The sequence below is a fragment of the Quercus suber genome, unplaced genomic scaffold (genome assembly GCF_002906115.3).
Source record: "Quercus suber isolate HL8 unplaced genomic scaffold, Cork oak 2.0 scaffold_947, whole genome shotgun sequence".
NCBI classification, from domain to species: domain Eukaryota; kingdom Viridiplantae; phylum Streptophyta; class Magnoliopsida; order Fagales; family Fagaceae; genus Quercus; species Quercus suber.
This window is the reverse complement of record NW_027070367.1, coordinates 4361-63082: the sequence shown is the minus strand read 5'-3', so window position 1 is coordinate 63082 and position 58722 is coordinate 4361. Positions and strand designations below refer to the sequence as shown.

Below are 58722 nucleotides of genomic sequence, written 5' to 3'. Positions count from 1 at the left end.
GAATCAATCTATTAGTCTTTTTTTTATAGATAAAGAATCTATAGTCAATTTATCGCTAAAATTTAGTAAATTTTCCGGAGTATATATATGTTATGATTTGTGATACAGCATGGAAACTGTGAAGACTTTTGATAATTCATATATATATATATATATATAGAGAAGTGGATTGGTCAAGATGCCCCTTGATAATACAATCCTTTATTTTCAAAAACCGATATTATGAGGTAGGCAGATAATATAAAAGCCATTGTTCCGCAGCTAGTTTTTAAAGGGCACGAATCCTTTGAATTTAAGATTGTATGAATTGGGTCTCGTGGAAAATTCGTATCTCCACTGCATTATATAATATCCCTATCCTAATCATATACAACTGCACCCCATAAAGAGTTCAATCATCTTAATTAGTTTCATACTAGTGTTGCATTTTGTGAATGCTAATTTGATAGTGCTATAGGGATTGAGTGCATCACCAATTTTATTCATATAATTTGTTATAAAAGATTAAAGGTTTCAGCAAATTATATTTAAGTCAAATGAAACAAAATGTACAATCTTACAAATGCAATTACAAATTGGATTTTACTTTCGGGTGGCAATTAGTAAAATTTTCTTCTTAAGTAGGGGTTCATAGGAGGCTTTTCAAAATCTATAGACAAGTTTTTTTTTTTAAACAAATATATAGTTAATAACAAATTAATCTGAGAAATCAATCCAAGTACAAATATTTTAAACATGTAATTTGATTACTATAAAAAAAAAAATTGAAAAAAATAAATCAATCTAGATGTATAGTAATAATATGCACAAAAAGCTCTATATGAGTATATGTACCTTAATTAGTTCTAAAAAGTTATATAGTATATTTTGACCTTCTATATTAACAATTATTAAAATTTTGAGTTTATATTAAATCTACGAAAGCATGAAAGAGGTGGCCATTGAGTTACCAAAAGGAGTAATAAAAATGGGGTGAGTAGTAAATGACATAAGGTAACTTTTGTTTGAGTTTTCTAATTACAGAATGTGGGTCCGAAAGGAAATTTTTATAATGGGATGGTGAAAGGTGATGGCTCATTATTAGGATTGGTTTTGGGAGAGAGAATTTATGGAGGGTGGAGACTAGAGAGAGAGACAGAAGGGTTTGTCCTTTCGATAAGGGCCAAGGCTAAAACTAAGGATCTTTTAATATTTGAGATTTTTTTTGGCGGAGCTATTAATGAGCCAATTCCCCTCCACTCCCTCAATCTCGTGAGATGTATAATTGCAGATGTATGTATAAATATTGGGTTCAAAAACTATGAGATTCATGGGGTGAAAAGACCCATGAAATGCATGTATAACTAATCATTTAAAAAATTATATAGGTTATTGATCAATATACTCTTCAATATTTAATCCTTTAATTTACAAACTTGATAGCAAGTTTGCAACCCAACTTCTATTAGTTGTGATATATGTTATAAAATTCTTCTAATACTCAGTCATTCTTATTTAAATAATTATAAATTTTCGTTTAAGAGCAAACTAGGTCAAATATAAGCTACTTAGGCAAGCAAGATCCCAAAAAAACCCAAAAAAAAAAAAAAAAAAACACTTATAGGACAACCTACTACAAAAACCCAACCAGCAAAATAGGATTTACAACTCACATAAGGAACCATTGAGCTTACGTATTGTTAGGGTTGTTTTTGTCACCTTGTCATGTATTGTGTCTAAATTGACTTAGCTTTTTGACTTGGGTTCAGAATGGAGTGTCGAGCTTGCTACTCCCACTTGCACTTGTTGGTATCAATGGCTATAAGGGTGTCTTCAAAGCTTTTAAAGGCACAATAAGCGTTAGAAGGTAAACTAAAAGTCCACTAATAGTCTCTACTTGCCTTGACAATTCTTAGATTGGGAAAATTTGGAATGACGCGAGAGAGAGAGTTTTACTTATGCTACCAAACACATACAAACACAAAAGAGGATTTATTGTATATGACACAATATATCGTCTTAAGCAAGGAAGTAAATGTTGTATGTTGGTGAGTAGAGCAACTTTAGTTAATACTCCTATTGGTCGTGCCTTTATAGAGGCTTAAAGGAACATCTAAAATCCTCCTTTAATCAGTGACGATTGTCTTTAGTTGTTGGGTTTTGAGAATTTGAGGTTATGACAAAATCAGGAGCAGTGGCTTTTCATGGGAGGTTGAGATAATTTGGTTGATGTTGATCTGGGTAAATTAGTCAGCTAAATCTCCTTTAGTTTGCTTCTGTGGGAGGATTGACACCTCTTGAAGCTACTAATTTTGAGGAATTATATTAATCGACATTAGTAGTAACAAACAAACATATCATGTTGAGATGCAATTTAGATGAGATTTACTATAGATATATCAAATCATGAGTCAAGCCTTGTAATGTGGCTTGCATGTGTTACTTATGGGCTTATCAGGTAGCTCTATAGTATAGGCAAATAAGGCGGTCGTCTAAGACTCCTAGATAAAAAAAAAGATTCTCAAATTTTAACCAATAGGGATATTTCTTTCATTGTAGTAGTATTAATTAAGCCCAAATATTAGCCAATAAATAAAATAATATTTTTTATCAAATGAAAAAAAAAAGAAAAAAAAAAGAAATATTATGTTCACAACATTTTTTACAATATTTTTACAACAATTCTAAATGACAAGTTGTTACTAGTTATTATTAGTGGGCAAAAAATTAATTTTAGTGGTGAGTTCAAATTAGTACCAATAACAACTTAATACCTAGGATTTGTTGTGAAAATGTTGTGAATGTAGCACTTCTAAAAAAAAAGAAAAAACAATACACAAAAAATATCACTATATTTTTTTACAACAGTTGAGTTTGCAATTTTTACTAGTTCTCATCTAAGTTCACTACTAACATTTTTTAACTTATTACTATCAATATGCTACATTAACAGATGTAAAAAGTTTTGTTATTTTTTATTTTTTATTTTTTGTGTTTATAGACTTTCTCAAAAAACAATTTTATGTGATTCATGTTAATTAATAATTTTGCATCTAAAACAAGATAATAGAGTTTAAGACTTTTAGGTAATTTTTTATTTTTAAAAAAATTATTTAAATATATAAAAAGTCTTAATTTAGTTTTCACGCCCTAAATGCATCAAACTGCCATTGGGCTTATAGGTGTTGTAAGTGCTCAAAGTCCATTAACACGCCAAGTTGGAGAGAGAGGAAGAAAGAGAGAAAGTGGTGAGGACTGAGGATTGCGTGAATCCTCTTCGGCTAGCCAAATTGCGTTTCGAATGGGGGTTGGATTAGGTCTGGGCTAATCCAACTTAGTTCATCAACCCTAATAAAATATAAGTCCTGCCTTCTAGCGGAATAGGTGTGTCCAAAGAATTTTTAGGCCCGGCCCAACGTTAAAGAACACATTTGTCATAGGAGAGTGTCCAAAGAATTTTTAGGCGTAGCCCAACGTGATTCCCAAGCCCTACCCAAAGAGGCCTATATTTGAACTAATTTTCCATGCAATTTTAGATGTTATTGAATTTGAAAGCTTAATGAGTTGATTTCCCAACTGGTCAAATAACATTTAATTTGAAGCTTTTAGGAAAAATGACAACCATTTATGTTCCATTAGTCAAAGAATATATATCTTTTATTTATGTTTCTAGTTTTCATGAGTCTTTCTAACTTAGTCTTGAAAATGTAATCTTTTGAATTATAATTTTGTTCTCCTATGCTTACTTAGAGTGTTATTCTAAGCAATTGTCTACACTATTTGGCTTAAACGAATAAAAAAAAGAGCGTGTTTTACAAAACTTTAATGAAGAAAAAATGGCATTTTCATCATTCACCTATCAAACTCCTTTCACCCAGTTTTCTCTTATTTTGAAGAGAGAATTTTTTAGTAGGTCTGAGGAGAAAACACTCAGACCTCACCATCATTTTCCTCTCTCCCCTTTCCAACCAAATATTTTTCAAAAAGTTTTCTCTCCCCGTTCTCTCATTTTTTTTTTCTTTCCATCCTCCCTAAAATCCACTCTACCAAACACATCCTTATCCTTGAGTGGATTTCTTGTGGGTGTTGATTTTTGCTCTAATCTTCATTGGTGGATTCCATTAAAGTGACGATTACTGCTCTTATATTTGTTGGTGGATTTAGTTAGAGTAGCCAGCTTATCTATCCTTTTGAGAGTGTGCGTGTATTTTTTGTTTGTCTTAAGAGCATTCTCATCAAGAATGCTAAATGCTATAAATGCTATTTTTTAACATTAAATTTTAAAAAAGCACACTCCATCAAAGATGCTAGATGCTATTAATTTTGACATCTAGTTATAGCGGGCTACTATCTCTAGCAACCCACTGTAGTAAGATGTTAAAAAAAATTATTTGTTTAATAAAACACGTGTGTCCCTTTTCCACCTTTCCTCTCACACGCTCCACCTTTTCTACCTTTTCGCACCTATTTGCTTCTTGTTTTCCCCCTTATTTTTTTTTCCTGGTTCTCTCTTCTCCCATGCCTACGCCTTTGCCTCCCATTCTCTCTTTTTTTTTTTTTTTTTTTTTTCTTCGTTCTCCCTCAACCCAAGCCATTGCTTCCCTTTCCTTAACCCATGCCGCCAAACCCATCTGCACTTCACTACTCCCTTTGATCGAACCCCCCATCACAAACACAGCCTTTTCTCTTCTTCCTCTAATTGAATCCACAATCACAAACCCAAGCATTCTCTCCCTAATTGAACCCACAATCACAAACCCAACTACTTATCTTCTTTCTTTGGCCGAATCCACTCTTCTCTCCCTAACCGAACCCAAAAACCCAATCTTGAAACCCATATTCTCATCTCAAAACCAAAGATTCAAGGGAGGGGATTAGGCTTCCCTTTGGGTCAAACTGAAGCTCCATGGGTATAAACAATGGGTTATTATGTTTTACTTCTTGCTTGATCTTAAATTGTAAATTTGGCTTGTTTCCCTCGACTAGTACATAGAAATGGTGTGCTGGCTTTGTTAAAATTAAGCATTATCTTGCTTAAATTACCAATTGCTGCTTTTATATAGTTTATTATTTGGTAGAGATTTTCCATTTTTTATGGGCATCCATAAGAAACTGTTTTGCTCATTGTTTGTGTACTCAAAACTCTGTTTGTAAAACACTATATATATAATGTATATTTGGCACTACAAGAACCATAACAATTGTGGTCCTTCACTCAATGCATTCTCTGTGAAGGTGTATTGCTTGGCTAGATAGGTGTGACCTATGACAAGTGCTAGTGCTACAACCTTTGTCGATATTTGCAATTGTTAGAAAGGATACAACTCCTCACAAGGTTATGACCTTATCAGTCACAAGATTGTGACCTTGCCCGAAGGGATGGGTTTGTGTTTATAAATGAGACACAAGGACTGAATGATTGATTATCAAGCCATTCTAATTCTCCATTTCTAGGACAACATTCCTATATTTGATTTCCATCCACACAAGACTCCTTCCACTGTCCTCACAATGGAACCAACACTTTTGTGTTCCCATGCCTGTGTTTTTGCAACTGGATATATGCAAAATTCCACGATATAGTTAGTTTTATGGTGTTTCACTACTACGATTGTTCCCATGCTTGTTGACTACTTCATATTACAATAGATGTAATTATTGATTTAAATGAATAAAGAATAAAGAAAGAATAAAAAAAGAATGTTTAAATAAAGTGGTAAAATAATAAAACATTCAACATTTGATCTTTGAGTGTTTTGTAAAATGAGTTGTTAAAAATGAATAAAGTAATTTTTTAAGATACTAAATGCTAGCTATATTTTATAGCATTCTTGATGAGAATGCTCTAAGCATATATCTATATCAACTTTTTTAACTTTCTCAATTTACTTGAATATAATTTTATATTCTTCTACAAATTTTATGGCAAATTATGAGAAGGTACAAAATTACCACATTTCATTAAAAGATTCCCAAACTTAAATTTAAAGTTGCAATACAAATTTATTTTAGAGGCCTTATACATGTCTCTATTTAAGAATCACGATCATCTATGACAGTTATGATTATTTATTTCTAACCTTCATTAGAAATAATAAAAAAAGTTATGATTATTTATGAAATGTTTACAATTTTTTTAAACAAACAAATTACATATAATGTAACAAAATTTGGGTCTTTTATCTTCCAAACATGCTGTATCTCGAAGTAAAAATAAAAGAGTTTCAATACAAAAGCAAATTAGTGTGACTCTTTCAATTCATCAAAAAAAAAAAAAAAAAAAAAGTGTTGACGTATTGTCATGTGTTGAGACTATTAGCTAGGTAAAAATAAAAGAGTTTCAATACAAAAGCAAATTAGTGTGACTCTTTCAATTCATCAAAAAAAAAAAAAAAAAAAAAGTGTTGACGTATTGTCATGTGTTGAGACTATTAGCTAGGAAGAAACAAATTAAGGCAGGTTATTAAGAAAATGGTATAGCTGATGTGGCTGCTTTTATTCTTACAATAGCAGTTAGTAACTTGGTCTGATAATTCAAACAAATACATTCAAGATTCAAATCTCCATTCTTTCATAAAAAACTATTGAATTTTATAATAAATAATTAAAGGTAATAGCTTGTCAAACAAAGTCTCATAAAATGGTATATTTTGGTGCATCATCTGTGCAATGAGATTATGGTAACCCTAAACCAGCCTTCATGCTATAAGACAATAGGGTGCTACAAGATCATTTGGCACAAGCTAATATCCTCCAAAAAAATATTATAAATATTTGTAGCAGGTTTACAATTATTAATAGATGGTCTGTCAGAGGTGAAAAAAAAAATGTTACGGCAAATTAAAACACAAAGAGACTTGTCACGCGGGAGAGATTAATTTTAGGACAAAATTTAGTTATAAAATTGGTTATAGTTTTAGACTATTTACTCAATATCTTTTTATTAGTGGTGAATTTTGATAAATTTATTACTGAATTACATATTCTTTTTATATTCTTCATACTTGCAAAATTTTTAAAAAATTAAAAATTAATAGCTATATTATCAATAAATTGTTTAAATTGCAAGCTTTTTAACTTAAAATTATGTGTATCCGATTGACACAAAATTTGATATGTGTAAAGAACATACAATTTAACGGTTACATTTTTAAAATATGTAATAATTTTTATTTTATTGAATAAAATTGTAATATTAAATTACAACAAATTTTATACTAAGACTTTGTCCAATATTGTAGCTAAAAAAATGGTATACAATCATGTTAAGTGTGAACAAATTAAAAAAAAAAAAAAAATTAGAGTAGTATTAATTAAAAATAAAAAAGCCAAAACTCTAACGTGGCACCTTCTAAAACACAAAAACATAGAAAACACTAACGTGGAACGATGCAGTTGATCGTTGATAGTTAAATTCATTTAAACGTCTCGTTGCCGGAAAGAGAAAAAAAGGGTGGCCGCTGCACCGCTTGATCAAGATCCCATCCACTTTCATCAAAATTTGTGGGACCCACAAATAAGAACAAGATGTCGAATTTGGATGGGTGCGATCGATTTCAGCGGGCGCTAATGGAGTGCCACCGCAAGATTCCGGCCGGACCGGCTCGTGAAGCGGCTTGCAAGCACCTGAACCGGGCTCTGGCTCAGTGCCTGGTCTCTTTGGCTTGCCCCGACGAGTCGGAGGCGGTTCGGAGCCTCTGCTCCAGCGGTGGGACCGGTCTCAAGCGGACCCAATGCCAACAGGCCCAGCTCTCTCTCTCACTCTGCCTCTCCTCTCTTCAACAACAATAACAATGTAACGTTGTACTTCTTAGAAATGCTGATTTTTGTCTTAGGATTTCACTTTCTTTGTATGTTTTCGATTTTGTTAATATAAATAATTAAAAATAGGTTTTTTTTTTTTTTTAAGATAAATATATTTTCAGATTTAACGGTCCTAGAATCCACACAATAGCTGATATATTACAAACACATTGCTTGCCACAAAGTTTCCTTCAATCCTTGGGTCAAAAGCAGCTTATAATTTATGCTAATACACCATTGTTGAATGTTAACAAAGAGAGAGAACAATAATCATAGAGAGAGAGAGAGAGAGAGGATTATTCTCTTCATTTCACGTTCAAATTTTATGTTTTGGGTCCAAGTTTTAAATGACGTGATAGTCTTTACACTTTTAGATTTGTGAAATATAATCTGAATCATGAAATGGGCATAACTTGAAATGGGAGACTATTGTTTTTCATAGAGAAGAAAGAGGAAAAAAGTCATATGAAGATAATTTAACTTAATAAGAAGTGATTTAAGATTTCCCCAATTAAATTGAAAACAAATCATACTACACACATCATGGTCATTAAATACATAACAGATTATACAACCAATTAGCATATTATTTGTGCGTTTTAGTTAGCTCAATTGGTAAAGTTTCTGATAGTTGAATAAGAGATTTGGGGTTCAATCACTGCCTACGTCAAAAATTGATTGGTGTCTTGGTCTGATGATACAGAGCTATTATCAGGAGCGAATGTCATAGATTGAAACTCTGTCATGTTGAGAAAAGTAGTCATGTTAGGGCCAATAGGGATAATCTCAAATGGATCCATTGTAGGTTGGCTTTCACAATAATGCTGCTTGATGTGTTCCATGTTCACCAGTGCTGCTCATGCCTGGGATTTGGAAAATGTCTCAAAGTCTAAAAGGAGTATGATAGACCACAGAATATCCAAAATAGATTTGGATAATCCTGTATCAGTTTCTTGTGAACGGCATAAACCCGTGTTATTGAATTTGTAAGTTGCAACGATTTGAGCCATAAAAGAAACAAAGAAAAAGCCCAATGTCAGTGTGTCTATCATGAGGAGAAATTAAATTTGTTCAAACCAAAGCTGAAATTCTGGGATAAAGCTTACTTATTCAAAAAACTAATGGTCTTAAGACAAGGTGCAACTAAACTAAAGCTGAAATGATTTCATTTTTATAATTCTATTGTTACAACAAGGAGAAGGGAGAATTTGAGTCCTGGTTTTTTCTTAAAAAAGAGACTAGAGTCTAGACAATGTCACTGAGCTACAAGGCTTTCTTAACTAAAGTCGAAAAGATAAGACTTCAGAAATTATGATTGCCTTCCATTTTCTTTACAATCAAATGAAATGAAGCATTAGTTTAGAAAATCAAGTTTATTTATAAAATAATTGACACATACGACCATTTCAAATGAAAATGCAATTATGGCGACCAATTTTAATGATGTTCAGATGGTGCTACAGAATGACTTAGACTGTTCTAGGCCTGAAGATTTTACTTGCTTTTTTTGTGGCAGAAACAAAATTGCAACGAAATTACAATCCTAAGTGAGTACCTAGTTTTGCAATTTGCTCACTCTGTGGTTGCAATTTCAAACATTTGTTTTTAAACCTCAGAAATCTGAAAAGGATAAAGCACTTGTAAGTTTCACCTTCTATTGAATTAAACCTCAGACCAAGCCTTTTACATATCCAGTGGTCAGGTTTAGCTCCTGGTTCCTCTGTACATGAAGTAGGAAAAATCCAACCCATATGCTCATCAGTTTCCGTTGTTCTTTTCCACTTGGATTTAACTGATTGAGCAACAAACAGACAGTATTGATTTGGTCATAAGATTTTGATTCCACCTCTTTGGAACATACTAAAAGATTTGCTAACCATGAAACTGATGCTTTGCAAGTCCTTTATCTTCAAGCATGCAAGGCACCTGAAGGTTCAAAGGCAAGCATGATACATACAGATGATACCTTCCAACTTCTGCTGGAAATAGACAGCTTAAATATCGTGAAACAACAATATGGAATGTTGAAGCAGTTCAGATGAAAGCACCAGAATCTGATGTCTCATCCATTGCAGATTGAGCCACATATGAAATGAAGTAAAGAAGAATCCATAATTTAAGGAATTTATCATTACTTCCAGCAGTAAATACAGTCAAAATTATAGAAACATCTAACTATGGTTAGTAGCATAACTAATTAATGTATTTGAGAAGGCTGAAAAGTTATATTATAGGGAAAAAATAAAAAAAATAAAACAAAAAATTACAAGCATGCACCCAACAGTTAATTCCAAAGGAAAAGGAACGATGGATAAGAATCACAGGCTTAAAATAGTAATTGGCAATGGAGCTCCACAAAATATATAATAAGAATCACTGGCTTGTCATGCTGGTAGGCTTCAGAGCTTTTAAGTTATCAGCAGTAGGAAAAGGATCAACTATTGAAACTTGCTTTAGCTTCTCAGCTTTTCAATACAAAAAAAAAAAATTCACCCATCTTGATTGAATAATGGCTGCTAACCAATGCCTTTAGAAATCCTCTCAGACAAGTTAGAAGCAAGGGCATGGTTGTTGCTTTTGTAACATGCAGTCATAAATGCTGCAAAAGTCACAAAATCCACATTACTGTCCTTATTTAATAATCTATGAAAGAACAAAGCTGCTATACCCACTTTCCTCTCACTACAAAGCTTCCTGACCAAGGTATTAACTGATCGGATCCAGAGCTTTTTGTCTAGCCTTTCTAATATAATTATAGCAGTATCAGAATTATATATTTTGCAATACTCATAAGCCAATGTTAGCCGAGTAGCTTCACAAGGGGGAAGGCCCTTGTCTAGCGTGATATCGTATAACCAGCCACCGTGTACTACTTGTAGCCTAGCATGCCTGTATTTTAACTCTTAAAGAAAATGGATATCCTCATTCCATATTCCATTTATGTTTCCTTTTTTGATTTTAACTAACAAAACTTTGATATGCATTTCCCTCTTAAACAATTCCTTTCACATCTTTTCACTTTTTTTTTTTTTTGGTTGGCAGCATAAAAGAAAATCATTATTGTGTGCCTAACATTTGACAAAGACTGTTTCTTCTTATACGGGAGGTAGAAGTAAGTTACACCAGAGGACATAAGTACATAATAAGAAAACAAAAAGGGTTAAATGCAGAAGTAGAAGTAAATTACAAGGCTTGAAAGTAAAGCCCGTAGGAAAGTTGACTACTTTTCTGTACCAATTACAAGGCTTAGTTTGTTCATTTTCCAAACTATTGCTTTTTCCTGTCAAAGCCTAGATCCTACTGAGAAAAAAGAAGTAGGACTGGGAGGGATCGGAATATCCACGGTCCCTTCCAACATCAGTAGAACCTTCTTTATTGAAGGACGGAGTGATGACTTATCTTGAATGCACCAAAGTGCCACTTTACTATTCTCTCAAAATGTCTCTTGTCAACCTCTCCAGCATTGACTAGTTTACCTAGCTCACCAATCTCAAAGCAATGCCATGGCCATTCTTCAAGGATAGCTTCTTCCTTAGGAAGATTAGGTCCACATTCTTTCTACAACATATAATCTCCAACAACGCGACTCTAAAGCTATAGACACCTACTTTGATTGTCACTGGCGTCTTCCGATGCCACTTTGGTGCAACATATCCCCTTGTGCCTCTGATGTTTGTAAAGGTTTTTGTCTGATCTGGCTTCAACAACTTTGCAATCCAAAGTCAGGGATTTTTGCACACCTATATTCATCCATGAGTATGTTTTGAGGTTTTATGTCACAATAAACGATTTGTGGGATACACTTTTCAGGGAGATAAAGGATTCCTCTTGCTACATTGCAATATTTTTCCACTCTTTCATTCCAACAAGGTTGTTTTTCTAGTGTGAATAGTATATCTGCAAGTGACCATTGCTCATGTACTCATATACCAAAAGCCTATTCGGTCCATCATCGCAATACCCAAGTAAACGGACTAGTTTCTTGTGATGTGTTCTTCCAATAACTTTCATCTCAGTCTGAAACTCCATCACGTTCAGCCAACAACTTGTCTAGTCTTTTGACAGCTACAACCTTCTGGCCATTCCCTATTGTTCCTTTATAAACTGTCCCCAATCACTCCTTGACCAAGCTCTTCCTTGAAGTCATCTGTAACTTTCTCAAGTTCTACATAAGTAAATGATTGTGGAGCAATATCCACAATTAATACAATGTTTCCATGATTAGATATGCTTTTACATGCCCAAACACGGTTTCTGCAAATTGCAACTCCAGAAATTGCCAACACAATGAATGCAAAAGCAACTAGTGAAACACTGATAATTAGGATGTCCACACGAAGCTCTTTCTTGCTGGTGGGTTCTTTCTTGCTAGTGGTTTGAGATATACCTACCTTAATGACGGCTAAATATTTTTCACTTTGAATTCTTCTCCCAAATCTCAAAGGAAGCCTTTGTTTTTTGCACTCTCCATTTTTGAACAGCACAGCTTCACAGTTACAGTCTGCTAAACATGCTGTTTTGCAATCCTCTTCAGTTGGCAATAACAAAGTGGAAAAGTTAACATTTTCCCATGTGGTATTAGGAACTGCTACTATGTAATATCCCATGCTTTCGTCTCTACAACTTTCTGTATTGAAATTTCTTTCACAACCTGAGGTCCTTTTGTTTTGGTTAACATATGCAAATCCAGGAAGACAACTGCAATCAAAATCTTGATCTTTTGTTACACAAAATCCATTAAGACCACATGTACCTATAGGGTCACACTTATCAATATTAGATGACCATAGGACTGACCAATTACCATTCTGAATTAAATTGTATGAGTATAGTCTCAATATCCCATCAGCATCATTACTCATTAGGTAGGCTCTATCTTTCCTTGGATATCCTCCTTGAGTCAGATTATTGAGGTATGTGCCAGTGGAATTGAGTAGGTAGAGATGGCCATCATCATCAAGGCGTAGTGTCACATTACCTCCATTTCCATGTGTAGAAGAACTCCAGTAAGTGTATTCAGGCAGGAGTGTGGTTCCCACTGCATACAGCACAAGGTTTCCATCTCCTTGCATCACCAACCTAAATATTCCTGTTGATTGATCAGATTCTGAAACACTAGAATATAATGTAAAGTCTGAGAGATGCTGAGTGGCTAAGAAGGTATCAGTTGGGTGTTCAAAACTTTGCCATATTGTATTGTTATAGGAATTGAAGACAACAAAGTTGCCTGAATCAAGCATGGATGCTGATGTTACACCTTCAGGAAAAGTGGTAACGTTTGTCTCAGTGCCTTGTGCAGATTGCAGAACTATATTTCCATCAATTGTGAAACTCAATTTGACATCAGCAGGAACTGGGGGATTGTCTCTGTTGGCTGTCCAGAATATTGTCTTTTGAGGAATGCCAGCAAGAAAAGCTCCTACAGCATAGCCATTTCCTTGCTTGTAGAAACCAAAGGCATATAGACCAGAATTTGATGGCCATGAAGAGTTGGTGGTAGGTGTTAACAAAGAACCTGGCTTCACAATAGATTGCCCTTGTTGAGCTTCTGCTATGAAAATTGATGAGAAAAATGGAAGAAAGAAGATAGTTTCCATAGTGGAGAATAGGTCTCCTTGTGTTTTCCTTGAAACGAAAAATGAGCAATGACATTCAGGAATTAAGAATAAAATCCACTACAATATATAGTTAATAAAAAAAGCAATGGATGGATATATTATTTATCTCATATTATTAGACTTTTTCTTCCCTGGAATTCTCTTATTTAGACTTGGAATAAATGAAGACCAAATGTCTGCCTAACTTCTTTGAATCTCTGACTTACTGCTAAACGTGGCTGAGTTATGTATGGTGTTGTAATGGGTTCATTTTTTTTAAGTGTTGTTATTGAAATTTCTTTCTTGTGGAGTAAAATAGGGAGTGGTTTATGGTGGGGTTCAAAAATTTTCAAGTGTCTGGTAATTGAAAGGAAACATTTTTTTTATTCTTGTTGGTCATTAAAAGTAAGTAATATTGAGTCAATTGTGGAATGCATCAATGGAGTAAGGAGAAGTGTTTATGGCGTTGTTGAGGGTTTAGCTCTTTTTTTTCCTAACCGTTTGGGCTATTGAAAGGAATCATGTATGTATATATATTTTTTCTTTTTGCTCCTTATAAAATGATAATCATTGAGTTAATGGAGATTTGGTGCTCTAGAATAGATATGAGTAATGCCTATGAATAGGGTGAGTTGGCCTTTTTTGCAAGCTGTTTTGGAATGCATGGGTTTTAGTGGCAGGCCGAATAACATGTTCATGGAACTGTGTCTTATAAAATTTTGATCAATGGTAGTCTAATTCAGATAATACAACCTTGTAGGGGTCTTAGTTCTTAGCTGTGTGCGCCAATGTGCTGTCTTGTAAGTTAATGCAAGGTGAGGAGACGAAGTTTTGTAAACAACAACCTTCTAATTCTTGGGTGTGGAAGGATATCCTGCAAGCAGGACCCCTTCCCATTGGTCAAGGTAAATGGAGAGTGGGCACAGCAATACAGATTCCTCTTCTAATACCTGTCTGGTTTCAGGTTAGGAATAGTTGCAGTCATCCACTTGCAACATGAAGCTACTGCCTACTGTGGTCTATGTTACTCATACGGATACTGGTGCGTGGAATGAAGACTCAAGAAAGATTCATAACGAAAATACTGCTAAGGAAATTTTATCCATGCACATCTCAGAATTTGATTTGAGGGTTGAAATTATTCAGTGCACCCAGTGTATTACTGTTACGCCTTCTAATACACCTGTGTATTACATAATGGTGCCAACCCCCGATTTCTCATTTTGATAACCGTATCAACTAAGCCTCCCAATCTCAGTAAAAATCCTCACCATACACTGCATCATTTTGTGGACTCTTTATATTTCCATTACAAATCAATGCCACTGCACACACCATATAAAGCCGCATAAAATGGATAAACTTGGCAAACCCAATTGCCCGGCAGAAGAAACTCAAAGCCATCATCCAACCCGCCTCACTAGCAGGCGAAGCAACAACTGCAATGTTGTCTTCATGAGTCAAAGAATAAGTATTTAGCTGAAGACCAAGGCTTGGAGGTGACATTCTTAGGTGGGGTTTTTGGTAGTAATTTGGCTCTTAGTTCTTCCTAAACTAATGCACGTACCCTATAACTACCAAAATTGCTTCTATATGTAGTATGGCACAAAATTATGCTTTGACACTTCTTTTACACCATACTAAATATCTTTTACCAAAACACAGGACTACAGGAACTATTACAGTCGTGGAAAAAGTTAGATATATAAAAAAAAAAAAAACTAAAGCTTTATTTACACAGTTTTGCATACTACTTTTAGTTTTAAAATAAAAGGGGATGCGTAATCTTTACTAGGAATTCAATGATTTTGGCTGCATTCTTCCAAAGGTATTATAGCTTAACAATAGTATCTTCCTCTCTGTTGTTGAAGGATATATACCTGTTTGATGCTGTCGAGCTAGGCACCAGAACGTTTCTCCAAACTCAACTCCTCATGCTGCAGGAGGAACGTTCGCTCTGTTAACATTAAAAAATAAACAGCATTCCTGAGGGGTGATACGAAGTTAACAACATTAGTTATTGTGTAGGGTATACAGTTGTGATCGAGTAGAAATCCCACATCAAGAAAAAGTAAAGGATTGAGTATTTAATACTGTATAATATAACTAGGCTTAAACTTTTGGGTAAAATGGTGTCCTTATATCTTATATTAAGATCTTGATTGGAATCTCTCCATGGTATTATCTCTCCAAAAAGGATTAGAAATAGATATTTGGAAAGGGCTAATGATTATCATACATTTGCTATTGCACACTTACACACTGCCACATGGACTGAAAAATCATATTTTCAAAACACGATTTCAAAAAGAGTGTGTATAGAATATGCAATAGAGAGTGTGTAACAAGATTTTTCCTTCGGAAAATGCCATGGATTAGTCCCATCCTATCCCGTCTCTTAGTTCCCCTCCCAAAGAGCAAACCTGAGCTTGTTTAATTTGATCTTAACAATAGGAATGGTGTTGGGGACTGTTAGACATTTATAGGGTGATTCAAATCACGTATCTTAATCCTTTCCATGGTCTCATATTTTGTAAAAGAGTACAGAGATTTGGAAACTTGTTTATATGCGCTAATATGGACACAGATTATTAAAAAACATGCGGAAAACTCACCTTTATAAGTAGATTTTCCTGATTTCATTGGAAGTTTGGAAAATTGATAACTCATATAGAGAAGAGTACTGAAATTTGAATATGGATTAGCATTGGCCATCACCCTAACAACTTTCGTTTTGGCTAGCTATGTACTAATTGGTAAAAATAAAAGCACTAAACATGATCCAGACAGAGAAAAAGCCATTACCTATTATCAGTTAGCCAAATTAAGGTCCTGAGAGGAAACTATTCAATTTTGCCATTTTAAGATATATGAATATTGCCTTGTGTTAGAGGGAGTGCATTATAAGGTAACTCTCACTCTCAAGCCTCTGGGATTTAAACTTGCAGTTACCTGCCCGGGCTAATATGGCTCTCGCAAATGTTTTATAACAACTTTCTTGAGCATTGTTAATATTGCAACACACTCATTAAATCATTAGATTTGGTCTCCTGGAAAATTGTTTTCCATGGGGGAAACAAAGTGGTAACTAGATTGTTGAACATACAAAGTTTGATTGAAGGCACCACACCACACCACCATTCTTGCCTAAAAGTATTAATAGCATCATTTAAAACAAAATTTGATTATTTATAAACCTCCTATGTAGTCCTGATACCGTAGTAGCTTAGAGATGATTAATGATCCAGAAAACATCATAGAAATAAGTGCAAGTTACATTGTAGATAGAAGCAATAAGAAAAATGGACAAAAATGGCCTCAAAGAGCAGCACTGGTGGCATCATCTAGAGCAAGAACTCCAGGAAGAGACCGGCCCTCAAGCAGCTCTAAGCTAGCACCACCTCCTGTTGAGATATGGCTCATCTTGTCTGCAAGCCCCACTCTCTCCACAGCTGCAACAGAGTCACCACCTCCTATAATCGTTGTCACACCCTTTCCACTGAGGTCTGCCAACTTCTTTGCTATTGCCTGCCATGATAAACTGCTATTGTCAATTTTCATTGCCAGTACAAAACATTTGGATTTAAACAAAATAAAAATAAAAATAAAAATAAAAATAAAAATAAAAATAGCAATAGTGGCAAGCTTTTTTACCTCCCTCTCTCTCTCTCTCTCTCAAACTAAATATGACATTTAATTATGCAGTAGCAGTATCTCCTGAGATATTTTTGTCATAAAATATTGTCCTAAGAAGACAAGGTTTGCCGAATGACCCTAAGTACATGAAATAAGGCTTAAAAGTTCTAAAGTCTGTAAAATTATCCTACAATCCCCTTTTTCATGTATATTGTTTAAAAGCAGCTCTCAAACTGTGGTAATGAATGCACTATATAGTATATGGCTCTACATAAACTGGAGAATAGTCAACGTAAGAGATTCCGTATCCAAGTTGAAATAGTCAAGCTTAACTTATTTAAGCTTAACACTTTTTTTTTTTTTTTCTAATTTTTTTTTTAAAAAAATCCCTAAATTGAAAATTTCTCATATATGTACTGTGAAAACAATAACATGAGAATACACACAACAATAATAATAACAAAAGAATCTCAAAAGTCATGTCCAAGTTGCCATGACATACCTCTGTTCCTACAGCAAACTTCTCAAACTCAAACACACCCATAGGTCCATTCCAAATGACAGTTTTAGTAGTATCCAGTGATTCATTAAATGTCTTGATGGAATCAGGTCCGATATCTAAGCCCATCCAGCCATCTGGGATACCTGATGCTGGCACAACCTGCACAGATTACATGTTAAACCAGCTAGCACATAATTCATGTAAATATCAATTGATATACTAAGAATCTCTTTTTCATCCGACTGAAATCTGTTAGTCATAATTAGTGAGCTCAATGCCACAAGAATGAATGTATTTGACTCTAAATATAGACAGATAGCCAGAGAAACTTGAATATAGTACATACAGAGTCTTCAGTAAACCATTCAAATTTGTGGCTTTTTATTTCTGCAAAAGGGGCCCTTCAATCAAGATATAAAAATAAATGATACTGAACAAAAAAACTAAGAAAATGAAATTTGTGTGTGACTAATCTCACTATGAATGAGAAATGGGTATATTAGTTGTTGCATTACAAGTCAATTAGACATCAAGGATTCAAGCATACTATAATAAGGCAACAATAAATCAAAAAGAGAGGCTTTAATTTTAAAGGAGAAGAAACACATACTAAACACCGTGGTTTATGCGTACTGCATATGATCTATAAATCATATAGTTAATCCACTTTCCCTGTCAAATTAAGCGGGATACATTTTTCCCAAAGATTTTAATGAAGATTTTGATTTCATAAGTCAATAATTGAAGGGTAAGAACTAAGGAGTACAAACCTTGCTATTAGCATCTGCTGCAAACTTGTCAGCAATTACCACATCTGTAGGTAGCAACAGAGCAACCCCTTTGGACTTGGCCTTTTCAAGAAGGGATGTTGCAAGATCAAGCTTGTCTTCCTCTACAAGGGATGATCCAACTGAGTGACCTTGGGCCTTGTAGAATGTGAAGATCATTCCCCCACCCAGCAATAGAATATCAACCTTTTCCAATAGAGACTCAATCACCCCAATTTTAGATGACACCTTTGCGCCACCTACAATGGCAGCAAATGGTCTCTTGGGATTTGAGATGGCTCCAACTAAGTAGTCAAGTTCCTATGGTAAGAAGAAAGAAAAACATGATTTCAACCATTAAACAGATATAAGTAGCATAGATGACCATGGTACATGACTGGAAAATTTGCCACTAAATGTGTTTTTGTCCTAGTGGACTACATCACATACACAACCATTTTTTTTTTTTTGAGTATTGACCCCAAGAGGAGAGTGAAGGAGAGATTTTAAAGTATGCTTTTCATTGGTAATTGGAAACAAGGATATCGAGCTGGACAAAACCTATTACATTCTGTAAGATCACAATATTGAGCTTGGATGATGTAAATAGATGAATTTGGATTGTATGCTATAGGGAGGTCTGATTTAGAAGGGATAATATGCATGCAGATACAGCCATTGTTAGAAAAAGTTTACTTTAAAAAAAGCTTATTTAAAGCATCATAAATTGCAGACAGTCATACCTTCTGCATAAGAAAACCAGCAACAGAAGGCTTCAGAAACTTGGTAACACCCTCAGTAGAAGCATGGGCTCTGTGAGCTGTGCCAAAGGCGTCGTTGACATAGAGGTCTGCAAGAGAAGCTAGCTTCTTTGCAAACTCAGGGTCATTCTTCTCTTCCTCCTTGTGGAACCTCACATTTTCAAGGAGCAAAACACCGCCTTCTGGGATTGCTGCCACCAGTTTCTCAACTTCCTCACCAATACAATCATTAGCAATCTCAACCTAACAACAAGATGTCCCTTCAGGTAATGGATAGTAATATATGTTTTTTAATAAGCGGTAATGAATAGTAATATTAAAAAAGCCATAAATAAGTCATATTTGATTGCAGATGAAAGCACACCTTGACTTCAAGGAGCTCAGATAGCCTGGGAACAAGAGGCTTCAAACTGTACTTAGGTGTGACACCCTTTGGGCGTCCCTGGAAACAACCGAAAGAGTATTAGGAAACTTGCCATGAAAAACAGAAGGTATTCATGCATGAATATTGCAAGCAAGTTAGCCACAACCACAAATGTCCAACTAAGAATGTAAATAAGCACATATGCAGTGAAAAGTATTCAATGGAAAAATATATTGTTAGAGCCAAAAAACTATTTTCAGATCCAAATTTTCAAAATGGATTTGTACTGAGAATAGAACGGTTTTGAAGTCTAATAATTATTAACCTCAAGAATATTGGTCCCTAGACTTTAATACTATTAAGTATTAAAATGCAAGGAGAAAGTACCCATACCATAGGTCCATTACTCTTTTCTTATCATCTAGCCCTATGATACATTCTTCTATATTATCAGTTTTACCCTGTTTTTCACACTTTGGCAACTTTCAAAAAAGATATACTTTAACTATCCATCAAATTCAGGAACTACATACTCATATAAGCCTTAAATCAGAAATGATTTTATTTATTTTTTATTTTTTTATTTTAAAAGTACTTAAGATTGGGTGGCTTGCTTGGCCCTAGTTTTACAAAATTCTTCTCCTTCCTCTTCCATCAATTCTATTTCTTTATCTTTCCTTCTCTTGATCTGGACTAGTAGGCGTATTCAATTCTAGTTCTCCAATTAGACAGACTGGAGAACAAATTCAGAATGACAAGGCCATACATATCTAGATTCAGAAAAAAATTGAATTATAATCAGATCATTTGTGCTATAACTGTATTGCTTTTAGTGGCATATTCTTGTACGGCCAACCACTTACTGTCAAAAATTTACATTATGCTTCAGATTATCACCCTCTTTAAGGAATAATTTCAGATTCCATATAGTATTACCATATATCAGCAATAACAGAAAACACAATAACGAAAATTTCAAACAATCATAGACCGAAAATAAACAGTAGCAGTGGGCGCCAATCAATAAAACCCAAGAATTCCATAATAAGACAAAACAACAGTCAGCAATTTTAAGAGGTATCAACTTTGTACTAGACAATGAAACAAGAATAAAAGGGTCAGTCATAAGGATTAGTTACCAGGTGAGTAGAGAGAATGGCTTTGGCACCATGACCCACCAAGTACTTGATAGTGGGGATTGCAGCCCTGATCCTCGTATCATCAGTTATGTTGAGATTATCATCGAAAGGCACATTCAGGTCTACTCTCACAAACACTCTCTTCCCTTTCAGATCACTTTCTTTCAACTCTCCAACACTCCTTTTGGTTGCCATTGTTTGTCAAAATGAATAAAAACACCGCAAGTCTAAAACTTTGAATGAAACACACAAAACCCAAAAGGCTCTATGTGAAAGTGAAGTGAAAATCACAATGCTTCACACACGGGTTTTATATATATTTTGGTGCAGTAGTTGTAGAACAAGAAACGGTGGAAGGGTGGTTGAAGGGTTTAGGTGTTTAATGACGGTTTATTGAAGCATGAGTCATAACTCGTTGGTTTGATTCTCGCATATTCTCTTTTGTTTGGCTGGTGTTCTGTTCTGTCAAACATTACCAACGATGTTCTCGTTCTCGTGGGAATCAATATATTCCTATTCTTTCTAGGTCTTCCTACCGTACCATTTTTTAAAATTATTTTTTAATCGTACGGTACCTGCTTAAATCAAATCAAAACTATTAATTTAGTATTGTTTTGATGTTGACGGTTCATTTAATTTGATTAGATACTAATTTATACTATTATTTAAAAAAAAAATTTCTGTTTAGATTTTTCATTTTTTAATTTAAAAATGTTTTTACGCTCTTATATTTAAGCAGGAATAAAAATATAATTTTAATTTCTATTAAAACATTACTTAAAAAATAAGACCATTCCTTTATTAATTTTTAAATTAATTTATTTATTTATAAATTAGAATTTTAAAATAAAAATTATATATATATTAGCCTTTGAATATGTGCTCACACATGTGGTTAGAGGCTCTTTAATTTTTTGAGTAAATTTTAATAATTTAAATTAATTATAATTTGAGATTACTTTATTTTTGAATCACAAAAAAAAAAAAAAAAAAACCTAAAGTGTGATGAAAATCTAATGAGTATTTATAGTACTTTATAAAAATCTGATGCTACATAACAGAATATTATACAGATTTGCAACAATTTGAAAAAAAAAAAAAAGAGTAATAGATGGACTTTAAATATTCTATGAATAAATAGCAAACACTAATTTTTTTATAGATTAAGATAAACATGAAAGTTAGTTAGTTTTTTATTTTGCACATAGGAAAGACATCCATTAACTATTTAAAATTTAAAATACTCAACTTCTACACAAATACAAACTTCCACCGCCACACAAACGTTCTCCCATTTGAATTGCACAATTCAAGTTGTACTCTTAGTCTTAACTTCTAATCCTTATATTTTATTTTTATTTTTTTTAATAAAATAAAACTTTTAAAATTGTTTAGAAATCTCTCTTACTCGGTTACTCCTTAACTAAATTTTAAAATTTTAGATAAGTAAAAACTTAAAAATCTTAAGGTTTAATTTATCTAAAATTTCTTTCTCAAAAAAAAAAAAATCTAAAATTTAAGAGTTTTGATTGTTCATAAACACATCTGCGGGTATTAGTAAAAAAAAAATTTCCTTACGCCTATACGTTTAAGCCTTAATAAAAATTGGTTAGGATAATCAATTATCACTTAAAAAAAATAAAAAAGTCACCCCGCATTTAAAAAAAAAAAAAAAAAAAAAAAACAAATACATGGTTCTTACTCGGTTACTCCTTAACTAAATTTTTAAATTTTAGATAAGGAAAAACTTAAAAATCTTAAGTTTTAACTTATCTAAAATTTCTTTCTAAAAAAAAAAAACGTATCTAAAATTTAAGACTTTTAACTGTTCATAAACACATCTGCTATGTACTCTATCTTAAGCTATTGAGTAGAAGTAGGAATTTATATCAACGTAGAAGTAGGAATGGAGAGTTTTTTAGCTATTGAGTAGAAGTAGGAAGACATTTCAACGTAGAAGTAGGAAATTATTATTTTTGTCAATTTACTATTTTAACTCAATTTTTAAATTTTAGGTTAAGTAATTTAGGGTATTTTTGACAGTAAAAAAAGTAATAAATAACTTTCTGAATCCTCAATTTACTATTTTAACCCAATTTTTAAGTTTTAGGTTAATTAATTTAGGGATATTTTTGACAGTAAAAAAAATAATAACTAACTTTCTAAATTTTTTTAATATATACAAACTCTTAATATATACTAGCCTCTAGGCACGCGCTCATGCACGTGCTCAGAAGCTCTTCTATTTTTTGGGTAAATATTAATAATTTGCATTTATTATAATTTGGGATTTTTATTTTTTCTAATCACAAAAAAAAAAAAAAAAGAATACTTGGGGTAAGTTTTGTAAATTGGAGGAGTTTTAAAACTAACAAAAGAGTGATCATATTTTGTAAGGAGTTAGTGAGTAGAAGTAGGAATTTAAATCAACATAAAAGTAGGAGTTTATTAGAAGTATGAAGACATTTCAACGTAAAAGTAGGAATTTATTATTTTTGTCAATTTACTATTTTAACCCCATTTTAAAGTTTTAGATAGGGGTATTTTTGACAATAAAAAAAACAATAACTAACTTTTTTTTGCTAATTTACTATTTTAACCCAATTTTTAAGTTGTTGGTTAATTAATTTAGGGGTATTTTCGACAGGAAAAAAAACAATAACTAACTTTCTGAATCCTCTTAATATATGCAGACTAGCCTCTAGGCACGCGCTTACGCGCGTGCTCAGAAGCTCTTCTATTTTTTGGGTAAATATGAATAATTTGTATTTATTATAATTTGAGATTTTTACTTTTTCTAATCACAAAAAAAAAAAAAGAATACGTGAGGTAAGTTTTGTAAATTGGAGGAGTTTTAAAACTAACAAAAGAGTGATAATATTTTGTAGGGAGTTAGTGAGTAGAAGTAGGAATTTAAATCAATGTAAAAGTAGGAGTTTATTAAAAGTATGAAGACATTTCAACGTAGAAGTAGTAATTTATTATTTTTGTCAATTTACTATTTTAATCCCATTTTTAAGTTTTAGATAGGGGTATTTTTGACAATAAAAAAAAACAATAACTAACTTTTTTTTTGCTAATTTACTATTTTAACTCCAATTTTAAGTTATTGGTTAATTAATTTAGGGGGTATTTTCGATAGGAAAAAAAAATAATAACTAACTTTCTGAATCCTCTTAATATATACAGAAGATATACAGAAAATTAATATATACCAATAAAAAAAACACAATTTTTTTTATAAAATATGACCACTTAAAAAAAATACATGTGATGAGGCTAGTTTTTTTTTTTTTTTTTTTTTTTGGATGAGGCTAGTTACTTGTAAAGTAAGTCATGTATTCAAAAAAAAAAAAAAACATATGGTTTTCAACCCTACTTTTTAACCCTACGCTATATGCCTTCTACTCTCTCTACGCTTTTGTCTCTCTACGCTTCTTCTCTTTTTATATTCTTCTCTTTTTATGTACTTTCTCTTCCAAAACCAATCATAAAAACCCAGAGGCACGAGCAAGACCAACAAAAGAGGAAAAAACAGAGTACTTTTCAATTCCAGCCGCTCACTGCCCGGCGACGGTGTTAGCCAAGAGCGTTGAGTCCGTCAGAAAGGTCACTTCTCTTTCTCTTTTTCCTCGACTAAATTGATTTAGTATCAATGAACAGATTATTAAGGTGTTTATTTATTTATTTTACTATTAGCGCATGAGATACAGTGAATTTTCTTAACTTTTATTCATTGTTACTGATCCACCAATGTTATTAATTGATTTAGGTGTTGTTTGTTAACTTTGTTTTGAAAGTTGATTTGGATTATAAGAGTCTGTTAGGATTTTGAGTTTCATTGAAGATGTTGGATTGAATATTCACTAACCCTTGTTTGGTTCAAATTTACTTATGAATATTCACGCAAATACAAAAAAAAAAAAAAAAAAAATCCAAACACTAGAAGAATGCCCATAATGAGGTTTCTGAATATCAAACTATGCTATGATGTAACAACAACTAAGAACCAAAACATGGTCCAAACAGAGATGAGTACTTTCCTCAAGCACTTGGCATGCCTTCTTTTTTAAACCCATGAGAGTTGTCCTAGCAAAGAGCATGCCAACTCATTAAAACAACCAAGGTAGTCATACATAATCACAAAATTGCAACAATAATTTGTCTTTGAAAAAGGCATATCCTAGGAGCCTAGGACCAACCGCCTAAACCAAGGGAGTTGTTTACTGCTACATGATTCCCCCTTTTTTTTTTCCCTTGTTGAGTTTCTGTGGAGAATAAAATAGGACATTGTGACTCATAATAAGAATGTTTTGCTAGCAATTGCAATGTTGATACAATTAGTTGTATTTATGCCTTTACAAATCTTCTTTTACATCAATGGAAATTTCACTTTGGGATATATTTGGTGACTATTTATTAGTTTGAATCTCCCCTACCCTTCCACTTGGGGCCAAAACTTGTTAAAAATTTGTTTGGGGATATATTTGGTAGTGCCTATTACTTCTTCTGGGTTGAGTTTGTTTCGGTTACTTTCCATTGAGTGCAGTCAAGCATTAGTAATAGCATTATTTTCCTATAACAATTCCTAATTTTTTTACTTGTTGAGTTTCTTTGGAGAATAAAAGAAGACATTGTAACTCATAATAAAAATCTATTGTTCGCAACTACATTGTTGAAAATGTTATTTTGTTATTATTATTAATGTTTTTAAAAAGTTAACAGATGGATGATAAAGATAAAGGAAAAATGAGCACATCATCAAAAACCAAAAAGAAAAGAAAAGAAAAAGAATAAATGATGTGGAGTTATGTTTTAATCTTTATAGTTGGATAATAAAGTGGATGGTATGGCAATATCCCATTAAAATTGACTACCATGTTATATGTTAATATTGATCAACAAAGCTAAATGTCTATTTGGATGACTTAGTAGAATAAGGTGTATGTATTAAGATTAAGATCAAGTAAATTTATTATTGCACTTAATATGTTTTATAAAATGCTTCTTTGAGAAGTTTAGTTGCAAGGCAATTTCATTACTGTAAATGCAACAATAAAAGGTTTGGACTTTTTGTATAACGTAACTTTAAAACAAGAATAAAGATACAACTTGGCTTTTGAATTTTTATCAACCATTGATTTAGAGCTAAAACTTGCATCTCCCTATTATTTTTCATCTAATTTTTGGCAATTTGAAAGACACTAAAATGTGAGTTTTATTCAGCTGATTTATTTCAATAGTAGAACCTTTCAACTGTGAAATTGATTTTTTTTTTTTTTTAAATGTATATTGTTGTTTATGTTGTTTTTATTTCATGCTATATCGAGCTAAGAGTATGGGTGGAGTGAAGAACATTGAAGAGTAGGATGTTGTCCAAGTTAGTCCCCTGAAAAAACTAATTGGATCATATTTAATTTATTAGTAAAATTCTATTGATTCATTATATATCCACTTATATTATTTTTCCTGTTGTTATATTTAAAATAATTTGATTTATTAAATTTGGATTTGCAGTAAAAAGAAAATAGAATCTATAAAAGTTCAAGGCACTGTCAATAAGATAAGCACAGTTGTAAGTTGAATAATACTTAAATTTTTTAGGTTATTGTTATTGTTTAGTTGACATATTCATGGATATCTTACTTGAGTATGAATATCTAACATTACAGTTTAAGAATGAGATTAAAGAAAAGTAAAGGAATCTTGATTAAGACTCTAAATTAGAGTTTAAGAAGGAAGCATGTGAAAATTCTTAAAATTATGGCAATTTGACACATAACATTCATTGCAAATCATGTAAAGTAAGTATATACCAATGAAACTTTTAACATGCATTATTATGTATTAAATTTTATTATGAAACCTTTTTTGTTCATTATGTAAGACTATTTTCAATAGATACTTAGTGTGCCCCTAATTGTGTTCGTATAATGGTTAGCAATTTAAATGAAATACAAAAATCTGTCATTTAGAGTTGGGGTTGGTAGTTTTTTGGATTTAAGTTTTATAAAATTGGATAGAGATTTATGCAAATGGTCAATTGATAATTTTGATGAAAATTTGTATGCACTAGATATTTCTGGTTCGATGTGACCGATATTCATTGGAGATGTATAATATTTCTAGAATTAAATTTAAAGGAAGTTGATGTATCTATTATTGTGAGCATGGAAGAGATAAATCATATATGCCAACAACATGGACCAAATGTGGAAGGGAGTATACTGATTAACCTCTTAGAGGGTAAGTTGAAGGAGATGGAAACACTAGGAAATGGATTTGTGGGTTGTTTTTTGCTATTTTTATTGGGTACTTTATTATGTCCTACAACAAAATCATATGTCAAACAGTCTTTTATTTCAATTCTCTGTAATATTGACAAGATTAGAAACTTGAATTAGGCGAAGTTTGTCTTGGATTTTCTCATTCAAGGTGGGCACAAATATAAAAACAACAATCGTGTTGGCGTTAATGGTTGCATGCTGTCCTTAATGGTAATTTGCAGTAAATAGTTACATTCAAGAATATGATTTTGTTTATTAAATTTCTATAATCCTTTTATACATATTGCACTTGTTTTATTTTGAGCATGTTGACATTAAAATGAATGTTGAACACGTGTCCAAACAACTTTGGGCGTGTATTTGCTTAACTTCTTATTTTCCTTAGTAATAAAATGTGGCCAAAGTCGTTTGGACACATGTTCAACATTCATTTCAAGGTTAACATGCTCAAAATAAAACAATTGCAATATGTATAAAATGGTCATTGAAATTTAATCAAAAGAGTCATAGAAATTTAATAAACAACATCGTATTCTTGAATGTAATTATTTGTTGCAAATTACCATTAAGAGCAGCACGCAACCATTAATGCTAACATGATTCTTGTCTTTATACTCACACCTTGATTGAGAAAATCCAACACAAACTTTGCTCAATTCAAGTTTTTAACCTCTTCAATATTATGGAGTATTGAAATAAAAGACCATTTGACATAAGGTTTTGTTGTTTTACATAATAAAGTAACTAATACAAACAACAAAAAATAACCCACAAATTCATTTCCTGATGTTTCCATCTCCTACAACTTACCCTCTAAAAGGTAAATCGGTAGATCCCTTTCCACATTTAGCCCTTGTTTTGGCTTATATGATTTATCTCTTTTGGACTCGCAATAGTAGTTACATCAACCCCCTTTGATTTTGTTCTTAGAATATATTCTACATCTCCAATGGATATCAGTAACATCTTACCACAAAGATCTAATTCGCACAAATTTAGGTCAAAATTATCAATTAACCATTTGCATAAATATCTATCCAATTTTATAAACATTAAATCTAAAAAATTTCCAAACCCAACTCTTGAATGACAAATTTTTGTCTTTCATTTAAATGGTTAACCATTAAACGACACGGTCAGGGGTACACTAAGTATCTATTGAAACTAGCATTATATGATGAATAAAAGGGGTTTTATAACGAAATTTACTATATAGTAATGCATGTTAAAAGTTTCATAGGTAAAATACTTTATGTGATTTCCAATGAATGTTACTTGTCAAATTGGCATAATTTTTAGAATTCTCATATGCTTCATTCTTGAACTCTAATTGTCTTAGAACTAAACTTCTCAGAGAAGCATTTTATAAAACGTATAAAGTGCAATAACAACGAAGCCCTTCCAATTTACTTGATCTGAATCTTAATGCATCCTTATTCTACTAACTCTTCCAAATATGCATTTAGCTTAATTGTTCAATATTAACATACAACATAATAGTTGACTATTAGTATAGAAAGCTATTTAGAATAAAGTTTTGACTTGCATCCAATACTAAATTAGCAATAGATCTCCTTTTGTTTTAATGGGATATTGCCACCGCATCCACTTTATTATCCAGCTGTAGAGATTAAAAGTCCAAAGAAGCCCGGCAAAGAACATATTCAACTTCTATGGTTTATGGTGTAGTTGTGATTTTTGTTTTATTTTTGTTCTTTAATTATTTCGATTATTTTTGTTTGAGGATTAATTGAGATGGAATTGGGTTGGATTTTATGTTGAGATTTTTTTTTTTTTTTTGGGGATACCTAAAAAGTGTTAAGGACAAAAGATTGAATTGTTCTATTTTTTTTTTTTAATTTTAGTTTATATAATTTTGAATTTATAGAATTGAATTTTAATTATTTAAATTTTTTTTGGGGATACCTAAAAAGTGTTAAGGACAAAAGATTGAATTGTTCTATTTTTTTTTTTTAATTTTAGTTTATATAATTTTGAATTTATAGAATTGAATTTTAATTATTTAAAATTTTTAGGTTATTTATTCAACATAGAATAATAAAATTTACATGTCACAATTTAATTAGATCAAATAACACACGTCACAAGTTTAAGTGCTACTTAACAGAAACATTAGCAAAAAAATTCATGGGGGGATTGCCAATCAAAATGTCCCATAGCATTAGAGATTCGGATCAAAATTTTGAAACATTAGGAGGCAAAATTCAGTGACACCCAAACTTTAAGGATGTGCTTTGCACTTTAGCCTTATAATTTTATATACTCTTTAAGTTTGAGATAATTTAAATTAGTCCCTTGATTTTCAAAACATGCAATTTATACCTTCATCTCTAACAATAATCAATGTCATTTTTGTTGTGGGCTGTCAAATTTTTTTTTAAAAATAAACTGCCTAAAAAGCAATGGCATCTTTTCTAATTTTCTTTTCTAAACAATGTCTTTTGGGGTGTGTTAATGACAATATTCTAATAAATCTTGACAAAAAAAGGAACATTGACATTGTCACTAGTTTATGGTTTAAATTTGAAATATAAAGAGTTTAATTTACAACCAACCTCAAATTATGGGATGCAAAATTTAATTATCTTTTTCTTTAAGATTTAAACTTAGAAACGATTTCAACTATACCATATTTTTCTAAAATTTATAATTAAGGTCCAAGGCAACTATAATTTCAAAATTAAGTACGGTAATTGTACTATAACCAAATTTCTTTTTTAATATGTAAATTATATGCTCCTTGGGTAAGTCTAGAATACATGATCCTACCATACACCTTACTTTTACCCCCCAAAAAAAAAAAAAAAAGTTATTTGTGAACTAAACTTTATCGGCAAACTTCATATTATTAGAGATGTATTAGCCCTATAGACCCAAGTTTAATCGTACTTTGTGCACAAGTCAAGTCTCCCTACTTGTATTACAAGTTTATTAATTGTAATTAAGTGTATAGTTAGTTTCGAGCTTAACCTACTATACATATCAATGTTGGATTTATTGTAACACATAATTTGTACTTTACTCTTATAATAAAGATGCCCTTAAGAGTTTACCAAACGAGTATTTCGTTGAATTTTTTTTTCTTTTCATATTGGTTAATGATTAGCGAAAAATAAGGCCAAACAAGCATTTTATTGAATTTTTTCATACATTGCACTGGTTAATGATTCGTGAAAAATAAAACTAAAGAAACTACAACAAATCTTATTCAATTGTGCACTAGTTCAGATAAAACTTGTAACACATGCAATAGAGGAAAAAAAGTTTATCACCAACCATATCTTAAAGTACTAAAGTTCGTCACCCACCATCTTATATATTATAGTTGTAGTATATTCCAAATATACATTACATCTTATTATTGTTATCCCAGGATACTCCAACTTCCAACTTTAGGCTTTGTTATAGTAAGCCTCAAATCTAAGTTCGCAAGTCCCGCTAAACAACCGCACTGCTTTACTCGAGTCACAACATTTTGGAACAAACCCAATTGAATCACTGAGGCACTTCATACAGTCTAAGCTTGAAAGGTCTCTAGTGCATTGAACTGACCCGTTGAGTTTGTTATTCTCACCAATATCCAATTCTCTGAATAAAACCATTGGTGGGTTTATAGAAGCTTGGCCAGCGAGTTGGGTCAACCACTCACTTTTCTTTTGGCGAATTGATTGATAATTAGTCAAGTTTTGCGGGTCCTTTGTGAAGAACCATGTCTCATGGTCAATATGGCCAAAGAAATCCACATTATGGTACTTCAATGTGCAATTATGGCTCCATTTTATTGCACCATTAGAGTTTGGGCAAAGTGACCGAATTTCGTTTGTTGCATTAGCAATACAACTTTGGCAATCTTTCTCTTTGATATCAACATTGCCAATGGTAAGCCCATAAACTTTGTCTGCATCATGACCCTTTGTGCCGAGTGCGAAACCATTGGCAGGGACTTCATAGGAAAGGTAACTGAAAAGCTCATTCAAATTTGTACAATAAAGGTCACTGATTGTGGAATTTTGCACGCCTAAACATTTATACTCCAACCCAAAAGCACTTTGCAGAAGGAAAATAAAGCTTAGCAAGTAAAAAGAGGAAGGGATTTTTGTGATAAACATTGTTCAATATATTGGTAAAGGGTTTGCTTTGGGATGTGTACGAAATTTGCAATATTGTTGAAGCCTTTATATAGTGTGTGTGGGGGAGAATTTTCAGAACTACAAATATTCTATTCATAAAAAAAAAAAAGAAAATTACAAAGATTCTTTTTTAAACAATTTTTAATCATGGGGAAAAAATTTTAAGTTTGAGGAATAGTTACAATAAAAGAAGTAGCTTTGAGTTATGTTGTCTATGGTAAGTTATCATTGGTTTAGTGATGAGTGATGACCATTGCATTTCTCATTTTTTTCACACAATAGAGAGGAAAAAAAAAGGTTTATGACCCTTTGAGTCTTTAAGAGGTCCAAAATGGTGACCCTAAATTTAATAGTAAAGGGTCTAAGTAATTATGTTAGCCCCTCGTGTTTAAGAGATAACAAATTAATGCTGGTGTCCTTTTACAATATTGACAAAGCATTTTTCTTTTCGGTCATATGTTAGCACTTATACAAGAGATCTGGGTTGGATTGACTCAACCGGATCTAGCAATTAAAGCCTTTCTTTGTTTTTAGTTTTTCACTTTTGCTTTGAGCCATATAAATTTTTCTCAACGATTTTGATGTTACGTTTAATTGGTTCTTCGATTCCAGGTTAATAAACTATAGGGTAAGTTGTAAAATACATCTCTAAAGATTGAGATTATTTAGATTTTACAATTTAAAATTTCAAAAATTTAATTTTACATTCTGAAATTTGGTTATAAGCTCCAAACGACGCAGTTTTGCCCAAGTGAAAACACAAAACTGGTGCGGTAGAGAGAGTGGCGGACTGGCGGAGGGAGAGAGAGAGAACTGGGATTATCACAGAGGTGAGAGCTTTGCGTGGTTCTCTGCGTACGCGATCTCCTTCACCACCACTCTCACCCTCTCCATTCCCAAACTTCTACTACTATCTGTTAAGAGCAAGTGTTGAGGACATATGCCACGCATCACTGTGATTTACACCTTTTCAGCCAAACTCAAAAATAAAAAACAAAGCCCCACTGTCTGAAGCATCACCGCAGTCAATCAAGAACCAGTAAACAATTCAAAAAAAAAATCCCTTGCTATGTTTCTCATCCCATCAATCCACACTAGTAAGTAATAACCCACACGCCATTGAACCACCATAAACCCGCCAATCAAAAGAGAAAAAGAAAAAAATCTGTCAAAACCCACAAATTTCAGAACCACCGTATTCCCACCAAAGCCACCATCCACCGGAAATCCACCACGTCCGACCCTTCATATCACCGGTAACCCATCCATCGCAAACCCCATCATTTAAAACCCAACCACCGCCAAATGACAGCTCCACCACAGACTAAAAATCCTTACCCCACTTTCGTGCTCTTCTGCACACAGAAAATCCCAAACCCACGCCATCGATAAACCGAAGCTCCCAGATTACAAGAACTACCACCACCGAAATCCCATCAACGCCACTGCCGCAAGAGCCACCACCACCATGGCCCCCACTTGATCAGTACCACGCTGCAACAATTCCACAAGCAATCCAGCGACCCGATATCAATAGGTAACCGTGGGGTTTTGTTTTTGATTTTTGAGTTTGGTTGATACGGTTTTTTTTTTTTTTTGATTGAAACTGATATGGTGTTTTTTATCTTACTTTAGTTGAAATTAATCTTGAGTTTTGTGATTTCGCTTTGGGCAAAACTGAGTTGTATGGGCTGATCGCAATGATGTGTTACTTAACTTTAAAAACTAATCGAAATGGGCGAATTATAAAACAAACTTTAATGATTGGTTTTTGAATTTGAACCAGTTTTTTTTTTTTTTTTTTTAAATAATTTTTATTTTATTTTAAGGTTTGTAAGTGGAACAGTGACATAGCCTATTATGACATAATTTGGACCTTTAAATTATAGAAGGGTCAGATTTAATTATTTAAAGAACTTTATTTGGTAGAGTTTCCTAGAAGCTTGTCTCCTAAAACTAGGCTAAAAAGGTATATAAAGAATGAAAAAAAAAAAATTCCTTTCTGGTGAGAATCCTCATATGTTACATGATGGATTACTTCGTGGCCAAGTATATGGTACCTTTTTAGTCAAGAATATCCAATAACGGTATGTTCTCAATGTCAAACTTGAATGTTTTTCTTAATTTGCTTTTTGTTAATTAATTTACTCTTATATTATATTATATTATGCAAATTCTTTTTCTTTTGTTTTTGACAAGATATTATGCAAATTCTTTTTATATGGTATGATTCGTATGAATAAGCTGTATGCAGAATATATATTTTAAGTTTCCATATATCCCTAACAGGTCATGTGAATAATTTAATCTCTTTTTTTTTTTTTGAAAACAAGAAGTTAATCTTAGTTCTTAATATTATTTAGTTCCTAAGCTTACAGATAATATTTTTGAATTGATATATACTAAAAATGTGAAATTTATATATTTTTATGATAAATAGAAAAATCTGTCAAAGCATTAATTTTTTTTTTCCATAAAATTTTCCTATTTTATTAACAAATGCTCTTAGGAGTTAGTAAATCGGTTAATTTATACTTAATTTATTTTAAATCCATGATAGATTATTTTCCAATGCAAATTTTGCAATAAATAATAAAAGAGTGGGTGCATGTCAATTAAACTTTTCTTGTGAGTCGGTTGGCCTTAGAGTCTTTTATTTTATTTTAATTTCTTTATATGGGAAATAGAATCCTTTTATTGTTTAATAACAAACCTAAAATCGAACCATGTGTATTTATGGCTGAAAGAGAAAAATCTTAGTGTTTAAGGAACGGGAGTGTCATAATTTGCTAAATGAGCGTGCTGCGCAAGTTCGCATGGTCTTCATTATCATTATAAAAGGGGTGTGCGTGTTGAATATAAAGAAGCGCCACTTTGTGAGAATACTTTCATTCAAACCATATACCAGAGAAAAATTGAGTGTTTTCTCTAGAGGGTTTTTTGAGTGCTACGACCACATAGTGATAGTATTGAAGTATTCAGAGCGGAGATTTTGTTATTTTTATAGAGGTATTATTGTATTTTCTTAATTTATTATAAAGTGTTGTAATTTCTATTTTATTATGATAGATTGGTCGGATTTGCCTTTTGATTATTCTAGGGTGTGGTTGATTTTTTTGGTGTTTATGTTATATTTAAATTTAATTTACACATAAACTAGGATTGGATTTATCCCAACAAATTTATGGCAGATGTCGTTTTTGCCTAAGTTATCTAACGTACAAAACTCTCATTTTTACAGGATTTGGAAGAAATGATTGGTAGACAACCTTACCTTCAAACCATGTTTCAAACCTTGTTTTCTCTAAAAGAGATGCCTACATCATTGACAACATTGTTCTCAGCCTATGCCTCCATTACTGCTTTTGTGATGCTAGTAAGATCCATGGTAAATGAACTCGTACCTCCTAAATTCCGCTCTTATCTCTTCTCCATCTTTCAACATTACTTCTTTACTCCTCAATCTTCTCAACTCACTCTCGTCATTGAAGAGAACTGTGGTATCGGTACCAATCAAATCTATGAAGCTGCCACAATTTATCTACGTACCAAGATTAGTGACTCAACAGAACGTCTCAAAGTAAGCAAAACCATTAGGCAAAAGAAATCAACCATTGATGTTGTAACGGGTGAAGAGATTACTGATTGCTTTGAAAACATTAAGCTCAAATGGAAGTTTTCAGAAAAAGGAGAGAATCGTCATGATCGTCAAAAATTTATTGAGCTTTCCTTTGATAAGAAATTCAAAAATGTTGTGCTAGACTCTTATTTACCTTACGTAATAACTAGTTCTGAGACTATAAAAGAAGAAGAAAAGGAGGTAAGGCTTTATAGCCGTGATTGTCGTGGTTGTGATGATGAAGGTTATAGTGAATGGGGTTCTATTAATCTTGAACATCCAGCTACGTTTGAGAAGTTGGCAATGGACCCAGAGGTGAAGAAGATGATCAAGGATGATTTGGACAGGTTTGTCAGAAGGAAGGAGTTGTATAAGAAGGTTGGCAAGGCATGGAAGCGAGGGTATTTGCTTTATGGCCCTCCGGGTACTGGTAAATCAAGCTTGATTGCTGCCATGGCTAATTACCTCAAGTTTAATATCTATGATTTGAACCTTTCAGACATATACTCAGATTCACAGTTGAGAAGGATATTGCTTGCCACATCTAATCGTTCTATACTGGTAATTGAGGATATAGATTGCAGTGCAGAGTTGGAAGATCGAGAGGAAGAGGATAACTCTAAGAATTCTTCCTCTAAGGTTAGCATTCTTTATTCTCATAAAAACTAGTTTCAATTACTCTAAACAATATATATATATATATATATATAATTAGTATGGTAATTAGATTATTATACACTTCAAATAGTTTTCGTGTGATTCTTATGTGAATTGGATTTGATAAGTGTGTGAGAATTTGTGTTGAATCTAATATCAGATATTTATTAGATTGAAATGGAATATAAGTGATTACGATAAGTTTTAATTATAGCATTTTTGAAAATTTTCAAAATAATGATAAGGTTGCCTACCAATCATCTCTCTTAGGCTCTATGAAAATTGGAGTTTTATACATTGAATACATCTTTAACTAGATACATGTGCTATGAACATCATCAACAACCATTAGCAGTACCACTATGATTCAAATTAAATGACATTACCTTATGATTTTTATCTAACATTATTTCCTATCATGTTAATTTTTCAGTTCACACTATCGGGTTTATTGAACATCATAGATGGATTATGGTCAAGTTGTGGAGATGAGCGAATTATTGTGTTCACCACCAATCATAAGGACCGGCTTGATCCTGCTTTGTTGCGCCCAGGCCGTATGGACATGCACTTGCACATGTCATATTGCACCATGGATGGGTTCAAGTTGTTGGCTTCTAATTATCTTGGTATCAATGGTGACCACCGACTCTTTAAAGAGATTGAAGGATTGTTGGAGAATGCAGAGGTTACCCCAGCTGAAATTGCAGAGGAACTTTTGAAGAGTGATGGTAACGATGTTGCTCTTGAAGGCCTTGTCAAATTTCTTGAGCAAAAAAGACTAGAAGATGCAAAGAGGGAAGTGTAAAAACCCAAAAGAGTTAAATGATTTTTTAAACTTGGACAAGGAAAGCATTGTACCATTAAGAGTTCCTGAAATATATAGTTCAAAAAGTGCTAGAGAATTTAACAAAGAAGAGCATTGGCACTTCATATTATTTAAAAATCTCGCTTCCTTTTTTTTTTTTGAGCCTTAATATCCTTAATCCCTTATTAGCATTGGCAATGCTTACGTAGAACTTAAAATTTTTTTTTGGCTTGATAATAATAAGTGGCCAGATGTAGGAAGGTTTTGTGACAAGATATACCACGCATCCAACTAGGACTTTTTTTTTTTTAATTTTTACATATTGATAAGGATATTTTCGGCATAAATGTTTTTCTTAAAATCTTCGACCCGTCGGGATGAAAACACCTCACCTGATGGTTCGTAGGGACAGACATCTTACCCCACCTCCATAAGAATCCGTCAACTTCATAGAGATCCGTTGAGAACTTGGCAGTTGGTCTTGACGAGTGGTAGGCGCATAAAAGTTGACGGATAGGTTTGAAGTATAGCGCAATAGGGGGATGATGCCTAAACCAACGAATGGATTTGTATGAGCCCCATGAACCTTTACATGTTCTCCATTCATAAACCCCTACATGGAAATAACTTGCACACCCTGCCTAAAGACCCAATTTCACATTCGTATCTTCCCGATATAGGAATGAAAGTCCTAGAATCTCGAAGCCTTAACTCCAAAATCTTCTCCACAAGGAAAGATTCCGCGTTCCAAGGGATCTCAATTAACTCCACACCACTATATAAGCATTGGACCTCCTCTCCCCCAAGGAACGTGAAATTTCCTAGTTCTGATACTTTAGAGTTCTCGGAGATTCTCATTCTATCACTGACTTAACCTTCAGAGGGTCTTTGACCGGCACTCCACCGATGCTCCTTGTTGGTTCTTCTTTCTCTTGTTCTTCAGATACCCTTATTGGTGCGCGTGTGGACGATCAACTCACTAACGATTTTTGTGCATCATCATCTATTGTTAAGCATTTATTTTTCATATATGTCAAAAAAATATCAATATAAGAGCAACCACGAATGATAAAATGGTATAAGAAAGTCCACGAGTTTTTATCACTTTGCTATGATCCTCTCATTGCTCTGGATGCACAGGAATCAATTACGTGTTGGTCAAACTCCAATTTCACTATCAAAGATTTTTTTTTTTTTTTTTAAATTTTTTTTTTGTGGTGGGAAACACTATCAAACACTATCAAAAATTTGGTTTTGCTCGAGACAAAATTCATAAGCTAAGATTAAAGATGGTCATACAAATACTTCAACGAGAAAGAATCAACTATGGTAGTGACTAAAGTGATGTAAGAGACTTTATTTGATTCGAAGCTAGCCTGGAGAAAAGTAATGAATTCAAAATAATTAAGTGGTTGATCAGTGGCAACTGATGTGTCCATCAAATTGGCGAGCTTGTGAAATAATCAACAATAAATAAGCTGATTTTTTTTATCATAGCACAAAATGACCCAAAGTTGGTCCCTTAGAACTTATGTTACACAAGCTTTCCAATGGTATCAAGAATCAATAATTTAACACTCTCTTTCTCTCTCTATATTCGGATCCATAACCTTAACTCATACTGGCCAAATCTTGTATTTTTTGGCTGAAATTGATAGGGGTGGCAAATGAGCGGGTTGAGTCATAAATGAGTTGGGTCATAAATGGGTTGTTTGTGGGAAACACTATCAAACACTATCAAAAATTTGATTTTGCTCGAGACAAAATTCATAAGCTAAGATTAAAGATGGTCATACAAATCCTTCAATGAGAAAGAATTGACTATGGTAGTGACTAAAGTGACATAAGAGACTTTATTTGATCCGAAGCTAGCCTGGAGAAAAGTGATGAATTCAAAATAATTAAGTGGTTGATCAATGGCAGCTGATGTGTCCATCAAATTGGCGAGCTTGTGAAATAATCAACAATAAATAAGCTGATTTTTTTTTTATCATTGCACAAAATGACCCAAAGTTGGTCCTTTAGAACTTATGTTAACAAGCTTTCCAATGGTATCAAGAATCAATAATTTAACACTCTCTTTCGCTCTCTATATTCGGATCCATAACCTTAACGCATATTGGCCAAATCTTGTATTTTTTGGCCGAAATTGATAGGGGTGGCAAATGGGCGGGTTGAGTCATAAATGAGTTGGGTCATATATGGGTTGGATGTGTAATTATCCATTTATGACCCGTTTATATATAAATTAATTATCCATTACCCACCTAACCCATTTAATTAGTAACCCGCCCATTTAACCCAATATGACCCAAATACCTTCAAAACTAGTTGAATACCCGATTGACTACCAAAATTACCAAAATACCCTTAAATACCCAAAATGACCCAAATACCCCCTACACTTTCAAAATTACCAATATACCCTTGGACATCCAAAATTACCAAAATACCCCTAGAATGATAAATATACAAGTTTTCTCATTTGTCAAATTAGTTAGCCAAAAAAAAAAAAAAAAAAAAGTCAAATCTTCATATTATTTAAAAATCTTGCTTCCTTTTTTTTTTTTTTTTTTTTTTGTTTTTTGGTGAGCCTTAATATCCTTAATCCCTTATTAGCATTGGCAATGCTTACGTAGAACTTTAAATTTTTTTTTTCTTGATAATAATAAGTGGCCAGATGTAGGAAGGTTTTGTGACAAGATATACCACGCATCCAACTAGGACTTTTTTTAATTTTTACATATTGATAAGGATATTTTCGGCATAAATGTTTTTCTTAAAATCTTCGACCTGTCGGGATGAAAACACCTCACCTGATGGTTCGTAGGGACAGACATCCTACCCCACCTCCATAAGAATCCGTCAGCTTCATAGAGATCCGTTGAGAACTTGGCAGTTGGTCTTGACGAGTGGTAGGCGCATAAAAGTTGACGGATAGGTTTGAAGTATAGCGCAATAGGGGGATGATGCCTAAACCGACGAATGGATTTGTATGAGCCCCATGAACCTTTACGTGTTCTCCATTCATAAACCCCTACATAGAAATAACTTGCACACCCTGCCTAAAGACCCTATTTCACGTTCGTATCTTCCTGATATAGGAATGAAAGTCCTAGAATCTCGAAGCCTTAACTCCAAAATCTTCTCCACAAGGAAAGATTCCGCGTTCCAAGGGATCTCAATTAACTCCACACCACTATATAAGCATTGGACCTCCTCTCTCCCAAGGAACGTGAAATTTCCTAGTTCTCATACTTTAGAGTTCTCGGAGATTCTCATTCTATCACTGACTTAACCTTCAGAGGGTCTTTGGCCGGCACTCCACCGATGCTCCTTGTTGGTTCTTCTTTCTCTTGTTCTTCAGATACCCTTATTGGTGCATGTGTGGACGATCAACTCACTAACGATTTTTGTGCATCATCATATACTGTTAAGCATTTATTTTTCATATATGTCAAAAAAATATCAATATAAGAGCAACCATGAATGATAAAATGGTATAAGAAAGTCCACGAGTTTTTATCACTTTGCTATGATCCTCTCATTGCTCTGGATGCACAGGAATCAATTACATGTTGGTCAAACTCCAATTTCACTATCAAAGATTTTTTTTTTTTTTTTTTTATAATTTTTTTGTGGGAAACACTATGAAACACTATCAAAAATTTGATTTTGCTCGAGACAAAATTCATAAGCTAAGATTAAAGATGGTTATACAAATCCTTCAACGAGAAAGAATCAACTATGGTAGTGACTAAAGTGACGTAAGAGACTTTATTTGATCCGAAGCTAGCCTGGAGAAAAGTAATGAATTCAAAATAATTAAGTGGTTGATCAATGGCAACTGATGTGTCCATCAAATTGGCGAGCTTGTGAAATAATCAACAATAAATAAGCTGATTTTTTTTATCATAGCACAAAATGACCCAAAGTTGGTCCCTTAGAACTTATGTTACACAAGCTTTCCAATGGTATCAAGTATCAAGAATCAATAATTTAACACTCTCTTTCTCTCTCTATATTCGTATCCATAACCTTAACTCATACTGGCCAAATCTTGTATTTTTTGGCCGAAATTGATAGGGGTGGCAAATGAGCGGGTTGAGTCATAAATGAGTTGGGTCATAAATGGGTTGTTTGTGGGAAACACTATCAAACACTATCAAAAATTTGATTTTGCTCGAGACAAAATTCATAAGCTAAGATTAAAGATGGTCACACAAATCCTTCAACGAGAAAGAATCGACTATGGTAGTGACTAAAGTGACATAAGAGACTTTATTTGATCTGAAGCTAGCCTGGAGAAAAGTGATGAATTCAAAATAATTAAGTGGTTGATCAATGGCAGCTGATGTGTCCATCAAATTGGCGAGCTTGTGAAATAATCAACAATAAATAAGCTGATTTTTTTTTATCATAGCACAAAATGACCCAAAGTTGGTCCCTTAGAACTTATGTTACACAAGCTTTCCAATGGTATCAAGAATCAATAATTTAACACTCTCTTTCGCTCTCTATATTTGGATCCATAACCTTAACGCATATTGGCCAAATTTTGTATTTTTTGGCCGAAATTGATAGGGGTGGCAAATGGGCAGGTTGAGTCATAAATGAGTTGGGTCATAAATAGGTTGGATGTGTAATTATCCATTTATCCATTTATGACCCGTTTATATATAAATTAATTATCCATTACTCACCTAACCCATTTAATTAGTAACCCGCTCATTTAACCCAATATGACCCAAATACCTTCAAAACTAGTTGAATACCCGATTGACTACCAAAATTACCAAAATACCCTTAAATACCCAAAATGACCAAAATACCCCCTACACTTTCAAAATTACCAATATACCCTTGGACATCCAAAATTACCAAAATACCCCTAGAATGATAAATATACAAGTTTTCTCATTTGTCAAATTAGTTAGCCAAAAAAAAAAAAAAAAAAAAGTCAAAAATTAAACTAAATTCCTGAATATGAGCTATATTTCCATAAGGTCCAACATTTTTATCCATTTTTTTAACATAATCCCACTAAAAACGTAAAGATCCAAAATTTTAGGTGTGGCTGAATCTTTTAAACAAATATAAGCAACTTCTATTTTATGTAATTTAGAAACACATGTATGTCTTGGAATTTCAATCTTACTCATTAAAACATGATTAGAGATTGGAACCTAAATAAATTACTAAGTAGCTCATATCAACACCAATATCAAAATAGTATAATTTATAACCTTAATTAACATTGCCCAGAAACTTAATTACGCTCCAGCAATCATTGAGAAAAATAAAACCACAAACACAGTAATGAGCTATATTTTAGCTTAAATTTTTAATGAATCTTTATCAGAATAGTACTCTGACATCCACAATGAAAACCACCGAAAATTTGAACTGTTGTATATATGGTGAGGGGATAAAATCCAGTTGTTCCCTTGAGTTTCTTTGAAATGCTAGCAAAATACTTTCGCTGGTGGAAAGCTAAGTCCAACTCTAGCTCAGAAGGCTGTCTTGATCCAAAAATGAAGTCTTGGAAGGCAGATAGTGATAATTGCAGAGTCATCAGCAGAAACTATTAAATTGAGAACAAAAGAGAAAAACAGTAACTTCATGCACTTGATAGAAAAGAAAAAGACATTAACTTAGAACTCAAAACCCAATTGAGAGAGGGATCTTAATCTTACCTTGAAAATCTTAACAAGTCCAAAGCCACCTTCACTGAACTTGTGAGTTTGTCTACACTAACAGAACAAAGTAAACTATTAATAGCGGTTTTTTTTTTTTTTTTTTTTTTTTTCAATCATTATACAAACAATCAGTTTGGAATGCTCCGATTTGCAATCGAAACAAACAATACTGCGGTGGCCGTTGAATCATTCATCGGTGGTTCAATTTTACAATTAGGTAACTGACCTTATTGAGTGGATTTTGGCATTTGCTGTGCTCAATGGTTGTGCTCAATTTGGAATATCTCTCACGCTCTCTTCCAATCGCGCCAACACTGTTCAAGTTTGTCTCTCTCTCAACTCTTCTTCTTCTTCATTTGATTTTTTTTTTTGTTTATGGGTTTGTCTTTATTTTCTATTTTTGTTTGTGGGTTTGAAATGTAAATTATGTGTTTGATGAAATGCTTAGCAGAAGATAATGCTCTCTTTGTTTGTGTCTAACTGAAATGGAGAAATGGGATTTGGGTTATAAGTCAGCAACTAGTTGTGTAGGTAGTACTTTTACTCTAGNTAAATTAAACACATTCTATAGAGGGGATAACCTGTGAACATTAGTATTTTACTTGATTATTTCTTTATTGAAGAGTTTTTAAACATGTAGTTATCCACAAATTTGAAAAAAAAAAAAAATTGGCAGAGTAGGTTTTTTTGGATAGAATGTGGGATATATATATATATATAATATATATTTTTCAAATTAGGAACGTGGGTAGATAACTTCTTTTTTTTAGTTTTTTATAATAGGGTAAATAAATCTTTGATAGAACGTGGGGTTTTTTTTTTTTTTTTTTTTTTTTTTTTTTTTCTTTCTAATTTTTAAAAAGAAGTTAAAAACAGTTTAAACTGTAATCAAACCTGCATATATCTATTTAGGTTTTTTTTTTTTTTTTTGGATAAAGTTGAGGATTTTTTTTAAAAGAAATTTGATTTGAAGATAAAAGTGAAGATGATTAAAAAAAAAAAGAAAAAAAAAGAAAAAACAACAACAACAACAACAACAACAACAACAAGAAGCCTATAGTTGCTTTGAAGAAGTGGGTTAGTGGAAGAGTGATCCTATTTCGTAAGAAATGTTTTAGATAAGAGAGATATATTTTTACATTGTTATCCTTAAGTTTTACCCTTACTTAAACATAGGCTGTAAGAATATTTTGGAACAAAAAATTCGGTCAAAGCAGGAAAGTCCCTTAAATAGTAATATAGATTATGTTTAAACAACATTGTTTGTGATAGATTTGAACTAAATAACCAGATTGACTCACATTTTGACAATATGAGGTATTAAATTAACAAATATTTCACATATGAGGTATTAAATTGAGGTGAGAGTACTAAAATTGACAATATAAGGTGAGATCACGAAAATTCTTGCTTTGTTTTTTTTTTTTTTAATCCAAAAGTTTTCAAATAAAATAAATTTGATTCATATTAGTAGTGTTATTATTACTCTCTCTCTCTCTCTCTCTCTCTCTCTCTCCCCCCCCCCCCCCAACAAAAAAAAGGCACTCTATTAATATTCCAAATTTTAATTTTCCAACTAAGAGTATCTAAATATTCTTGTTGCATAGTACTTCCTCTAGCCAAAAACACATTGGAAACTTTCATAAAGAATAAGCAGTTAATTTATGAGTCTAATTTTCTTAAATGTTGTTTTAGAATTCTAGTTCTCAACCTAATAGTTTATAGGGGCAATTTCATTTACATTTATTTATTCTAAATTACAATTTGTGTTAAAAAAAGAAAAAAAAAGAAAAAAGTCTAATTATCTTAAATTTGTTTCAAAATTCTAATGCGCAAGCCTAATATTAATAGGAGCAATTTCATTTTCATTTATTTATCTTAATTTCAATTTGTGTAAAAAAGAAAAGAAAAATGATGCATTATGCTACTTAAGTAATGATCCATTTCCACATAGAAGTTAGGCTGCTCATCCTACACTGGATCAGGATTCCTTGAAAGAAATTCCGTATTGACTCTTGAAAGAATGGAACTAGATACTTTTCTTTAACGGAGATTCAAAATTGGGAATTGATTGGGTACAAAAGATGTACAGGAGTCAGCAGTAGCTTGTCCAATTTCCAAATTCAAACATGATGTGTAAGAGGAAGGGGGTGTTGTATCTGTGCATCCAGGTCCATTTTTATTGTTTTAGGCTAATGATAGAATTCTTAATGCCTTCAGGCAGAAAGACTTACTTGACAGAACTGAAATTGGAAATTCACATGCTAGCACCATATCTGTGGTGACCAAACATGTAATGCTGGCATGGCTTGTCCAAACATATGGCTAGAATCAGAACCTTCAGAGACAAAGCGGTGCCCCATTCGATAGAAGATATACAACTAATTGCTCAAACTGGAATTGCATTCGTTACGGCAAGCATGCCTAATAGCCATTTCTTTCTTCTAAGATATCAAGAGCCATAAACTCAAATCCGCAAAGGGGATGTTCAAATTCTTACCCTAATCCTCTGCTTTATCTTGTTCACACAGCAGTTTAAGATGAGGATAATACCAAATAGGCTGGAATGTAAAGCTGGTTGATCCAGTTTGAGCAAAGATTGGTGTTTTAACAGACTCCCAATAGTCTTACCTTTCTAGTAAGTAAGGTAAGATTTCATAGTGTTAGGTTCATATTTTTATGTAAGTGGCATATCCTATGACAAAATGCACTTTACTTGTATTTGGGTAAATTCAAGCAGATTCAAGATGATCATTACAGGTGGTTACATTGAAGACATGAAGATTACTCAAGAACTGCTCAAGAAAGTTGAATCTGCAGGTTTTCATACCTGTCGATCTATTGAGATTTAGTAAAGCTCGATACCTGTCTTGATACCTCTCGATCTATCGAGCTTACGAGATTTCTGATATAGCCTGAAACGTTTTGATTCCTAAAGGCTATTTGTTTATGGGTTTGCATAATCCTCATAGGACTAGCAAAGCCCAAAGTTTGTGTAAATTGGAATAGGAAAGCCTATCTAAAAGACCCATTAAGCTTCCATTTAAATAGGGGAGGTGGAGAAAGAAGACCCTAACCCTAAAAAGTTTCATAAGGTTTTCTTTTTGAAACCCTAGCCTCCTTCTACAAAAGAAAGAGTTCTTGCTGCGTTTCTTGTACGTCTTTGGGTTCTGTAACCAAGTAAATTCTCTAGCACCAACATTGAAGATCTTATTGGTGTTTCTATGTGAAGCTGTTGCAAATCAAGTACAATAATCAAAGGTTATTATGGAGTTAGTTACGTACTGCGATCCGTGCAAAGGAGCTAGTCACAGATTGGAGATTTCTGCATCAAGGAAAAGAAAGTTACTACAAGATCAAGTTCAATTGGGTATTGAAGCCAAGATTCAACTGTAGGTTGGTACTTTGGGATAGGCTAGGGTAGTTAATAAGATTTCTTGTACTTGTAACCGCTTGATTGTTGATTAGTAGATTCTTGGGAATGGTGACCTTAAAATCACCTGGTAGGGTTTTAGCCTTGCGAGATTTTCTCCATTTGTCAACAAATCACCATGACAAATTTATTTTCCGCTACATTAGTATTTTTGTGATTTGTTGGTGATTGCACGATTTGCATGCAATTGAACCTAATTAATCAACTTGAGTAATTGAATTAATTAACCGGGTCAAGCTATCTTAACCCAACACATAGCTCCTCAGTCCTCAGATATGGATTGGAGACTTTGAAGTTCTAAGAGCCTTTGGAAGCTAAGAAAGGTTATAGAGTCAGGCTGAGTATACTCATCCTAATACAAGCTAAAACAAAATCAAGTCTAGTAATACCAAAATTTTCATAACTTCTGAAATTGGCATATGTCGGCATCAACTTCATGGACTTTGTGAATTTCTTAACATTTTTACACATGCTTGCCATTGAACTATAAAACAAGCTAACAATCTATCTATATGTTAGCTTCAACAAATTTGAGAATCGAAACAATATTACAGAAGAGCAACAGAACTTGCAGTTTGTGGCTTAGAAAACATAATGCCCACTTCAAAAGATATTTATTAGAAGGAATTAAGGAAACCAGCTGAACCTTCACACAAAGTGAAATTAGGATGTTAATATGCTCTACCATATATGCTTGGGAATAACTGTATGAGAATTTAGAGTTGAAGAGATAAGCTCAGGCTACTTTTCTTTGGGGAAGTAGATAAACTCAACAGAATTTACAAGACTTAGACATATTGATTAAAGTTATAGAATTTGTCATAATCTCCAATCATTTGTTATAATTTTACAAGTATCTGAGTTTTTGAACAATTCCTGCACAAAAATGAAAGATACCAAAGGGCAAAGTTCTTTGTGTTCCACTTGGTATCACTACTTTAATGGAAGAACAAACTTGAAGTATGTACACATTGCATATATCAATTAAAGAACAATGTGAGAATACCACACTTAAAAGTGTAGATATGCTGATATGCAGGTCAAGGTGATCTAGTGACACAGGACAAAACCAAAACAGAGGCAACTCTGTTGCCCATGCTTTAGCTAGGATAGCTAGGTTATTTTTTCCTTTGTTAGTATAGATGGAGGATGTTTCACTAGACATTTTTCATTTTGTTGTCATTGATTTTCCTTTTGATTAAATAATATTGCTCGATCTTTTCCTTTAAAAAAATTGAAAATAAGACATGACCCTCTCAAAAAAAGTTACATTACACTTCACTCAGGGCTCACAGACTCAGTACTCAAATGGTAATAGATTAAAGTGGCACAAGCAAAAATGCAAAGAACAAGAGGAGTGGACAAAACATGCTAAAAGGGCGGTGACAACACAAAAAATAGTAAGATAGTAAATTACTGAAAGTAGGGGCAGGGATTATTAGATTTGATATTAGGTGATTTTTGTTTAGGCTCAGTAGTATGCATTTTTTAAGAAAAAAGATAATGCATATAAAGTGTTTGTTTTTTTTAGACCCCTTAAACACACCAGATTAACCTAGTTAATTAGCCAAGTTATTACTTAGTCCAAATTCAAGATCTAAGTTAAATAATCATATAATCATATCAATGTAAAGTGCGGAATATAAAGAACACAAAGATATGATGACTCAGGAAACCAAACCCGGTAAACAACTTGTCCCCTCTATAGAATGTGTTTAATTTAGACACAATATATATATCTATATATATATATATATATATAGAAGATGTTTAATCAAAAGGAGACTACCTTTCAACATACTAGTATTGAAATTGTGCATTTAAGACTACTAATATTGCTAGAAGGGTCATAAGGTAAGCTACAAAAAATGAATATCAAAATAACATTAAAATCATATGTTCATGTGTGGATTTGTTCATTTTTTGTAGCTAATCTTATGATACTTCTAGCAATATTAGTAATTTTAAATGCACAATTTTTGTGGAAAAAATGTAAATCTCAAATTAGAATGAGTGAAAAATTATAACACTAAATGTGTGTTTGGCAAAAATTATTTTTGCCAACTTATTTTACTATTCAGCTTATTTTTACTATCATAGGCCCCACTGCACTTTTTTGGCACTATTTATGAGTCTCACTGTACTATTCAACTAATATTTACCTTTAGCTACAGTACTTTCAGTAAAAAGTTTTCAATTCCAGCAAAATAAGCAGATCTCAAACAAACCCTAAACAAAAAAAAAGCCTCATCGCATGCACGAAACACGTGTGATGAGGCTAGTTTTTTATTTAAAGATTCAATTGAAAACATTTGTCAATTAACAACTTTCATTTGTTTAATAAATTTAATTTTAGACAAACAAAAAAGAGTAACTTAGTTTTGCACAGTGATAAACTAAATTGACAAAAATCATTCATAAATAAAAATAAAAATAAATTTGATAGAAATCAAAATTTAAAAATTAATTTAACCATTCAAGTGAAAGTAAAGGGATTAAATTGAATTTAACCTAAAATAATTAATTAAGCAGTAAAGTTTTATCAATTGCTACATTTTTATTAAATAGTGGTAGTATATCAATCTATCATGGAAAAGAAAAAAACTTAGATAGTCTCGAATCAAAGTTTCAGACTTAAGAACAAGAGGGGGCCTGGCTGTATGAAAAAAAAAGTAGGTATATATTAAGCTCAAAAAAAAAAAATCTTTTGGCCCCTCTTTAAAAGAGTAATTTGTTAGGTTCTAAAGATTTAGGAATTTATGTATTTAGAACTCTAATTTGTATTGTTGGCAAACTATGATCAAAACAGGTTGTTTAGTCTTATTTAGGCTTGCTCAAAGTATATTTATTTGTAAAACTGGAATCGAGTGAGTGCAGATTTATTGGACTAAATCTGTAAGGCTCGATCGATCAAAAATTAGACTCGATCGATCGAACCACGTACAGATTTATTTTTCTGCAGAGTTCCAGTTCAGCCAAACTCTATTTAAACGTCTTGGGGTTCAAGTAAAACACTTCTATATATAAGGAAAACCCTAGAATGTTTTTGGGACTTCTAAGAGAGAGATTAGAGTGCCTCTTGTGCCTCCTTTTATTTTTAGGGTTTTGTACCCAAACCTCTCTAAGTCTTTGTTGCTCATATTTGCGGTTTATGTGAATCTCTTGTGAGATCCTTGAGGAGCTTTCCTTCACATAAACTTAGGGTTTTTAAGGTAGAGATTATTTCAACATCTTGATGATCAACAAGGTTGCTACCATTGGAACTTAAAAGAAAAGCAAGCGGGGAGCTTGTAGCTGATTGAGGAATTCAAGAAAGAAGTAGTCCGTGGATTCGGAGCCTGCGCGTGGTCGTGTCAGGAAGTTCTACTGGTGGGTAGCATTAGGAAGTCGAGCGGGGAGCTTGTAGTCCTTTTGTATGAACTTCAATTCTTTCATAGTGAATTCAGGTTAGCCTTGAGGATCGGTGGGTCAAATCCTCCCCAGGTTTTTACCGTGTGGTTTCTTGGGTGATCATATCTTGTGTTATTTATTTTCCGCTGCTTTATATTCTTGATATGATTGTTTGGATTGTTTTAACCTAGAATTGCTTAATTTGACTAAGTAACAACTTGGCTAATTAATCTAGGCTACGCAATCTGTGTGTTTAAGGGGTCTAAATTTCTAACATAATTATTAGGTACGCTCGGAATACGGATAATAATACTTATTCCTTTCATATTTATGGTGAGAAAGTGGGTGGATGAGTGGCAGAGATATGGAGACCAACAAAGAGATAAAGGCATAGATGCATAGACAAAGACAAATAAATAATATAATATAAAAATTTCACACAAATTTAATAGAATAAAATCGTCACTTACCCACATTGCTAACTCAAAGCACTAGCATCAAGTGTGTCAAATGCAAAATATTTGGCATTTGGCACACCAAACACCAAAAAAGCTCCCACATCACATGTTTGAAATTCTAAAACTTTTAGCATGGGTGAATAGTACCATTCCAAATTTGAAACAATACTATTCACAAATTATAAAATTTTATTATTTTTTATTATTATTATACTCTCAGTGGGAGGACGAGGATCCCAAAGCAGGTAAATAGGCAGTTTAGATTATGTCCGAGGAGTTAAAGTCTGGAAAGGTGATTTAGGGCAATGATTTCGTGGTTTGAAGGGAGATTAAGGTAACTTACTTAATAAAGACTCCGAGGACACACCTCAGACCTTGGAGGGTCGAGCACTAGTTATATAAAGGGAGCAGAGCTAAACTACTAGAAAAGCAAGAAAGCCGACTTGGCACGAGATGCGAGAAGTATGAAGAAAGAAGGGTGTAGAAGCCATCCCCTCCGAATTAAATACAAGATAACCACTCCTCTGGCTGTATTAATGAGGAAGTGACCATGAACAGTGGCAGCACAGCTAAGATTTTAGTATAAAGCTTGCTGGTATGTTCCAGATGGGACAAGAGTTCTAGGAATGCAATCCCAACTCTCCAAGTGTAGGGTTCAGATACCTTGTAGCTTGATATATAAAGCAAGAAGAAGATCTAAAGGAGGGGGATAGAAAAAAAAAAGTGCAAAAAAGAAGAAAGAGAGAATTTCATCCATTTTGTAACCTTATCTTCGGACTAGACCCGAGGAACAACACTTGTGTTTTTTCTCAATCAGTTTTCAAGCTGTGAATTAATGGAATAAATACCATCTCTTATTCAATTCTACGACAGAAGCCTTCTTAGTCTTTGCATGAGATATTACAAAACAAATTTGACTTCCCATCTCTAAAGAAATTTATTGGGATAGCAAACAATGAAATCATCATTTAATACAACAACGTTGGTTAACCGCTTTTTTGCCATTACAGTCTCTCTCCTCTCTGAGCTATTGTTCACAATCAGTAAAATTTGTATTGTTTTGTATTGGGATGAGTTTTAAGTAAATATATTTTTTTAAATGTTGTATATATTATTTTAGTGTATGAAATTGAAGAATATAACATGTGATGTAGGATGTATTGTAAAATAATGTGCTAAAATAATAAAGTAAGTTTTTTAATGTGTTAAAATGATATACTTTTGCAACAGTTAATGCTAATACTCACTTAATGCTATACCTAGTAATATGAAATTAAATAAATTTATAAATTGAGAAATATTAAATTTATAATTAATGCATCATGAATATTACCCACATTCTTGTATTCATTTTTAATTAGTAACAACAATTAGTCCTCATGGAAAAAGCCAATGAATTATACCATCACTATGAAATTTGAATTATAGAGGATTAGGATGTTGTACAAAAGTAATGTTAAGAACACATTAAAAAAAAAAAAAATGATATGTCTACAATATTTTTACAACAAATCCTAAATGGCAGGTTGTTACTGGTTGTTATTGTTAGGGCAAAAAAGTAATCTTAGTATTAGTTTTAAATTTGAACCAATAATAACTAACCACCTGTAATTTGTTGTAAAAATATTATAAAATTGTTATATACGTAGTATCTCTCTTAAAAAATAAACATAATTTGTATTATAACTTATCCAAGCGATAGGAGTGTGATAATAGGTTCACGTGGAAAACACATTTACGACTCACCGGATTTGGATCCTCTCCATTTCTCTTTGAAATGGAGAGTGTCCAGTTAAGGGCTGAGATTTAACTAAAATCAATCTATGTCTTGAAATATGCCACATCATTTAAAAGACACTGGACCTAATATTTCAAGGAGACTTAACGGAGCCAAGGAAAACAAACGTGAGTTTCAAAGTGTTCTTTCATTTGACTCTTTGGGGCTCTCTCCTCTCATCTCATCTCAGTTTCTTTCTCACTCTCAACAAACCCCAGCCATGGCCGACTTCTCCTTGCACGCACATCACCGCAACTGACAGTTCTTATGACCGAAATCACCCTGAAGATTTGATATCAGCTTTCTAAACCCCACCCAAAAAAAATCTTAGTTCAAATTTTGAAGATTTGATATATGGGTATTGTTCATGGGTCTGCGTTTTGAACGTTCAGAAGATTTGAAGATATATGTGTGTTTGGATGGGGCGTTTTGAAGATTTGATATATGGGTACTGTTCAGAAAGCAATAAAACGCCCCATCCAAATTTAGATCTGATATATGGTTTTGTTCTTTCTTATCTTGTTTTCTTTGTCAAAGAGCATCCTTTTCTTTCATTTATAGCACTAAAGATTATACCTCTCTTTGATTGAAAAATTTTCCTTTCCTTGCTTTAGATCTGTGGTAATTGTAGTAGGTGTATGAGTCTCTCCCATCTCAGTGTCTCTCTTTTTACCCTTGGGTCTCATTTTCTTTCAATTTTGAACAGTTTGATAACTGTGTTTTCTTGTTGAGTGTAAAGCTTGATGATTTTGCTTTGATTTGAAATTTGGGGTTTATGGGTATGACCCGAATGCCTGTGATTGAATAAGTGACTGCTTATAGTTGGAGTGTGATGGGTCTCTTCAAATCTATGCTGGTAGTTTGGTTTTGTGTTTACAACAATTGATTATTAAAGAATGAGTACTCCTAAAGCCTTTTGCCTTTTTTGCTAGAGCATCAGCCACACAATTACAAGAACGACTAGTATGAGTAAATGCAGAGGACTGAAAAACCAAAACTTGACTGCAAATGTCTTCAATGACAACACTGTAAAATGAAAGGCCAGCATTATTTTGATTTAAAGCAGTGATGACCATTGCTGAATCCCCTTCGAAGATCATCAAGCTTTATACTTAATAATAAAACTCAATCATCAAGCCAATCAAAAGTGAAACAAAAAGAGATCCAAGGGGTTCGGACCGTTCGGTAAACAAAAAAGATAAAATTAAAGAAAAAAAAACAGAGAGAGACTCATACACCAACTACAGTTACCCCAAATCTATAGCAAAGAAGGGGAAAAAATTCAATTAAAGAAAAGCATAATATTTCGTGCTATAAATGAAAGAAAGGGATGATCTTGGCAAAGACAACAAGAAAAGAAAAGGAAAAAAAAAACATAAATTTGATATCAAAATTTCCTTTAGAAATAGAGGTGGATGGCTGAAACATAGATGTTGCACAACTGTGTGTGGGTGCAAGGAGAACTGGAGAAGCTTGACCATCACTAGGTCTGATGGGAGGGAGAGAGAAACAGAGAGAGGAGAGGGATAGAGAGTTAGAGAAGAAAATGTGAGTTCAGCTGTTTTACTTAGTTAAAGTCTCCTGTTAGTGCTTTAAATGACGTGGCATATTTTAGGCCATGGATTTATTTTAAATTAATCTCAGCCCTTAACTGGACACATCCATTTCTTATGAAATGGAGAAGATCCGGATCCCGACTGACCGCGTGTTTGAATTGTGGCACAACTAGCTAGCTATTTTTTATTTTATAAGAATACAATTACGATTAAAACAATATTCACGCAAATTCCGTCACAATCAGATCTCTTCTCGTCACTCTTCTCCTTAAATACCTCCTCCGCAGCAAAGCAGACCAAAAAAAAATGGGTTGGAGTTGGGATACGGTGGGCGAAGCTTTGCTTTCTGCAAGTTTTGGAGTGCTGTTTGAAAGGCTGGCTGATCCCCTGCTCGGAGTCTTCTTCGGAGAACAGAATTTGGATCAGACACTCCTTGACAAGCTGAATACAGTTCTCCTGTCTGTTAACGCAGTGCTCAGTGATGCAGAGGAGAAGCAGATCACGAATCTGGCGGTGAAAAAGTGGGTCAATGAGCTAAAAGATGCTGCCTACCATGCCGACGATCTGTTGGACCAGATCGCCTCTATAAAATGGGATTTGAAAGCTGGAGCTAACGTGAAGGGAAAAGCTAAAGTCATCGGAAATCAGGTATTTAGTCGATTCTTTCCTCAAAATCTAAGTTGCGAAGATTCAGAAGCTAGGGTCAAACTTGGTAAGAATATAGAACCTAGACTGAAAAAGATAGTTGAAAGACTAGAGTCTTTAGCAAACCAGAGAGATATCCTCAATCTCAAGGAAAGTGCAAGTGGGAAGCCACCACCAATAATACCCTCAACCTCTTTAGTAGATGAATCTGAAGTGTTTGGTAGAGATAAAGATAAGGAGGAGCTAATAAAAAATTTGCTTGATGATAATTCACAAGATAAAGGAATCCCTGTGATTGCAATAGTTGGGATTGGTGGGGTTGGCAAGACAACCCTCGCTCAACTTGTGTATAATGACACGAGGGTGAAAAAACACTTTAGATCGAGAGCATGGGCTTATGTTTCAGAACAATTTGATGTATTCAAGGTGACTCGAACCATTTTTGAGTCGGTTACTTCAATGCATTGTAATGACACACAGCTTGATGTTCTTCAAGTCAAATTAAAGAAGAGATTGATGAGAAAAAGATTTCTGCTTGTTTTAGATGATACTTGGAATGAGAATTTTATTTTTTGGGATTTGCTATCAAGACCTTTAAAAGCTGGAGCCTACGGGAGTAGAGTTATTGTGACAACTCGCAATCAAAGCGTTGCATCACTCATGCGCCCTGTTTTTACTCATCGGCTACTACATTTGTCATATGAAGAGTGTTGGTCATTATTTGCAAAACATGCATTTAGTGCTAGCAACCCTGACGAATATCCGACCTTGAAAGGGATTAGTGAGGAAATTGTAAAAAAGTGTGCAGGCTTGCCTTTAGCTGCAAAAACACTAGGGGGTATGTTGCACTCAAAAGTTGAAGCTGTGGAATGGCGTAGAATACTCAATAGTGAGATATGGGATCTACCTAATGATAAGAGTAGCATCCTTCCTGCTTTGAGATTGAGCTATTTACATCTTCCTCCACATCTCAAACAATGTTTTGCTTATTGTTCGATATTTCCAAAAGGCTATGAGATTGAAAAAGGGAAATTGGTTCTCCTGTGGATGGCAGAAGGTTTTTTGCAGCAGCCAAACAGAATGGATTCAATGGAAGAGGTTGGGGATGAATATTTTCAAGAACTATTATCAAGGTCATTTTTTCAACAATCAAGCTCTTGCAAATCTTCCTTTGTGATGCATGACCTTATCAATGATTTAGCTCAGTTTGCATCTGGAGAGTTTTGTAGCAAGTTTGAGAATGGCAAGTTGCATGGAATTTCCGAAAAGGCACGGCATTTTGCATTCTTGATGGATCAGCTTGATGGCCCTGAGAAATTTGTGGCCCTTTCAGAGGTGAAGTTTCTACGAACCTTCCTTTTACTACGCTCTGCAAATCCTGGTCGATGCTCTGCCTCATGTAAAGTGGTTAGTGATGAATGGTTGCCAACTATGAAACACTTGCGCGTGCTTTCTTTTTCTTGTCCAACACTTACTAAGCTACCTGACTCTTTGGGCCAATTGAAACATCTACGTTATCTGGACTTTTCTGAGACTGCAATCAGCAAGTTACCCAGCTCGATATGTTCTTTGTGTAATTTGCAAACGCTGTTGTTGTCAAGTTGTACTAAACTCACTGAGTTACCAGCAAACATTGGTAACCTCATTAATTTGCGTCATCTAGATGTGAGTGAAACCAACTTAACAAATATGCCACCTGGATTAGGAGAATTAAAGAGTCTCCAAGTGTTGACTGATTTTGTTGTGAATAGAGATAGTGAATCAAATATAAGTGAATTGGGCAAGCTTTCACATCTTCGTATCCTTTCCATCTTAAAGCTGGAGAATGTAGTCAGTGCCGAAGCTGCTTCAGAGGCCAACTTGAAGAGTATGAACCATCTTAGGGAGTTGGTTTTCGAATGGACCTCTGACAGTCGTCATGTACAGAATGAAACAGAAGAAGTACTTGATCACCTGCGGCCTAATGAGAATTTGAAGAAGCTTACCATTGAAAACTACTGTGGTACACGGTTTCCAAATTGGCTAGGTGATGCTATTTTCTCTAATATGGTGATCCTACGTCTCAACAAGTGCAAAAATTGCACATCCTTACCACCACTGGGGCAGTTATCTTCTCTTCAGGGGCTCTTCATCACAAAGATGGAAGGATTAGAAAGGTTAGATTCTGAATTCTATGGCCACTCTGGAGTCAAGCCATTCAGATCTCTAAAAACTTTGTCGTTTGAGGAGTTGCCACGTTGGACGCATTGGATGCCTTCTGCCCATGAAGGTGAAGACTTCCCTTCCCTTCAAGAGCTTCGGATAAAGGAATGTCCGAATTTTATTGGGAACTTACCAAAGCTCCCATGTTCCCCGATAAATTTGGTGATTTCTCCTTGTCAAAAGTTTCAGGCATTGACTGATCACAAGGAGGTTCAGGAGGAAAAGTCTTTAGATGAGGACAAGAGCTTGTTGGCGAAACCGAGGTTCCGACCACGTATGGCGAAGAGAGGAAGACGAGGCACTTAGATTTTCAATAATTCCAGAGTCACAATCATTTTTGGATTGATGTACGTTTTTCCTTGTATTCATTTCGTTGCCATGAATTGTAGATTCTGAACTCATTGTTGACTTAGGGTTTTAAACTGTTATCAAACTTAAAGTTTTAACTGTCGTCAAACTTTCACTTTGGCACCCTAATTATAGCACCTTGCCACGCGGATTAGTGAATCTGAGAAATGTGGAATAATTATGGATCAAGATCATCTTAAAGTTGTTGTTGTTGTTGTTGTTGTTGTTGTTGTTGTAAGTTTTAACTGTCGTCAAACTTTCACTTTGGCACCCTAATTATCGCACCTTGCCACGCGGATTAGTGAATCTGAGAAATGTGGAATAATTATGGATCAAGATCATCTTAAAGTTGTTGTTGTTGTTGTTGTTTTTAGATAACTCTATCTGAGTTATTTTTTAATTTTTCAAGTTTTAATATTGCGTCCAATTTTTTTATAAATGGTAAATTGCAAAGTATACTCCTGATATTTGGGGTTGCTTCAATTTTGCACCTTGAAGTTTAAGAAATTGGATATTACACCTTGAAGTTTGGTTCTGTTAGCAAAATCGCACCCTCTGTTAGAGCATGTTTGGTAAACTGTAATAGTAATTACATAGGAATAGGAATTGATGATGTAAGAAATCAGCAGTTGAGTTTCTCGTCAGTGTAGATGGACGATGGTGTTGGATTCGTCTCTGATGAATACCTGCAATAAGACTCAAACTAAGAAAGTATACACTGATGTGGTGTTGGCCAAAAACCCTCCGATGATTAAATCAGAAAGGAATTCCCAAGAAATGTTCTATTAGAGAATTCAACTTGAGAGTGGTTTTTGGAGAGAAAATTGTGTGTACCTTTTGGGTCTCTTCCTTCTCATTTTATATGTCCCTTGGTCTTTAATGGACAATGAATTTCTACATTTATGTGCAACGCCTCGTGCATTACAGATGTGTGCTTTGATGTGTACAGCTCTTGTGTTACCGTTGCTCTATCTGTTACTCTATGTTATGAATGCGTGCAATAAATGTGTAACGTATATTGGTTTCATCAATGCTATAATGACAAAGTAGTTAATTCCAACTCATCAGCTTCCTTCACATTTTATATGTCCCTTGGTCTTTAATGGACAATGAATTTCTGCATTTATGTGCAACGCCTCATGCATTACAGATGTGTGCTTTGATGTGTACAACTCTTGTGTTACTATTGCTCTATTTATTACTCTATGTTACGAATGCGTGCAATAAATGTGTAACGTATATTGGTTTCATCAATGCTATAATGACAAAGTAATTGATTCCAACTCATCAGCTGCCCCTTCATTCCTCTCTTCGTCCAAGGTGGCGAGATAGGAATGTGGATGTTTGTTGTTTCATGTTTCGTGTGCGGCGCATTTATTGTGAGTTGATGTCTCATCTGTCCTAAGACACATGTACTGCTAGGATGGTCTCGTCATGTTAGTTTTTTTTTTTCAACTTTCTCGCGCACGATCTTCCATTTATTCTGTATTTTTCTCCTTCTTTTTTCTTGTTTTCATTTCTATTTTGCTTTCTTTCCTTTCTTCATGGCGTTTCATCTGCTCGAAGCTCTCTTCCTCACCGAGCTGTCTTCCTAACTGTCAATTCCTCCTCTATCTCTGGAAAGTCCTTTGCGCCTTCTTCTTTTAACTCTTTTATGGTGGATTATTATTTGGTTAGGCGGGATTGCCCCTCTATTTCTTTCTTCTTCGCTTGTTTGTGTGGTCTCCTCAAGTCCATAGGTAGACAACGTCTAGGAGTTAGGCTTTTTGTAGGGAGGGATTGCCCTTACAGGTCTGTTTTGTTGTTTATTTTCCCTCTAGTTCATTGTTCAGTAGGGATTGCCCAAACTTTGATAATTTCTGGTAAGGAGATTAGGTCCAGCGAGCTTGAAACAGGTTTATCCTCGTCTGAGAATCAGGGAGTCCTTGAGGTTTCGTCCTCGTCTACTCCTCACAAAGCTTGGAGCATTTGTTGTGGTCTAAAGGATAAGGATTAGAAGAGAATTAAGAATAGATTTCAATTTCCTTCTTCAGCTAAGGTTAGGATCCCTAATGACGATGATAAGGCCTGCCATTCTTACGTTGATGAAGTATGTTTCTATGAAGTTGACTTCGTCAGTGGTCTTCGTTTTCTCGTCCATCCATTCATTAGGGAACTTTTCTTTCACTTGTTACTGCTCCTACTTAGCTAGTCCCCAACTCGTGGAGGATAGTTATTTGTTGCATGGTGGTGTGGATGTCAGCCAATGATGAAGACACCATTAGGATAGATGAATTTTTGCACCTTTATCATTTGAAACGATCTAAGATTCCTGGGTACTGGGAGTTCAATCCTTGGAACAGGAGTTCAAGGTTGATTCTTGATTCCCCATCATCTCTTTGTAACTGGAACATGAGCTTTTTCTTCGTCTCTAGTGAAGGTTGGGAGACCATTCCTGGTGAAAACTTGGATGACGCCCCTAAATTTCTTCGTAGCTGGGGCACTCTTGTGTTTGGTGCGTCTTTACATACATGTTTATTTGCACATATTGTTTTGTGTATGTAGGTCTGACTCGTCACATATTTTCTTATGCAAACAAAGTCCGTCCCTGACTAGGAGAAGCGATACCACAATTGTCAAGAGAAAGTTAAGGGATATTTGGAGACCGTTACCAAGTTTGACAAACTCATTTCTCCTTAGTCCCTTTTTCTTCACTTTCTTGGCCTAAAGCCATCAAGTCAAGTTTGGAAAAACATTGAGGTTGTCAAGAAGAGTAAGTACATGGGTTCTATATGTTTTTTTTAGTAGGCTTAGTAAAAAGATGAACAAGACTCTCTTTTTTTTAAGGACAAAGACTAGGTTCAGCAAAGGGAAACTGGCTGAGGTTCAAGAGAAAAAGTCTAAGATAGGCCTAAAGGGAGGTCTTCTATGGAGGAAGCGTCAGAGGAATGGTGAGGCTACGAAGGAGGACTAAGTGATCACTTCCCTCGTAGCCTTGTCTATCCCCCAACGCCCTGCATCGTCCACTTCTTCTTTGGAGTTGATTACTCCTATTGACGATGGTCCAAGGCTTAAGGGAAAGACAAGACATTGTTGAGCTCTTTTTGGGACAATGTTGGGGTAGTAGTGACGAAGGCTCATAACGTGATTTCTGTGGAAGATCTC

General features: G+C 33.7%; 5 protein-coding genes, 1 long non-coding RNA gene and 1 pseudogene across 9 annotated transcripts; 3 read left to right on the top strand and 4 right to left on the bottom strand.

The window, feature by feature from the left end:
• Nucleotides 1-7326: 7326 nt before the first annotated feature.
• On the top strand, nt 7327-7977 carry LOC112035558 (uncharacterized). The gene has a single exon (XM_024068380.2). It carries the CDS (start codon nt 7507-7509, stop codon nt 7768-7770), a length of 264 nt encoding a protein of 87 aa, XP_023924148.1. The 5' UTR covers nt 7327-7506; the 3' UTR covers nt 7771-7977.
• A 3084-nt stretch (nt 7978-11061) lies between these two features.
• On the bottom strand, nt 11062-13434 carry LOC112035592 (G-type lectin S-receptor-like serine/threonine-protein kinase LECRK1; annotated as a pseudogene).
• Nucleotides 13435-16547: 3113 nt separating this feature from the next.
• Nucleotides 16548-21031, bottom strand: LOC112035562 (phosphoglycerate kinase, cytosolic). Its single transcript, XM_024068384.2, has 6 exons — nt 20549-21031; nt 19410-19487; nt 19028-19288; nt 18288-18605; nt 17518-17676; nt 16548-16907 (listed from the first exon to the last, which is right to left on the bottom strand). The coding sequence occupies exons 1-6, from the start codon at nt 20741-20743 to the stop codon at nt 16698-16700; spliced, it is 1221 nt and encodes a 406-aa protein (XP_023924152.1). The 5' UTR covers nt 20744-21031; the 3' UTR covers nt 16548-16697.
• A 2929-nt stretch (nt 21032-23960) lies between these two features.
• Nucleotides 23961-36208, top strand: LOC112035572 (AAA-ATPase At2g18193). 4 transcript variants are annotated; one of them, XM_065768477.1, is made up of 4 exons: nt 31644-32523; nt 32997-33073; nt 34228-35244; nt 35696-36208. In XM_065768477.1, exons 3-4 carry the CDS (start codon nt 34240-34242, stop codon nt 36068-36070), a joined length of 1380 nt encoding a protein of 459 aa, XP_065624549.1. In that variant the 5' UTR covers nt 31644-32523; nt 32997-33073; nt 34228-34239; the 3' UTR covers nt 36071-36208. The 4 variants fall into 4 exon arrangements, with proteins under 4 accessions (XP_065624548.1, XP_065624549.1, XP_023924170.2 ...); XM_065768476.1 differs by lacking the exons at nt 31644-32523; nt 32997-33073 and adding an exon at nt 23961-24157; XM_024068402.2 differs by lacking the exon at nt 32997-33073.
• LOC112035591 (antimicrobial ginkbilobin-2-like protein) lies at nt 30249-31937 on the bottom strand. Its single transcript, XM_024068426.1, has 2 exons — nt 31813-31937; nt 30249-30816 (listed from the first exon to the last, which is right to left on the bottom strand). Exons 1-2 carry the CDS (start codon nt 31935-31937, stop codon nt 30249-30251), a joined length of 693 nt encoding a protein of 230 aa, XP_023924194.1.
• Nucleotides 36209-41380: 5172 nt separating the features above from the next.
• LOC136065374 (uncharacterized) lies at nt 41381-41826 on the bottom strand. The gene is made up of 2 exons (XR_010627006.1): nt 41767-41826; nt 41381-41654 (listed from the first exon to the last, which is right to left on the bottom strand). It is a non-coding gene; the product is annotated as an uncharacterized LOC136065374 (long non-coding RNA).
• Nucleotides 41827-52689: 10863 nt separating this feature from the next.
• Nucleotides 52690-55536, top strand: LOC111990646 (putative disease resistance RPP13-like protein 1). Its single transcript, XM_024022433.2, has one exon. It carries the CDS (start codon nt 52690-52692, stop codon nt 55534-55536), a length of 2847 nt encoding a protein of 948 aa, XP_023878201.1.
• The last annotated feature ends 3186 nt before the right edge of the window (nt 55537-58722 follow it).

Coding starts and splice junctions, on each gene's coding strand:
- LOC112035558 (XM_024068380.2), top strand. CDS start 7,507: ATGTCGAATTTGGATGGGTGCGATCGATTTCAGCGGGCGCTAATGGAG.
- LOC112035562 (XM_024068384.2), bottom strand. CDS start 20,743: ATGGCAACCAAAAGGAGTGTTGGAGAGTTGAAAGAAAGTGATCTGAAA. Junction 19,488..20,548: donor CCATTCTCTCTACTCACCTG/GTAACTAATCCT, acceptor GGTTGTTTCCAG/GGACGCCCAAAGGGTGTCAC. Junction 18,606..19,027: donor CTGGTTTTCTTATGCAGAAG/GTATGACTGTCT, acceptor TTCTTACCATAG/GAACTTGACTACTTAGTTGG.
- LOC112035591 (XM_024068426.1), bottom strand. CDS start 31,937: ATGCGTGGCATATGTCCTCAACACTTGCTCTTAACAGATAGTAGTAGA. Junction 30,817..31,812: donor CACGCAAAGCTCTCACCTCT/GTGATAATCCCA, acceptor TGAGCTTTTCAG/TTACCTTTCCTATGAAGTCC.
- LOC112035572 (XM_065768476.1), top strand. CDS start 34,240: ATGATTGGTAGACAACCTTACCTTCAAACCATGTTTCAAACCTTGTTT. Junction 35,245..35,695: donor CTAAGAATTCTTCCTCTAAG/GTTAGCATTCTT, acceptor TTAATTTTTCAG/TTCACACTATCGGGTTTATT.
- LOC111990646 (XM_024022433.2), top strand. CDS start 52,690: ATGGGTTGGAGTTGGGATACGGTGGGCGAAGCTTTGCTTTCTGCAAGT.